Here is a 72,089-nt window from a genome sequence, read left to right on the forward strand (position 1 = left end):
AAGTTATTTCTCCATGCATTCTTTGAATGTGCAGAGGGGGAGCAGGACCATATGCATTGGCTCCTCCCCCACCATCCCTGTCCACATTGGCTCCACCTTCAACCTGTTTGTATCGAGAACAATGGCTGAAGGAGGAACCCACCACACACATGCAGCTACATGCACTTAGAATCAGCAACACGGTTAGGGACCCTGAGCAACTGGGTTTCCTGACTGCATGGAGGATTCTAAGTGCATCCTTCTCCCTTCAGATCTTTTGCTCAATGCACAAAGGCCAGGGACATGGCTCTGGCATGTTCTGGTTTAATGCCTGTCTTTGCTCTTTGGCATTGACTCCTGGCTTGAGTGGGGCCGCGGTGGCTTAGTGGTTAGGACGCTGAACTGCAGACTGGAAGGTCGGCAGGTCAGCAGTTCGAGACCCGAGTACTGCATGATGGAGTGAGCTCCCGTCTTCAGTCCCAGCTCCTGCCAACCTAGCAGTTCGAAAGCAAGAAATTGCAAGTAGATAAATAGGTACCGCCTCGGCGGGAAAGGTAACAGCGTTCCGTGCACCTCGGTGTTCAGCCATGCCAGCCACATGACCACGGAAGTGTCTTCAGACAGCGCTGGCTCTTCGGCTTAGAAACGGAGATGAGCACCGCACCCTAGAGTCGGACACGACTGGTTGGGGACACCTTTACCTTTACCTTTACCTGGCTTGAACTCTGGTTTTGCCTTGGTTCTTCCTATGTCTCAGTGCTGCCATGGTTTCTCAGTGTGAACCGATGGCACCCTGCATATGCTGACAGGCACATTCTTCTTTATTAATGCTATATAAGAGCAAGGGTCCGGAGGGGAATTTAAGAGTGCAGTCGCACATCTCAAAAATGCTGTTGTTTCCTAGCCACATTAGTAAGGGCAATGCATTGGTGGCTGAGTGCTGCTCATGGAGTGCTCTTCTTGTCTTTGCTTTCTTCTAGGTCATATCAGATTCTGTTCTGAGCATTTGATTGTCTTCTACTGAAGTGTATAGAAATGAGATTTCTCCAGAGAGCATCGGCTATTGGGTGGTATAGAAATAAATGAATGAATGAATGAATGAATAAAGTGTGAGCACACAACAGCAAGGATCAAAGCCATGTGCAATAATATTGAACTCAGCTTCTTGAGAACATTCCTGACCTTGCTTTCAGCGCATGCAGATTTGGATCATTGCTGTGGTGCAGTGCAGATGAAAACTGGTGCTAAAGCACCTGAGAATCCTACTGAACCCTGGTGAATAAATATGGAGCTACAGATATGTCCCTTCCTGCTAATGTAAAAGACACACAGTATTTTTCACCCTATCTACTGTCACAGTATTAATTGTTGCAATGATTCAGGAGGCTCATTTGAATGTGCCTTTGATAACATAGGCAGTGACATTCCTAGCCTGTTCTTCTTCTATCTTTTCCTTTGTAGCATTTGCTTTTGTGCGGGTGGTAATGCTATGATCCACAAACACTAACAAAAGGAAACTGCTTTTCACTATATTGGACAATTAGTAGCCCAATTAAGGAGAACCAACAGAAGGGTATGCTTGTTTGTAAACAAACCTCCAGCTGCAAATGTGTTAATGTGATAAACTTCAAATAGCCACGGATCCAAGACTATTATTACTTTGGACATGGATGGCATTGTGATAATTTATATGGTGACTGTCACACTGAAATAATCACAGATCTGCTTTCTTTGTGACTGCTATGTATGTGGAATGAAAGGGCTGTATACATGATAGCTGAAACCTAATGAAAATTGAATGGCCAGATTATCACATTATTCTCTTAATGAACAAGTCTTTTGAAGAGCTCCTTCTCATGAATCTGTGGGCCTTGAAGAGTATGCCCTTTCTAGGCATGGGTGGTAGTCCATATTGGAATGTGATTTTTTAAAAAATTGCTGGTCCAAAAATACAATATAAATTAATAGCTTCCACCACTGAATACATTATTTTGTTTGCCTCTGGACTGGGTGGAGGCTAGATAATATAGCAAGATGAGAGAGACATGTTTGAGGCATATTTAGAAAACAAGTTTACTTGAAAGTAGGTGCCACTGTGTTCAGTCTAGCTTACGCCTGAGGAAACTAGTTTAAGACTGTAGCCTCAGTCACTGAGTTGCTTACCTAAAGTGGTAGAAACATCAACTGGAGTAGGAACTGAGACATTTTTTCATCATCATCATCATCATCATCACCGCATAGTAGAAATAAATATATTCATTAACAAAAGGCCATTTTTATTAGGAAATATTGCTCTAATATTTATTAAAATAGGAAATACTATTTTTCCTAATTTTGAAAGACTAAAATAGGAAAGACTATCCTGTGCTTATACAATCCTGGGATAGAAAGCATGAGGTTTTTCTCATCTTACAGCTGTCCCCTCTTCTGGTTCTTCCCCCAACCTGATGGTTCCTGGCAGCCTTACCAGTCTGCCCTCTGGTCTGGTGGTGCTGCTGCTGAATGCCAGGTCGGCCCAAAATAAAATCTCCCTCATCCATGATTTGATTGTGGATGAGGGGGCTGACCTGGTATGTATTACTGAGACCTGGGTGGGGGAACTGGGAGGGGTCACTCTCTCCCAGCTGTGCCCTCCTGGGTACTCAGTGCAGCACCAACACCAACTTGAGGGTCAGGGAGGGGGGTTGCTGTGGTCTATAGGAATTCAATCTCCCTCTCCAGGCTTCCTGCTCATTCGAGTGCAGATCTTGAGTGTTTGTACCTTGTGTTGGGTACCCGGGACAGATTGGAGATTCTGTTGGTGTACCGCCCACCCTGCTGCCCATCAGTCTCCCTGCCTGAGCTGACGGAGGTGGTCTCGGACTTGGTGTTGAGGACCCCTAGGATGATGGTCCTGGGGGATCTCAACTTCCATGCCGAGGCTGCTGTATCCGGGGCGGCTCAGGACTTCATGGCCACCATGACAACCATGGGGCTGTCCCAACATGTCATCGGCCCAACGCATATAAAAGGACACATGCTTGATCTGGTTTTCTCGACTGGGCAGGAGGATGGTGATCTGAAAGTGGAGGAATTAACATCTGTCCCTTTGTCATGGTCAGATCACTTCCCGCTGAGGATTAGACTCCTGGCAGCCTTCCCCCTATGCAAGGGTGGGGGACCTATTAAAATGGTCCACCCCCAGAGATTAATGGATTCCGATGGATTCCAGAGGGCTCTGGGGGATTTTCCTGCTGGTATGGCTGGTGCTCCTGTCGAAGCCCAGGTCGCTCTGTGGAATGCAGAGATGACTCGGGCGGTTGACACGATTGCGCCCAAGCGCCCTCTCCCTCTGAGCAGAGCCAGGCCAGCTCCTTGGTATACACCTGAGCTAAGGGCAATGAAGCAAGAGGGGAGACAACTAGAAGGCAGGTGGAGGAAAACTCGTGCTGAGTCTGACCGAACACAGGTAAGAGCCCACTATCAAGCCTACTCCGTGGTGGTGAGGGTGGCAAAGAGACAGTTCTTTTCCACCAGCATTGCATCTTCTCAGTGTCATCCAGCAGAGCTTTTCTGAGTGGTTCGTGGCCTGTTACAGTCTGGGCCAGGGAGAGAGACGGTGGAACCCTTGGCGGCATGCTGTGATAAGTTTGCAAGGCACTTTGAAGATAAAGTTGCTCAGATTCGTCATGAATTGGACACAACCATTAATGCAGTTCCATTGGTAGAGGCGTTCAGAGCACCGTCTGGTCCAGTTTTATTGGATGAGTTTCAGTTACTGAGGCCTGAGGATGTGGACAAGGTGCTTGGCCAAGTCTGATCAACCACTTGTGTGCTTGACCCTTGCCCTTCATGGCTTATTAAATCAAACAAGGAGGGGATATCTGGCTGGGTCCAGGAGGTTGTAAATTCCTCCTGGAGAGAGGGAGTGGTGCCTGCCGCTTTAAAAGAGGCAGTAATTAGACCACTCCTGAAAAAGCCTGAACTGGACCTAGAGGATGTTAACAATTATAGGCCAGTGGCCAACATCCCCTTCCTGGGCAAGGTGCTTGAGCGAGTGGTTGTAGGACAGCTCCAGGCACTGTTGAATGAAATGGATTATCTAGATCCATTTCAATTGGGCTTCAGGACTGGTTTTGGAACAGAAACTGCATTAGTCGCCCTGTGGGATGACCTCTGGCAGGAGAGGGACAGGGGGAGTGTGACCCTGTTGATTCTTCTGGACCTCTCAGCATCTTTCGATACCATTGACCATGGTATCCTTCTGGATAGGTTGTCTGGGTTGGGAGTTGGAGGCACTGCATTACAGTGGTTCCACTCCTACTTAGATGGCCGATTCCAGAAGGTGGTGCTGGGGGATTATTGCTCTATCTGTGCCATGGCAATTGTGCCATGGGGTTCCACAGGGCTCTATTTTATCCCCCATGCTGTTTAACATCTACAGGAAACTGCTGGGGGAGGTTATCCGAAGGTGTGGGCTGAGGTGCCATCAATATGCGGATGACACCCAGCTCTACCTCTCTTTCTCATCAAATCCAGGTGAGGCAGTGGCTGTTCTGAATCAGGGCCTGGGCTAGGGTTGGCGGAGAATTTCTCCCTGAAACTTCGGGGGGCCGAGCGCCAACGTGTTCGGCCCCCCGAACAAGTTTCGGGGAGAAATTCTCCACCCCCCCGCCCCCCGCACCCCACCCGGGACGGGACTTACCTTTGGCGAATGTCCCTCCCGGCGGTGGGTCCAGCCAGCGGTTCATTGGGTCTTCGTCCGGGGCGGGAGCGGCAGCCGGTCTTTTGACCGGCTGCCGCCGCCGCCATTCCAATCAAAGAAAAAAAAAACACACACACCCGTGCTAGGCTACGTGACGATTAACGTAGCATATCACAGCTAGATCTGCAAAGTCAGCCGTGATAGGCTACGTCAATCGTCACGTAGCCTATCATGGGTGACTTAAAAAAAAAAAGCGCATACACAAATGGCGGCCCCCATACGGTGCCGCCATTCCCGTTCCCTATTTGGTCGCTGTAGTCTACGTAAATCTTTACGTAGACTACGGCGAAAATAAGGGCAACGCAAATAGCGTTGCCCTTATTTTCGCCGTAGTCTACATAAATCTTTACGTAGACTACAGCGAACAAATAAGGAATGGGAATGGCAGCTCCCTATGGGGGCCGCCATTTGCGTATGCGCTTTTTTTTTTTAAAGTCACCCGTGATAGGCTACGTGACGATTGACGTAGCCTATCACGGCTGACTTTGCAGATCTAGCCGTGATAGGCTACGTTAATCGTCACGTAGCCTATCACGGGGGCGTTTTTTGTTTTTTTTTTAACTTTTTAGTTCGCGGCCTGGCGAGGCGAGGTGCCTCCTCCCCGGCCTGAATTTTGGCCGGGCGAGGTGGGAAGCCTCCCCCCCGGCCTGAACTTGGCGGGGGGAGCAGCGAAGCGCCTCCCCCCCACCGCGAAAAGCTTCGAGGACAGGTAAGTGACTTTCTTCCATCCCTAGCCTGGGCACGGTAATGGACTGGATGAGAGCCAATAAACTGAAACTCAATCCAGACAAGATGGAGGTACTGTTAGTGGGTGGTTCGTCTGCTCGGCTAGGTGATATTCAACCTGTTCTGGAGGGGTTTGCACTCCCCCTAAAGGATCAGGTTCGTAGTTTGGGGGTGCTCTTGGATCCAGAACTGTCACTTGAGGCACAGGTGAACTCACTGGCATGGAGCACTTTTTATCAGCTTAGGCTGGTATACCAACTACACCCTTATCTGGACAGAGATAGCCTAGCTACAGTGATCCATGCTCTGATAACTGCTCCTCTGGATCACTGAAATGCGTTATACGTGGGGCTGCCTTTGAAAATGGTCCGGAACCTTCAGCTGGTCCAAAATAGGGCAGCAAGAGTGTTAACAGGGACTGGCCTGAGAGCTCATATTACGTAGGGATGTACGAAAGTTCCACCACGGATCTCGGGGAGGCCGATTTCTCATTCGGGCCCCTGAAATCTGTGGTGGAACAGCCCGCCCCCTCGCCCCCCTGGGACAGGACTTACTTGGGGTGGATCTTCCTGGCGGCAGCGGGTCCGGCGGCGGGTCCGGCGGAGGCTCAGTGGTGGCTTGGCAGCGGTGGCCGGTCTTCCGACCGGCGGCCGCCGCCGCCATTTCCAAGTTTAAAAAAACAAACAAACAAAAAAAGTGATAGGCTACGTAAAGATTTACGTAGCCTATCACGGCTAAATTTTTTAAAAAACCGTGATAGGCTACGTAAATCTTTACGTAGCCTATCACGGCTGATTAAAAAACAAAACAAAACGCACGTACGCAAATAGTAGCGTCTACGCTATTTGAGTTCCTCTTATTTTCACCGTCTTAGTCTACGCAAATGTTTACATAGACTAAGACGTGCCAAAATAAGGAACACAAATGGCGGCGCCCATGGGCTATTTGCGTTCCCCTTATTTTCGCCATCTTAGTCTATGTAAATGTTTATGTAGACTAAGACGTGCCAAAATAAGGAACACAAATGGCGTTTTTTTTTTTTTTAATCAGCCGTGATAGGCTACGTAAACATTTATGTAGCCTATCACGGCTGACTGCAGGGACGCAACCGGTGGTGGCTACGGCTGCCGCCATTTGCGTCCCTGCTAACCAGCGGACGGATGTCCGGCTGCTGGCGGAGCTGGCCGGCGGCTCCGCAGAATCGCTGCGGAGCACAGCCAGCCAGCCAGGATTCTGGGGGGGAGGAACGGAGCGCCTCCTCCGACGGCGAGGATTCTGGGGGGAGGGATGGAACGCCTCCCCCCGCACCATCAGCATAATCCCCGAAAGGTAAGTGATTATCGTACATCCCTAATCTTACGCCAGTACTTTTCCAGCTGCACTGGCTGCCAGTCCATTTCTGGGCCCGATTCAAAGTGCTGGTATTAACATTTAAAGCCCTTAACGGCTTGGGGCCAGGTTATCTGAAGGATTGCCTCCTCCCATATGTGCCTGCCCAGAACTTAAGATCATCGTCAGTGGCCCTCCTCTGTGAGCCCCTGCCAAAGGAAGTGAGGCGGGTGGCTACTCGGAGGAGGGCTTTTTCTGCTGTGGCACCCCGGCTCTGGAATGAGTTTCCTAGAGAGGTTCACCTGGCACCTACATTGTATTCCTTTCGGCGCCAGGTGAAGACCTTTTTATTCTCCCAGGCATTTTAGCATTTTAGCATTCTGAACTTTTAGCTTTGCTGTTTTAAATCTGTATTTTAAACTCCTGCACTGCTGCTAGGTTTTATTGTGGTTGTATTGTTATATTGTGGCGTTAATGTTCTATAGATTTTAAAATGTTTTATTGTGTGCTCTTTGGTTTTAATTTTTGTGAAATGCCCAGAGAGCTTCGGCTATTGGGCAGTATAGAAATGAAATAAATAAATAAATAAATAAATATTTTTTTTTTTTTGTCTGCTTGTTTGTTTTGCGATTGTCAAGATTCTCCATCCACCAGTTCGAAACTTCTCTTACCTAGTTTCCTCTGTTGATTTGCATGCTTTTATCATTCTGGTCAAACAGGAAAAGTGCATATTTCGAATGGGAAAAATGTGCATTTTCGTACGAGCGTACCCAAAATGTGCACCTTCCCTCATAGAGTAAAGTGCAAAACTGCACTTTTTTTTTTAGTGTGAATTTGAGGTCAGGAATTTGTGAGCATTTTCAGATAACATGTTCCCTTACTCATATTCATATCTGAATTTGCAATCGTGGCATGTTTGCATGATTTGTGAACATTAAACTAGGGATGTACGAAAGTCACTTACCTTCTTACGAAATTGATTCGCGGTGGGGGGGAGGTGCTCCGTCCCTCCCCCCCCAAATTCTGGCCAGGGGGGAGGTGTCCCATCCCTCCCCACCAAATTCTGGCCGGGGGGGAGGCACTCCATCCCTCCCCACCCGAATCCTGGCTGGCCGGGATTGCGAAAATGGCGGCAGCTGTAGCCGCCGCCATTTGCATCCCTGCAGTCAGCCGTGATAGGCTATGTAAATGTTTACATAGCCTATAACAGCTGATTTAAAATAAAAAAATGGGCTTACGCAAATGGCGGTGCCCATGGGCGCCGCCATTTGCGTTCCTTATTTTGACACGTCTTAGTCTACGTAAACGTTTACGTAGACTACAGCGAAAATAAGGGGAACGCAAATAGCGTAGCGTCTACGCTATTTGCGTTCCCCTTATATTCGCCGTCTTAGTCTTTCACGTCTTTTTTTTTACACTGGAAATGGCGGTGGCAGCAGCCGGTCAGAAGACAGGCCGCCATTGCCACTGGAGCCGCCGCAAGAGCCGCCGCCTCCTGGAAGATCCGCCCCAGGTAAGTCTTGTCCTGGGGTGGATCTGCAGGGGGGCAGGGGGGCAGGCCGTTCCGCCACAGAGTTCGGGGGGCTGAATGCACTGGCATTTGGCCTCACTGAGATCCATGGTGGAATTCTGTGCCATCCCTACCCATAAGAAGAACCTGAAATGCAGGCCAATCTTGCACATGTTTATTTGGACAGAGCTTCCACTGTCTTCAGTGGAGATCATTCCCAAGTATTACACTCTCTGAGCTGAATATCACTAGTGTCTCCCTTCCAATTAGTGTCACCAAACCTTCCAGAGTAGATGGAGGGGGGTGTACAAAAAGAGGCAGAGAGCAGGAGGAATGACTGTAAAACGCCCCGCCCTGGAAGCCATTGGCAGAGGGACTAGGGATGTACGAAAGTCACTTACCATTTCGCGGATCTGCTTCACGGTGGAGGAGGAGGTGCTCCGTCCCTCCCCCCAGAATCCTTGATGGGGGGGAGGCACTCCGTCCCTTGCCCCAGAGTCCTGCCCAGCCGGCTCCGCTCCGCGAGGATTCCACGGAGCCACCAGCTGGCTCCGCCCGCAGCCGGACATCTGGCCGCTGGGCAGCAGGGACGCAAATGGAGGCTGCCGTAGCCACCGCTGCTTGCGTCCCTGTATTTAATCATGATAGGCTAAGTAAATATTTATGTAGCCTATCACGGCAGAGTAAAACAATGAATGCATACGCAAATGGCGGTGGCTAAGGCGGCCGCCACTTGCGTTCCTTTTTCGCCATTTTAGCCTACGTAAATATTTACGTAAGCTATTACAGTGAAAAAAAGGGGGAATGCAAATAGTGCATGGACGCTATTTACGTTCCCCTTTTTTTCTCCATAATAGGTTACATAAATATTTACATAGGCTAAAATGGCAAATCAAAAAGGGATGCAAATAGTGCCACTACGCTATTTGCATTCCCCTTATTTTCGCCATCTTAGTCTATGTAAATATTTATGTAGACTAAGACAGCCAAAAATAAGGAACTCAAATGGCGGTGGCCATAGCCGCCATTTGTGTACGCGTTTTTTTTTTTACCCAGCCATGATAGGCTACGTAAATCTTTATGTAGCCTATCACGACTTGTAAAAAAACCAAAACCCGACAAGACTGCAAATGGAGGCGGCAGAGGCCGGTCAGAAGACCAGCTGCTGCAGCCGCTGCCACCAAAGCCGCCGCCGGAGCCACCGCTGCCCAGACCATCCACCCCAGGTAAATCTCGTCCCGGGGGGGATCCGCGGGGGGGGCAAGCCGTTCTGCCACAGATTTCAGGGGGCTGAATGCACTGGCATTCAGCCTCACGGAGATCCGTGGTGGAATTCTCTGCCATCCCTATTTTTTTTACTTTGCCGTGATAGGCTATGTAAATACTTACATAGCCTATCATGGCCTCTGCAGGGACACAAAAGGCATCCCTGCGTTAGCTGTAATAGGCTACGTAAGTATTTACATAGCCTATCACGGCTATGAAGAGGAAGCGAATGGCAGCAGGTAAGTGCTCCGTTTCGCACGCATGTAGTGGGTTGGGGGCTCCATTCCGGGCCCCTTTCACAGGGTGGGGGGCAGGGGGGCTTCGTTCCACCATGGATTTTTGGGGTGAATACTGTGATAATACTGGTAAAAAATACCGTGATAGGCTATGTAAATGTTTACGTAGCCTATCACGGCTGAGTAAAAAAAAAAAACCCACGCGTACCCATGGGCGCCGCCATTTGCGTTCCTTATTTTGGCACGTCTAGTCTATGTAAACATTTATGTAGACTACGGCGAAAATATGGGGAACGCAAATACCGTAGCATCTACGCTATTTGCATTCCCCTTATTTTCGCCATAGTCTACGTAAATGTTTACGTAGACTAGACGTGCCAAAATAAGGAATGCAAATGGCAGTGCCCATGGGCACCGCCATTTGCGTACGTGCATTTTTTTTAAACTGAGCCGTGATAGGCTACGTAAACATTTACGTAGCCTATCACAGCTGACTGCAGGGACGCAAATGGCGGCGGCTATGGCCGCCGCCATTTACAGACCTGGCCGGCCAGGATTAGTGGCGGGAGGGACGGGGCGCCTCCACCCCGGCCAGAATTTCGGGGGGAGGGACAGGGCGCCTTCCCCCCACCGCAAATCAAATTTCGTAAAAGGTAAGGGACTTTTGTACATCCCTCAGAGGGACACTAGTTGGATTTCACCTATTGTCATGTATTTTCCTCCTGAACATTGTAGAAGGTCCACTTCAAAGCATTACTCACACCCAATGTGGGGGGATCATTTTTCCATTTCCTTATTAGCATGATTGGAAACATTTACAAATATATCTGGCACAAAGAGGGAGTATATTTCTTCTACTAAAACAGTAAGTACTCTGTCACTACCTCCTGCTTAGCCCCATGAAGATATCTATTTTGAATTTCCAGCAGACCCCTGAACATGTATTTATGCCTCAGCAGGAGGAACAACCTTAAAGTCAACCTTCTGATTGGCTAAATTGAAAATGTAGTGGATTCATTGGCAGTGCAACCCAGCACAGGGTTGTCTTTAAGAGAAGCTATTGCTCACCCTGGGATTTTGGAGGCGTGCCGTTTTAAATTACAGGACATTTCCTCAGCCAAACATAAGATTAGGAGGTCGCTGCTCAAATGCCCTATCCTTGGTCCTGGAATGACGGCATAGAAACAACATTACTCTAGCACATGGGTGAGCAACGTCTAATGGCCAGAAGGGCCACATGCAGCATTGGGTTGGGTTACATATGCGTGCACACACTCACAAACCACACACATGCTAGGGATGGCCATTGTGAGGAAATCCGGTCCTTTTTAGGGATGTCAGAGAATTCCGACATGGACTTCAGTGAGGATTCCAGCCCCCAGAATCCATGGCGGAAAGACCTCCCCCACCCCGCAGAATCACCCCAGGATGGAACGTACTTGGCAGAGGATCCTGTGGCTCCGGCGGCTCTGGAAGTGGCGGCGGTGGCTCCAGCTGGTCTCCCGGTTGCTGCCGCGCTGCTGCGGCCGCAAATAGCGGCCGTCATAGCTGCTGCCATTTGCGTCCTTGCGGTAAGCTGTGATAGGCTACATAAATATTTACGTAGCCTATCACAGCAAAGAGCAAGGTTGCAAATGGCGGCTGCTACTTACATAACTAAGTAGTATGTAAGTATTTACGTAGCCTATCATGGCAAAAGGCAGCCATGCAAATGGTGTAGTGGCTGCCATTTGTGTGGCTGCCTTTTGCCATGATAGGCTATGTAAATACTTACATAGCCTATCACAGCTTACTGCAAGGATGCAAATGGTGGCAGCCACAACAGCTGCCATTTGCGGCCGCAGCAGCCCAGCAGTGGCCGGAACTCCAGCTGCGGGCAGAGCCACTGTGGAGTGAAGCTGGCCAGGGAGGATTCCGGGGGGAGGGATGGAGCACCTCCCCCCCACCGCGGATTGTCCGGCATGGAGCCAGGTAGGGATTTTGTACATCCCTAGTCATTTTTTGGCTCGCCGGTAGGGATGCCAGTGCATTCGGCCCCCCAAACTCAGCCTGCCACCCCCCTGCCCCCTGCGGATCCCCCGGGATGAGACTTACCTGGAGCAGATGTTCCAGACGGCGGCGGCTCCAGCGGCGGCTTTGGCGGAGGCGGCGGCAGCGGCTGGTCTTCCGACCGGCTGCCGCCGCCACCGCCACCGCCGCCATTTGCAGTCTCCCCCCCCATTCATGATAGACTATGTAAAGACTTACGTAGCCTATCACGTCTGGGCTAAAAAACAAACAAACGTGTACAGAAATGGCGGCAGCTATGGCTATTTTTGGTTGTCTTTGTTTTCCCTATTTTTGGTTGTCTTAGTCTACGTAAATATTTAGTGTACGTAAAAAAATAAATAAAGGGGAACGCAAATAGCATCTGCTGGGCTATTTCCGTTCCCCCTTAGTTTCGCCGTCTTAGTCTATGTAAATATTTACGTAGACTAAGACAACCAAAAATAGGGAATGCAAATGGTAGCGGCCGTAGCTGCCGCCATTTGCGTACGCGTTTTTTTTTTTAAACCCAGATGTGATAGGCTACGTAAGTCTTTACGTAGTCTATCACGGCTGAATACAGGGATGCAAATGGCGGTGGCCGTAGCGGTTTGCGTACGCCCATTTGCATCCCTGCTAGCCAGCGGCCGGATGTCTGCCTGCTGGCGGAGCTGGCTGGCGTCTCCGCGGAATCCCCGTGGAGTGGAGCCGGCCAGCCAAGATTCCGGGGGGAGGGACAGCGCACCTCCCCCCCCCAGTGGAACCTGGCGGAGACAGATAAGGGGGGTTTCGTACATCCCTACTTACCAGATTTCCTCTGGTAATGCGAAATCGGTGGTGGAATGGCCTGCCTCCCCACCCCCCCGCGGATCCCCCCCAGGATGAGACTTACCTGGGGCAGATCTTCCGGGCGGCGGTGGCTCCGGCGGCAGCTCCAGTGGCGGCGGCAGCTGCCATTTCCAGTGTTAAAAAAAAAAGACGTGATAGGCTAAGTAAAGATTTACGTAGCTATCATGGCTAGGTTAAAAAAAAAAAAGATGTGATAGGCTACATAAATCTTTACATAGCCTATCACATCTGACTTTAAAAAAACAACAACGTGCGTACGCAAATGGCGGTGGCTACGGCCGCCGCCATTTGCGTTCCTTATTTTGGCCCATCTTAGTCTACGTAAATATTTACGTAGACTAAGACGGCGAAAGTAAGGGGAACGCAAATAGCGTAGTGGACGCTATTTGCGTTCCCCCTTATTTTCGCCGTCTTAGTCTACGTAAATATTTACGTAGACTAAGACGGGCCAAAATAAGGAACGCAAATGGCAGCGGCCGTAGCCGCTGCCATTTGCATTCACACGTTTGTTTTTTTTTAAAGTCAGATGTGATAGGCTATGTAAAGATTTACGTAGCCTATCACGTCTTTTTTTTTAACACTGGAAATGGTGGCGGCGGCAGCCAGTCAGAAGACCGGCTGCTGCTGCCACCACTGCCGGAGCCGCCGCTACCTGGAAGATCTGCCCCAGGTAAGTCTCGTCCCAGGGGGGATCTGCGGGGGGGGGGCGGGGGGGCAGGCTGTTCTGCCATGGAGTTCAGGGGGCTGAATGCACTGGCCTTTGGCCTCACTGAGATCCATGGCAGAATTCTCTGCCATCCCTAGTCCATGGTTGCCCTTGACACAAATAGTTTTCCTGCCAGTGGACTTCCCTCTCTGCTGGCACAACAGCACTTCTTCTGCTTCCTAAGCCCCTTCAGGATCCTACTGGTAATTAAAGGATTCCTCACATACCCTATCAAAGCTAGCTAATAATGCATTCATTAACTCTTACATCAAATGATTACCTATCAACTTTTGTTACATCATAAATGAGCATCTCAAGCTTTGCTAATTACTAGATCAATTAATGTTTGCTTGGGGGGGGGTTCCCCCAAAGTAGCATGATGATCATGATAATCCCTAATTTAGAGAGATGTTGTTGCTGGAACTAATCAGAAGAAACATTAAAAGATAGATAGCAACGTTCTGATAACTGACCCGATAAGTCAGGCCCTCCTGTACAAAGGATTTTGGGGTGTAGTTTGAGAGACAGTGGGAGGTGTGCTTCTCTATGGGATCTCAAGAACTCCATTTCCCAGAGTTCCTGCTAGCATTTCATGTCCATGCTGAGGAAGAGCTAACAGGATTTGGCAGAAGGAAAGAGAGACAAACACCCTATGCCAGGGATAGCAGGAGCCAATGCTGCTGATAGGATTTACACACCACAGAATGTTTATGAGCAAATGAGTTAGATCTGTGATCTCCAGAGTAGGGATGTACGAAAGTCACTTACCTGTTCGCGGATTATGTTGATGGTGGGGGGGAGGCGTTCCGCACTTCCCCCCCCGGAATCCTGGCCGGCTGGCTCTGCTCTGCAGGGATTCTGCGGAGCCGCCAGCCGGCTCCGCCAGCACCCAGACATCCAGCCGCTGGCTAGCATGGACGCAAATGGCGGCGGCTGTAGTGGCCGCCGTTTGCGTCCCTGCAGTCAGCCGTGATAGGCTATGTAAATGTTTACATAGCCTATCACGTCTGACTTAAAAAAAAAAAACACCAACGCGTGTACGCAAATGGCGGCAGCCACGGCCGCCGCCATTTGCGTTGCTTATTTTGGCACGTCTTAGTCTACTTCAAGATTTACGTAGACTAAGACGGCAAAAATAAGGGGAACGCAAATAACATAGCGGATGCTGCGCTATTTGCATTCCCCTTATTTTCGCCGTCTTAGTCTACGTAAATCTTGATGTAGACTAAGACGTGCCAAAATAAGGAACGCAAATGGCGGCGGCTGTAGCTGCCGCCATTTGCGTACGCACCGTTGTTGTTTTTTTAAAAAAAGTCAGACATGATAGGCTACGTAAAAATTTACATAGCCTATCACGTTTTTTTTTTAAAAAAACCTAGCTGTGATAGGCTACGTAAATCTTTACGTAGCCTATCACGTCTTTTTTTTTTTTTAAACTGGAAATGGCAGCAGCGGCAGCCAGTCGGAAGACTGGCTGCTGCAGCTGCCACCGCCGAACCGCCGCCGCCCGGAAGATCTGCCTCAGGTAAGTCTCGTCCTGGAGGGGGTGGGGGGCCTGGCCGTTCCGCCACTGATTTCGGGGGGCCGAATGCACTGGCATTCGTCCTCCCTGAGATCCGTGGCAGAATTCTCTGACATCCCTACTCCAGAGTGCATAGAAGAACTGACACTAGATCCTGGGGATAGGATCTCAAGGGTAGGGATGTATGAGCATTTTGTTTTTGCTTGTAAAACATGTGAGCAAAAGCTAACAGAAGAGAAAAGCGGTTGGGTTTTTGTTTTTTGTTTTAGGATAAAGATAAGGAGTTGAAAAATGGGAAAGGAAGGAATACAGGACTTGAGAAGGGCAGGGCAGGGAGCCAAAGAACAAGGCAAGGAAAGTACTTTTTAAATATATTTTTTGATTTGCATTTTGTAAAGTATCTAGAAAAGAAAGGTAAGACTTATAAGAATGGTTGAATTGAGAAGGGCTGGGTGAGAAGGAAGAAGAACTTCAAATGAAGGTGCAGTAACACAGAGAAGTCTCTCCTCCTAGCTAGTGACCAACTTTCTCTCACAGTGAAAGGAAAGCAGAAAGATCTCCTGTTATATACAGAGCCCCCCCCCCCCCACACACACACTGTTACTGATTGGAGACTGCTGGGTTAAATTCAGCCCTAATTTGGCAACTGCAGTTGCCATTTGCCAAGGCTCATCATTTTCCCCCTCCCTCTTCGTCCTCTCCCCCTCCCTGTCCTTTCACAAGTTGATACATTTAGCAGACAGGCTGTCTGGGTTTCAGAATCACTCTGAGATGGTACAAGTCACTTTGGGGTGACCCATTTCACTTCTGACCACTTCAGAAAGATCCTGACCTGCTTTGGAGGTGGACTGAAGTGGCACGAAGTGACCCAATTTGCCTCAGGATTCAGACTCAGCTCCAAAGCAGTGCACAGACCTAGTAAAAAATGGCTCATAAGAATGTGAAAAGTAAAGTGAATACTCCAGGCATCTCTAGAACCCTACCCTGATCAAGTATACTTGATCAGTAATGAAGAAAATCATTCTGGGACAAGTGATGTTATGATATGGGCAGTGATGCCATAAAATATCTGGTATATTCTTAAGATATCTATACTGTGTTTGTGCATTTAAGTTTTTTCCTGTTGTTCCTAGGTTGCTGTTGTTTTTATTCCTCATTCCCAATAACTTTTGTTGGAGTTCATGCTGCTTCTTGAACAGTGTTGTTAAATGCCCAAGATCATCTACTACTCTGTGTAGGTTTCTGAAAGTCATGGAATGTGATGCTAAGCAGCAAAGTGCATGCGTGCGCGCGCGCGTACACACACACACACACACACAGAAAATGCATAGGTGTGTTGAAACAGCACACACTTTGTGTATGAAGTACAACCACAATCTGCTATGCAGCTTTGTCCCACCCCTGGCAGAAATTCCCGTGGACCCCCATACATCCACATCTAGCTATAAATACAAGTCAGGCAGAAGAAACAGAAGGAGCTTAAACACAAGGAACTAACCAAAGCAAAAATACATAAATCACTTCTTCATCCACCCTCCCCACGCCCAACAGATCCACGAGGCATGTTGAACAGAACTGTGATAATCGCAAGGGGCAGAGATCTGTTGTAGAGGGCTCTAGAAAATGATTTTCAACTAAAGAAAGCATGTTTGGGAACAATAATGCAGGTTATGACTCAATGGATGTGAGACATCAGTGTAGATAATGACTTTGACAACATCTCTGAGTGTAATCCTATTTGCCATCCCATCTTTTTCTACTTCAAAGAATGAATTATACCTAATTAGTTCTGACAGAGCACATTCCCCCTAAAAGAATAAGGATTTTGCTGGGAATATTGCATGTCTGTCAGTCTAGAGATTTGTTTTGTGTTTCTTTCATGAAGTCTCCTTAAAAAACCTGCAGTCTGAAGATGGAGCTGGCTACATGTAAAGCCATTGCTGGAACATGCTAATTTACACCTTGATGTTCTATATTAGCCAGCTGACAGGGAAATTGATACTTTTCTTTTTGAAGGGAAGGTGAGATAGATACTCATTTCCAGGTTTTGTTTTTTTTAATTAGCCTGAAGAATTAAGAGAAAACCTGGAAATGAGTATCTATCTCACCTTCCCTTCAAAAACAATGTATGCTTTGATTTTTAAAGAGATTTTATTTTTAACTATTTAATATAGCAAATAGACTAGGACAGAAGAAAGAGCTTAAGAAAAGGTACCTCTTTCAGCCTGAGGGCCAAATTTAATTTTGGAGAAGATCTCAGAGGCCACATTCCAGTGGTGGGCGGGGCCAAAGACAAGAAGTGTAGAGCCAAAAATACCAACATATTTAGGTTAAAACTCTTATTGTCAGTAGCTAAGCCTTCAGAAAGGCGTTTCAATCTTTTAGAATAGGGGGAAAAACTGCTCAAAAGCCAAGGAACTGCCAATCAGTGGTCAGGGAGGGGTGTGTGGCTATCTGGAGAACTCTAGGGGCTGAATCAGGACCCCAGCTGGACTGAATATATCCCTGGACCTGAGGTTCTGCACCCTTGTAATAGACAGTTTCAGGTTCTAAAGCTTGGGAAAAATTGATCAGATTGATAGGACTAAGATCCATATCTTAGCCTGTATATTTACATATATTTACCCTGTAAATGTTCTCCTCATTTTCCCTCCCCTCCCTCTGAATGGGGTTGCAGCCTCCACATTGGAGATGATATAGATGAGAAGAATCATTGTGGTTTTGCCATATCTGCCTCATGCAGGTCTGCCAATTGGAAATAGGTAATGGCTTGCTATTTGAGATTCTAAGCCCTGACTCCTTAGTGGTTTTTTGTTGCTATTAGATTGGCACCTCCCCTGCACAGCCTCCTCAGGTTTTGTGGTGTTATATTAGTTGGCTTCGAACTGAGAAGACTCTTACGAGTCCCCTGGACTGCAAGAAGGTCAGATCAGTCAATCCTAAAGGAAATCAACCCTGAGTGCTCATTGGAAGGACAGATACTGAAGCTGAAGCTCCAATATTTTGGCTACCTAATGCGAAGAGAAAACTCTCTGGAAAAGACCCTGATGCTGGGAAAGACTGAAGGCAAAAGGAGAAGGGGACGGCAGAGGATGAGATGGCTAGATAGCATCACTAATGCAATGAATATGGACTTGAGCACACTCCAGGAGAGAGCGCAGGACAGGAAGGCCTGGCGTGCTATGGTTCATGGGGTCACGAAGAGTCAGACATGACTGAACAACTGAACAACAATTAGTTGGCTGCCTGTTGGAGGTAAGTAGGATTTCCACCTCTTCTTTGACTTGAATTGACTATGGGAACCTTTCTCAGCCTACTCTGCACAGCAAACTGTTTGGGTTGGACTGCATTTTAATCCAGTGGAAAAAAAGCCCTTTAGGTCACAACTTGAAGGGGCAGCACAGGTTAAAGTATGATCAAGTAAGGTGTGTTGTTGGTGAATTACCCTGAAGCATCAGGATTTCCTCCTCAGCTTGACTCTCAGGGGTCAGGTGGTTCAGGGCCCAGAACTCCCTTGGGGCCTTTCCCACATAAAGCTCAGAAGGTGACTGGTGATAAGGCCAGACACATATCTGTTGTGTGGGCTGTGAGAAGCAAGGAGCTGAACTGGCAAATTCTCTGAGTTTCTGAGTGAGGGTGGGCTTGGCCAAATATTAGCTTTGTATGGGTGGTAGTGTCTCTGATTGAAGGCTCAGTACAAGTTAAATGAAGTCCTCCATTTGGAGGAATGTCAGAAGACAGTTCTCTATTTGAAGGGATGATTGGTCCAAGTCTGGTTTAAAGAGAAAGAACCATAAGGAGGGCAAGCAGGAGCCTTGGATTTGCCCATCAACAGCACCTGAAGAGCAGACTGAGCAAGGCACACAGGTCACCTGGTCTCTGTCTTCCCCACTATGGTGAGATGTATTGCATTACAATTTAGATTATAGTAATCATTTCTAAATTTGCATCTATACATATTAATTAGCATATGCAAATGGGTCCTTTTTTCTTCTCTCTTTGGATAATGTATTTCCTCTTTTGGGGGTGTTCTGTAAGTGACCACCTTAATGGGTGGAAATTGATTCTGCACCACCTTACCTGATGAGACATAAATACCCACACTGGCGTTGGGAGGTAAATATGAATTATTAAGTATTAATAAATTGTGGTCTTTGTTTAATCCAAGACCTTATCTCTTCATTCCTGTTTCGATATGTAGTATTGCTCTCCAGTGTATTTCTGAAAGCATCCAGAAACCGTACAGTATTAAAATGCTATAATCATTTATGTTTTATTGTCATTGTTCTTCTTCTTCTTTGCCTGGAGAAAGGCAAAATGGTGGTGTTGGGAACAGATGTTAGCTGGCATGGCTAGGGATGTTGCAGGAGTCCAGGAAGTGGGTGGAGTCTGGTGGACTCCACGTCTCCACCAGACTGGTCAGTCCCCCAGACTCCATTCCTGGACCCTTATGCTTGCCTGACCCAACATGCGCCAAGCTGGGAAAGTGCGCAGCTGCTTGATCCCATACCGAGCTGCCATTTTGCATAAAAATGGCGTCTTGGCCTTTTTTGTAAATGTCCATATCTACAGGTGGCTGCTGTAAAGTAGCCATTTATGCAAAGTCACAGGTATAAATGGGCCATTTATGCCTGCAATTTTGCATAAATGGCCACTTGACAGCACTATTTGCACACATGGGCATTTACGAAATAGGCCGAGATGACATTTTTATGCAAAATGGTGGCTTGGTGAGGGATCAGGCAGCTGCAACTACTAAGTGGTTTACCACACTTGGCGAACAGGGGCAGCCAGCCAGTGGGGGTCCAACGAGCAGCCTGCAACCTGGACTAGGGTGAGTTCATCCATGCTTAGGCATGGCCACAGCCACTAATGTCATCTAGCCCAAGCATGGCAATTTAGAGTCCCACCTGCAACATGTTCACCACATAGGCTCCTGAGCACCTCAAGCCACACACAACCAACTACTTTCTTGCTGCCTTCTCCCAATGGAAAGGATGAGTAGGGAAATGTGGAGGAGGCGGTATAGCCAAGGATGGGGGGGAGGCAAGGACTGGCCATGAGCTGGATGAAAAATGACACAGGTCAGATCCAGCCCATTGGCTAGCAGTTCCATATCTTTTATGGAATTAATTAAAATGCTGTTTCTTACTCCCATAACTTTTACTAATTTATTTTACAAGTTATGAAAAAAAAAGTCTTCTCTCATTCCCAAAGTACTAGGATAGGAAAACACTTGATGAGAAATGTAGAGTCTTTTTTTGGGGCCAGACCCTGATAACCTCAGTTGTGGCCTTCCTCAACTTGATGCACTCCATATATTTCAGACTAAAACATCCATCATCCCCTGCCAGCATGGCCTTTGGGGCAGGCTGCTCAATGGCTGCTCATTGACATGGCTGGTGTGTTAGTTTCAATACTCTATGCCTCTAGCATGAATCTTTAGGTCTGGAAGAACAGATGTCTCCATCCGAGGTGACTTCATTTAGTGGTAGTTGTACAGCAAAAATCTCCTGCTTTCTCAACTCATAATGCTGAATAAGGTACTTAAAGAGAGAAATTAGCATTATTTTAGCCTGAAATAGAGAAATATTTCAGAATGGTGTAGTTTTTAGCATGTCATTCTAGGATTAGGGAGACCAAGGTTCAAATCCCCACTCAGCCATGGTTGATGGATCAACATTGGGCCAGTTATTCTCACACAGCCTAATCTAGAACACAGGGTTACTGAGGATAATTAGGTAGGGATGGCGGAGAATTTCTCCCCGAAACTTCGGGGGGCCTACGTGAATCGTCACGTAGCCTATCACGGGTGACTTAAAAAAAAAAAAAAAGAGTGTACGGATAATGGCGGCCCCCATAGGGAGCCGCCATTCCCGTTCCTTATTTGGTCGCTGTAGTCTGCGTAAATGTTTACGTAGACTATGGCGAAAATAAGGGCAACGCTATTTGCGTTGCCCTTATTTTCGCCGTAGTCTACGTAAACATTTACGGAGACTACAGCGACTAAATAAGGAACGCGAATGGCGGCTCCCTATGGGGGCCGCCATTCGTGTACGCGCTTTTTTTTTTTTTTTTAAGTCACCCGTGATAGGCTACGTGACGATTCACGTAGCCTATCATGGCTGACTTTGCAGATCTAGCCGTGATAGGCTACGTGAATCGTCACGTAGCCTATCAGGGGGCGTGTTTTTGTTTTTGTTTTTACTTTCGCGTTCGCGGCCGGGTGAGGCGAGGCGCCTCCTCCCCGGCCTGAATTTCGGCCGGGCGAGGAGGGAAGCCTCCCCCCCGGCCTGAATTTCGGCTGGGCGAGGCGGGAAGCCTCCCCCCCGGCCTGAACTTCGCGGGGGGAGCAGCGAAGCGCCTCCCCCCCACCGCGAACGGCCTTCGAGGACAGGTAAGTGACTTTCGTCCACCCCTAAAATTAGGGACAAGATCCACATACACTGCCTTGAGCTTCCTGGAGGAAAGATGGGATAAAGACATAATCAATAAAAATAGCTTATGACATAAATAAATTAGATTTTTTAAAAGTCCAGTTTTCATTTTTCCCTTTTCCCTTAACCGTCTAAATTATTATTATTATTATTATTATTATTATTATTATTATTATTATTTTATTGCATGTTAGTTTTGTGTATGTGTCAAGATAAGCAAGCCTGCTGAGGAGAAGGGGATAGATACCTTACAGCTATTCCCTCTTCTGGTTCTTTCCCCAACCAGATGGTTCCTGGTGAACTTTTCAGCTTGCCCTCCAGTCTGGTGCTGCTGCTGAATGCCAGGTTGGTCCAAAACAAAATCTCCCTCATCCATGATTTGGTTGTGGATCTGGGGGCTGACCTGATATGTATTACTGAGACCTGGGTGGGGGAACTTAGAGGAGTTACTCTCTCCCAGCTGTGCCTTCCTGAGTACTCTTTGTTGCACCAGGGTTGGGGAGCTGGGGTTGCTATGGTGTAGAGAAAGAAGATCTCCCTCTCTGGGCTTTCTGTTCATTCAAGTGCAGATCTTGAGTGTCTGCACCTTGTGCTGGGTATGTGGGATAGATTAGGGATGTGGCTGGTATACCGCCCTCCCTGCTACCCATCAGAAACCCTGCCTGAGCTGACAGAGATGGTCTTGAATTTGGTGTTGAGGACTCCTAGGATGATGGTTCTGGTGGATCTGAACTTCCATGCTGAAGCTACTGTATCCAGGGCAACTCAGGACTTCATGACTGCCATAATAACTATGGGGTTGTCTTGACACATCATTGGCCCAACATATGTAAAAGGACACATACTAGATCTGATTTTCTTGACTGGGCAGTTGTGTAAGTGTAATGTGCAAATGCTTGTGCAACACAAAGATTTGGTGGAATTCTGCTAGCACTATTTGAGTTTGCGTAATGACACTGTTACTCACTGGAAAAGACCCTGATGCTGGGAAAGATTGAAGGCAAAAGAAGAAAGGGACAGTAGAGGATGAGATGGCTAGATAGCATCACCAATACAATGAATATGAACTTGAGCACACTCCGGGAGAGAGTGGAGGACAGGAAGGCCTGGTGTGCTATGGTCCATGGGGTCACGAAGAGTCGGACACGACACAACTGAACAACAACAACAATGACACTGTTGGATACTGCTCGGAGTTGGACAGTCTCAAATTGTTCATTAAAAATGGTTACATTCCCTTCTAAGATTTCCCTTAAAGGAAAGTGGCAGACAGTGTGGGAAGGGAAGGAGAGGATGAGGGTGTCGTTTTGTGACTGACAGCTCTAGCTTACTATCAGGGAATAACATTACCAGGGTTCTCCCCTTTTACTTCCATTTGCTGTGCTTTGGGGAACGATGAAGAAGAAATGTATCAGTTGGTGTCATTTGAGCAGAAAACAAAATCAAAGCCTCAAATTGTGTTTTATTCCTCATAACTCCCTAACCTATGCACTTATCCTTCTGAAATTTTACAGGTTGCTTACCTTGGGACACTGAATGTATGCCATTTTCATACAAATTGTCCAAAGCAATTTGAGGGAAAACCCTTTCCAAATCACCAAACCAGGGTCCAAACTGGATCTTGTCTTCTGTGTACATGTATCACATTTACTGCAGAGCAAATATTCTGTCAGGCCATTTACAACTTGGGTGCTTTTGCTCATAGCAATGTTTTTTTGTGGGGTGGGGATTACCTCTCCCTTGGCAGTGAGTTTCGAATGCATCCATTAGTTTTATCGAAATGGTTATGTTTGTTTTAACACTGTGTATGTAGATCAAACCCCTGCTCTTCTAGCTTTGCTTTCCTTTTTAGCTATGTTCTTTTCCTTGCACAAAATTGAAGCTCACGGTTTTTGTACAGGTGAGAATTATCGGCTAATTTAGTCAAGGTGTAGTGTATTTGAAGTAACAATAGCTCATTCTGTATATTGAGTTATGTGCTGCATGGATGAATCACTTGTTATTTATAGCTTTCCACTTTTCTCACTTTTTAAATTTTCATCCAAGCAGGTTGTTTCTTAATAAAAGGCATTTTATTACATTTTGCCCTTCTATATATGTCTCCAAAAGATTGCAGTTGAAGCCCCCATGGTGAATGAAATATTTTGTTAAAAGGGGGCTTTAAGGGGTAAATAAATGGACTTAGGTCAGTCATGTGAGTCCCACCTTCCATCTGAAATGATTCTGCTCATACAGAGGTTTAGCACCTTAGTGAAAACTAGGCCTTAGAATGTTTTTAAACCTAAGAAAACTACATGAAGTGAACGAGAAGGATCTAGAAAAATAAGCTGGCAAAAGCTAAACTTCCCAAAGATCAATTAGTTACTGTGTAGTGCCTGAGAAAGCACAGAAACCCTCTGAGAATTTTGCGCGTTTGGGGTATTTCATAAGAAGATGCATTTTGGAGCTAAAAAATATTTTTGTTTAAGCCTGGATGTTTCTCTGAGTTGCTGTGTACTATGTAGTTTTTCTGCTATGTACTTTTTCTGTAACATGTACTGGTAAATGCAAACATAGATGTCTTGATTAAATGGTATTCAAGGGCCAAATAACATCTTAGCAACCATGACTACCTTCTCTCTAGTATTATACAAGATCACTTGTCCTGTGTCACTATTACATTCTGTATTCGCTTGTACACATTCCACTTTATTGGGTATCTCAGTCTGGTGTGAGCCAAGGATATGTGCAATGAGGTACTGGCATCACTGCACAGGACAAGGTACCCTACATATTATGAGGGAAAGGGAGAAAATGCAGAGACACCATTTTTGGCAGCATCTCTATTTTATGTAGCTTATAGACAGCGCCTCTCCCCCCCCCCCACACACACACACAGTTGTTGTTTTTTGCTTGATCACTGCTGTATTATTTATTTTATTTATTTATTTCATTTCTATGCTGCCCAATAGCCAAAGCTCTCTGGGCAGTTCACTAAAATTAAAACCAAAGAGCACACAATAAAACAATTTAAAATATATAAAACATTAAAACCACAGTAAACAATACAACCAGAATGAAGCCTAGCAGCAGGGATTTAAAAATACAGATTTAAAACAGCAAAGCTAAAAGTCTAAAGAGCTAAAATGCTAAAATGCCTGGGAAAATAAAAAGGTCTTCACCTGGCGCCGGAAAGAATACAATGTAGGTGCCAGGCGAACCTCACTAGGGAGCTCATTCCACAGCCGGGGTGCCTCAGCAGAAAAAGCCCTCCTCCGAGTAGCCACCCACCTCACTTCCTTTGGCAGGGGCTCACAGAGGAGGGCCGCTGAGGATGATCTTAAGGTCCAGGCAGGCACATATGGGAGGAGGTGATCCTTCAGATAACCTGGCCCCAAGCCGTTAAGGGCTTTGAATATTAATACCAGCATTTTGAATCGGGCCTGGAAATGGACTGGCAGCTAGTGCAGCTGGAAAAGTACTGGTGTATTATGAGCTCGCTGGCCTGTCCCTGTTAATAATCTTGCTGCCCTATTTTGGACCAGCTGAAGTTTCCAGACCGTTTTCAAAAGCGGCCCCATGTATAACGCATTTCAGTAATCCAGATGAGAAGTTAGTTATCAGAGCATGGGTAACTGTAGCTAGGCTATCTCTGCCCAGATAAGGGCATAGTTGGTATACCAGCCTAAGCTGATAAAAAGTGCTCCGTGCCACTGAGTTCACCTGTGCCTCAAGTGACAGTACTGGATCCAGGAGCACCCCCAAACTACGAACCTGATACTTTAGGGGGAGTGCTACCCCCTCCAGAACAGGTTGAATATCACCTAGTCAGGCAGACAAACCACCCACTAACAGCACCTCTGACTTGTCTCGATTGAGTTTCAGTTTATTGGCTCTCATCCAATTCATTGCTGTGCCCAGGCACTGATTCAGAACAGCCACTGCCTCACCTGGGTTTGATGAGAAAGAGAGGTAGACCTGTGTGTCATCTGCATATTGATGACACCTCAGCCCACACCTTTGGATAATCTCCCCCAGCGGTTTCATGTAGATGTTAAACAGCATGGGGATAAAATAGCGTCCTGTGGAACACCATGGCATAATTGCCATGGCCCAGAGCAATAATCCCCCAGCATCACCTTCTGGAATTGGCCATCCAAGTAGGAGCAGAACCACTGTAATGCAGTGCCTCCAACTCCCAACCCAGACAACCTATCCAGAAGGATACCATGGTTGATGGTATCGAAAGCCACTGAGAGGTCCAGGAGAATCAATAAGGTCGCACTCCCCCTTTCCCTCTCTCAGCAGAGGTCATCCCACAGGGCAATCAAGGCAGTTTCCATTCCAAAACCAGTCCTGAAGCCCAACTGAAATGGATCTAGATAATCCATTTCATTCAAGTGTGCCTGGAGCTGTCCTGCAACCACCCGTTCAAGCACCTTACCCAAGAAGGGGATGTTGGCCACTGGCCTATAATTGCTAACATCGTCTGGGTCCAGGTTAGGCTTTTTCAGGAGTGGTCTGATTACTGCCTCTTTTAAAGCAGCCAGAACCACTCCCTCTCTCCAGGAGGAATTTACAGCCTCCTGGACCCAGCTGGACATCCCCTCCTTGTTTGATTTAATAAGCCATGGAGGGCAAGGATCAAGCACACAAGTGGTTGATCAGACTTGGCCAAGCACCTTGTCCGCATCCTCAGGCCTCAATAACTGAAACTCATCCAATAGAACTGGACCAGATGGTGCTCTGAACGCCTCTAACCAATGGAACTGCATTAATCATGGTGTCCAATTCATGGTGAATCTGAGCGACTTTATCTTCAAAGTCCCGCAAACTCATCACAGCATGCAACTGAGGCTTCCATAGTCTCTCTCCCTGGCCCAGAATGTAACAAGCCGCGAACCACTCAGAATGCTGTACCATAAACATAAGGTATTTTCACTTCAGGCCAAACACTAGCATTTTATCCTAGTGTAGTGGTGCAAAAGCATCCTGGGATGTTCTAGGTATGAGGTTCACACTCTGCTCTGGTAGGAAGCATAGATCCTGTTTCCAAAGCATTCTTTCTCTAACTTTGGGGTTCATGTTGGGTGGCTAGAGCTTCAGTACATTGATGCTGTTGCAGCAAGACCCAGATCTGTTGTTGCTTGGGAGGCGAGGTGAGAGAAGGGTGTGTGTGTGTGAGCGAGGGGTGGGGGGATATGTAAGAGGGAGAAGGGTTTGTATGTGTGTGTGTTTGTGAAGGATGTGTGTTGTTTGTAGGGATGTACGAAAGGTACTTACCTTTCGGGGATTATGCTGATGGTGCGGGGGGAGGTGTTCCGTCCCTCCCCCCGGAATCCTCACCGGGGGGGGCGCTCCGTTCCTCCCCCCCCGGAATCCTGGCTGGCCGGCTGTGCTCCTCAGCGATTCTGCGGAGCCGCTGGCCGGCTCCGCCAGCAGCTGGACATCCGGCCGCTGGCTAGCAGGGACGCAAATGGCGGCGGCTGTAGCCACCGCCGTTTGCGTCCCTGCAGTCAGCCGTGATAGGCTACATAAATGTTTACGTAGCCTATCACAGCTGATTAAAAAACAACAACAACGCGCATACACAAATGGCGGTGCCCATGGGCGCCGCCATTTGCGTTCCTTATTTTGGCACGTCTTAGTCTACGTAAACATTTACGTAGACTAAGATGGTGAAAATAAGGGGAATGCAAATAGCGTAACGTCTATGCTATTTGCATTCCCCTTATTTTCGCCATCTTAGTCTACGTAAATGTTCACGTAGACTAAGACATGCCAAAATAAGGAACGCAAATGGCAGCGCCCATGGGTGCCGCCATTTGCGTATGTGTGCTTTTTGTTTTTTTTTAATCAGCCGTGATAGGCTATGTAAACATTTACGTAGCCTATCACGGTGTTTTTTTTTAATTTAGCCGTGATAGGCTACGTAAACATTTACGTAGCCTATCACGGTGTTTTTTAAAAATTTAGCCGTGATAGGCTATGTAAATCTTTACATAGCCTATCACGTTGTTGTTGGTTTTTTAAACCTGGAAATTGCGGCAGCGGCAGCTGGTCGGAAGACTGGCCGCTGCAGCCACCGCAGCCGCCACAGCCGCCGCAGCCGCCGCTGCCGAACCGCCGCCAGAGCCGCCACCACCAGGCAGATCTGCCCCAGGTAAGTCCCGTCCTGGGGGGGGTGGCGGGGGGGTGGCGGTGGGCTGTTCCGCCACCGATTTTGGGGGGCCTAATGCGCTGGCATTCGGCCTCCCCGAGATCCGTGGCAGAACTTTTGTACATCCCTAGTTGTTTGTGAGTTGTTTGTGAGTGCAGACATGTATATGTAGCCCCTGCCACCCCAGCAGAAACCTGATGTGGCTGTTAGGCCTGAAAAGGTTGCGCATCTCTGCTGTAGTGTAATATCTGACTCACTCATGTACCACATTAAACACTCCCCAACCAGTTGTCCTGACACTATGTCTTCCTTGGGTGAGGGTCAAGAGGCTATGAGATTTTACCTGGGCTCCTGCTGGCTCCATTCAGCCTCACCTCCAGTTGTCCCGACACTATATCTCCCTCAATATTCCATTTTCCCCAGAACTATTTTAATGATTTTTCCTCCCTGTGATCATAATGTCCATGCTCTGCCATGCGTGTTCCAATCCTAGCCATGGGAGTGTCTTTAAAGCTGTAGAACATGTTTTGCAACATTTCCCTCTGTCTTCTCTCCCCCCACACCATGTCTTTCTCCTCCACCACCATCCCTTCTCTGCCAGCATAGTTCCTACCTTAATGTAAAGTACATGGATCCATTGGATATGCTTAGGGTATGCCAGCAGCTCTTACTTGTGTGGATGGCAGAAGCAACTGATACGGAATGAACTGCCCTCTAATGGGAGATGGCTAAAATGCAGATACACTTTTTAACATCATAGAATAATAGAATAGTATAGTAGGGCTGGACGGGGCCTACAAGGCCATCGAGTCCAACCCCCTGCTCAATGCAGGAATCCAAGTCAGATCATCCCTGACAAATGGCTGTCCAGCTTCATCTTGAAGGCCTCCAGTGTGGGAAAGCCCACCACCTCCCCGTTCTATATGTTCTATATAGAACATAGTAACTAACATTTTGTAATGAAAGAGCATTATGATGAGTGAAAATTAAATACTTCCTCAATAGCAAATCTAGAAGAAAAACGCTGCATGAAGTGTGCAAAGTACAGCTGAGCCAAAATAGGTGAGTTGAACACTTTGTTCTCTGCATTTTGGTGGCCAAAGCTTCCTGCCTTTGCTCTGATGTGGTTTATGTTTTTACACTCCCCGATAGGACTGGGAAGATGTAACCTACATGATCCCTGACTGGTTAGATCACCTCAAGATGAAGCTCTGTTTTAAAATAAAAAGTAGGCCATTGTTGCAGATTGAAGAAAGAGCAACCATGAACAGGCAGTCCATGAAAAAGGTAAGTGGGAGGTAGGAGTGCCATGAAACATTTTACCCCCAAATGTTTGTGCTGAAAGTAGGGGTAGACGAAAGTCACTTACCTGTCGTTGAAGGCCGTTTGCGGTGGGGGGGAGGCGCTTCGCTGCTCCCCCCGCGAAGTTCAGGCTGGGGGGGGAGGCTTCCCGCCTCGCCCGGCCGAAATTCAGGCCGGGGGGGAGGCTTCCCGCCTCGCCCAGCCGACATTCAGGCCGGGGAGGAGGTGCCTCGCCTCGCCCGGCCGTGAACGCGAAAGTAAAACAAAAACAAAAAAAACGCCCCCTGATAGGCTACGTGACGATTCACGTAGCCTATCACGGCTAGATCTGCAAAGTCAGCCATGATAGGCTACATGAATCGTCACGTAGCCTATCACGGGTGACTTTAAAAAAAAAAAAAGCGCGTACGCGAATGGCGGCCCCCATAGGGAGCCACCATTCGCGTTCCTTATTTAGTCGCTGTAGTCTACCTAAATGTTTACGTAGACTACGGCGAAAATAAGGGCAACGCTATTTGCGTTGCCCTTATTTTCGCCGTAGTCTACGTAAACAGTTACGTAGACTACAGCGACCAAATAAGGAACGGGAATGGTGGCTCCCTATGGGGGCCGCCATTATCCGTACACTCTTTTTTTTTTTTTTTAAAGTCACCCGTGATAGGCTACGTGACGATTCACGTAGCCTATCACGGCTGACTTTGCAAATCTAGCCGTGATAGGCTACGTGAAACGTCACGTAGCCTATCAGGGGGCGTTTTTTTTTTTTCCTTTCATTGCAATGGCGGCGGCGGCAGCCGGTCGAAAGACCGGCTGCTGCTCCCGTCTCGCTCGAACACCCGCCGAACCGCCGGCCGGACCAGCCACCGGGAGGGACATTCGGTGAAGGTAAGTCCCGTCCCAGGGGGGGTGCGGGGTGCGGGGGGGTGCGGAGGATTTCTCCCCGAAACTTGTTCGGGGGGCCGAACACGTTGGCGCTCGGCCCCCCGAAGTTTCGGGGAGAAATTCTCCGCCATCCCTAGCTGAAAGTGCAGCACAATCCTGGTGTAAAGCTTGTTTTCCTCAACAATGCTTTTTTGAGATTCCGAAATAAAATTGTATTTTTTCTGATCTACCTACACAGATTGTATTTTAGAGAAGCTAATTGGTTAGAGAGCATAAAATAATTCTTCTGTCAAACCTCTTCACTGCAACTGATTACATGATGTGCTACTCATTTGTGGTCCATATTTACATCTTTACTTTAAAACATGCTATTATCACAGAGTACATTACTTTAAATTGCTGACAGAAATGCTGGCCCTGGGAAATGAAGTTTTATTTTGAGAGGTAGCCATATTAGTCCAACCCTTCTAACTTTATCAGCTTTTGTTATGTACTCAGCTAAGTCAGTTGCCATGCCTTTTAATACTTTCAGGGCATAACATACCCGAGTCACACTCTGACACTGGGGGGAGGGGGGTGTTTGTTTGTTTTTATTTTTCTACACAGCAACTTCCTCCAATGCCCATGGAGAAATCGTAATGTGAACTGGGCTGTAAATGGATACAGCCTGAAGCAGATGTGTGAAGTCTGCTAATATTGTTCTGGCTAATTTCATACCAGATTCTAAATGTGCTTAAAACTGCTTTGAATTATATGGTGTCATATTTACACAAGCTGCTAACCACATAGAAAGATGGCCATGCTGTTCAGGTTCCCAGTGACAATGGCAACCAGACTGCTGTGGTAGTGTCCGCCATGGGCTCTTCTTTTGAGATATTACAGAAAATATTCCTGAAATCCTAAAATGGTAGATACGTTGCAGCCGTCATTGCATTCTTTATACCAGTGAGGGCATCATTTAGTTGGGTTTTTAAAAACAAAATCTGGATGATTTAGGTCACAATCTCATGGCTAGCTGGGGAATGCTGGGAGTTCTAGGACTTTTTTCAGTCTAAGCATGCATAGGATCGTTCCTTTAGGGCTGTTTCATGCCAGGCAAATTTCCTATACTCTTTCATGGTTCCAAGGAGAATAATTGAAGCATTTTCAATTTCCATGTAGGAAATGTGTCTTTTACTGGAGCAGCATTGTATTCCCACCCCCACTGCCCTGGGTTAATAATTCTGAATATAGGTATGGATGAATCTATCAAGTTTGTTTTCTCACCATTTCTCATTATTCCAATCTTAAATTCAGTTCATTTCAAACTTTGAAAATTTCTCTAGTCTTAAGTTTGATCCATCCCAACCTTTGAGATATTTTTTAAAGTTCACATGATAGCTCACAAACAGTTTTGTGTACATTGCTCTTAATTCATGCACTTTTTAAATGCATTTTGCCTAAGGTGAACATTTTTTCGCTAACATTGTTTGACTGGAGAATTCCACTGCAAAATTTGGAAAAAATTGGATTTTTAAGGGTAACCGAGTTTTGGTTCACTTAGTGGTACAAAAGTGCAAAACTAGGTACGTTCCCATTAAAATGTGAACTGAATGAATTTCTCTCCCATCCCTAACTGAATATAGCAGAAATGTAGGGATGTATGAAACTCCCCTTACCTGGCTCTGCCGGGTTCCGCTGGAGGGGGAGGCGCTCTGCGCCTCCCCCCCGGAATCCTGGCCGGCTGGCTCCACTCTGCGGCGATTCCGTGGAGCTGCCGGCTGGCTCCGCCAGCAGCCGGACATCCGGCCGCTGGCTAGCAGGGATGCAAATGGTGGTGGCCGTAGCCACCGCCGTTTGCGTCCCTGTAGTCAGCCGTGATAGGTTACGTAAAGACTTACACAGCCTATCACGTCTGGCTTAAAAAACAAAACGCGTGTACGCAAGTGGTGGCGGATACGGCTGCTGCCATTTGCATTCCTTATTTTTTGCCATCTTAGTCTACGTAAATATTTACATAGACTAAGACGGCCAAAAATAAGGAATGCAAATGGCAGTGGCTGTAGCCGCCGCCATTTGTGTACTTTTTTTTTTTAAAACCAGACGTGATAGGCTATGTAAGTCTTTACGTAGCCTATCACGTCTTGTAAAAAAACAACAAGAAAGCGACAAGACTGCAAGTGGCGGCGGCGGCAGCTGGTCGGAAGACCAGCCACCACAGCCGCCGCAGCCCGGAAGATCCATCCCAGGTAAGTCTCATCCCGGGGGGGATCCACGGGGGGTGGGTGGGTAGGGATGGTGGAGAATTTCTCCATGAATCTCTGGGAGGCCGAATGCCAACGCATTTGGCCCCCCGAAATTGGTGGGGAAATTCTCCGCCCCCCCAGCCCCCCAGGATGGGACTTACCTCTGTCAAATGTCCCTCTTGGTGGCGGGTCCCGGTGGCATTTCAGCGGCGTTTTCGTGGGGGCGGGGGTGGCAGCCAGTCTTCCAACCAGCTGCCGCCGCTGCCATTTCCCAGTAAAGTTAAAAAAAAAAGTGATAGGCTACTAGGGATGTACGAAAGTCACTTACCTTTTCGCAGCTTCGCTTCGCGGTGGGGGGGAGGCACTTCGCTTTCCCCCCCGAAGTTCAGGCCAAGGGGGGGAGGCTCCCTGCCTCGCCCAGCCGAAATTCTAGGGGTGAACGAAAGTCACTTACCTTTTCTCGCAGCTTTTTCGCGGTGGGGGGGAGCGCTTCGCTGCTCCCCCCGCGAAGTTCAGGCCGGGGGGGGAGGCTTCCCGCCTCGCCCAGCCGAAATTCAGGCCGGGGAGGAGGCTTCCCGCCTCGCCCGGCCACGAACACGAAAGTAAAAAAAAAACAAAAAAACCGTCCCCTGATAGGCTACGTGACGATTCACGTAGCCTATCACGGCTAGATCTGAATCGTCACGTAGCCTATCACGGGTGACTTAAAAAAAAAAAAAAGTGCGTACGCGAATGGCGGCCCCCATAGGGAGCCGCCATTCGCGTTCCTTATTTAGTTGCTGTAGTCTACGTCAATGTTTACGTAGACTACGGCGAAAATAAGGGCAACGCAAATAGCGTTGCCCTTATTTTCGCCGTAGTCTATGTAAACATTGACGTAGACTACAGCGACCAAATAAGGAAGGGGAATGTACACACTTATCCGTACACACTTTTTTTTTTAAAGTCACCCATGATAGGCTACGTGACGATTCACGTAGCCTATCACGGCTGACTTTGCAAATCTTGCCGTGATAGGCTACGTGAATCGTCACGTAGCCTATCAGGGGACGTTTTTTGTTTTTTTCTTTCATTGCAATGGCGGGGGCGGCAGCCAGTCGAAAGACCGGCTGCCGCTCCCGCCCCGCTTGAACACCGGACGAACCACCAGCCAGACCCGCCGCCGGGAGGGACATTCAGGGAAGGTAAGTCCCGTCCCGGGGGGGGCGGGGGGGCGGAGGATTTCTCCCCGAAACTTGTTCGGGGGGCCGAACACGTTGGCGCTCGGCCCCCCGAAGTTTCGGGGAGAAATTCTCCGCCATCCCTACGAAATTCAGGCCACGGGGGAGCCTTCCCGCCTCGTCTGGCCAAAATTCAGGCCGGGGAGAAGTGCCCAGTCTCCCCGGCCGCGAAACAAAAAGTAAAAAAAAAAAGACCCCGTGATAGGCTACGTGACGATTTACGTAGCCTATCACGGCTAGATTTCCAAAGTCAGCCATGATAGACTATGTAAATCGTCACGTAGCCTATCATGGGTGACTTTGAAAAAAAAAAAAGTACGTACGCAAATGGCAGCGCCCATGGGCCGCCGCCATTTGCGTACGTGCTTTTTTCTTTTCAAAGTCACCCGTGATAGGCTACGTGAAGATTTACGTAGCCTATCACGGCTGACTTTGGAAATCTAGCCATGATAGGCTACGTAAATTGTTACGTAGCCTATGCACGGGTGTGTTTTCTTTTTTTTACTTTAGTTTTTTTTTTTTGCAATGGCGGCGGCAGCAGCCGGTCGGGAGACCGGCTGCCGCCCCCGCCCATGATGAACCACTGCCGAACTGCCACCGGGACCCGCCGCCGGGAGGGACATTCGCCAAAGGTAAGTCCCATCCCGGGGGGTGGCGGGGGGGGTGGCGGAGAATTTCACCTCCGATTTTGGGGGGCTGAATGCGTTTGTACTCTGCCCCCCGAAGATTCGGGGAGAAATTCTCCGCCATCCCTATAGGCTATGTAACGATTTACGTAGCCTAACATGGCTAGATTTTCAAAGTCAGCCGTGATAGGCTACGTAAGTCTTTACGTAGCCTATCACAGGTGACTTTGAAAAAAAAAAAAAAGCGCCTACGCAAATGGCTGCGCCCATGGGCGCCACCATTTGCGTATGCACTTTTTTTCCCCCCCAAAGCCACCTGTGATAGGCTACGTAAAGATTTACATAGCCTATCATGGCTGACTTTGAAAATCTAGCTGTGATAGGCTACGTAAATCGTTACGTAGCCTATCACGTTTTTTTTAATAACTTTTTTATTTCGTGGCCGGGGAGACAGGGCGCTCCCCCCCGGCCAGAATTTTAGCGGCGAGGGGCGGGGCACCTTCCCCCCACCAAGAATTTTGGGGGGAGAACCGAAGCACCTCCCCCCCACCAAAAACAGCTGCGAGACCAGGTAAGGGACTTTTGTCCATCCTTAGTGGTGGGGGGGTTGCAGGCTGTCTGCCACAGATTTCGGGGGGCCGAATGCACTGGCATTCGGCCTCACCAAGATCCGTGGTGGAATTCTCTGCCATCTCTTGAGAAATGTGTCCGTGGGCATGTACCAGGATGTTGACAGTACTGTTCAAATTACTCTCACATGGATTCTGTGTTGCCTTTGTGAAGATGGAATTTAACTCAGAAAAAAACTGAATAGTTTCCTAACCTACAGAAAATGTCATTCTTTATGAGACCTGGATCATGTCAAAGTACCACCATTAATAGAACAGCCATTAGAAAATTTTTATAGAGTAGGAATGTACATTATTCCCCCTAAGCCTTGAGCCATTATTGTGAAAATAAATGTTAAATTCTACTATAAGCAGGAACCTCTGCTGTCAAAAAAACCAAAATCTCTATTTTCATACCTTCCATAATTTGTGCTTTTAAAAGTACTGTAATTTAGGATCATCAGGTTTGTGTTGCTTTCAGCTAACATGGGATTACCAATTTAAAGTGTTAAGTATAGCCCCAGATACAGTACCAAAATGCTGTACTTACAGTGGCTTAGATACTGTTCAAATTATCATTCAGCTCTAACGAACTAGTTTCACACCATTTTTACATTAGTTCAAATTCATTGGCTTCAGTAGGGTAACCAATACCTTAAAGTGGAGCGAATAAGATAGGAATTTTGTTTAGACCAAGTTTTTCATTGTGACAGAACAGAAGTCATTTCCCCATATTAGGATACTAAAAGATAGTTATTTTAATAAAAAGATAGTTCCAATAAAACATTTTATTCCATCTCTTTCTGAATGCTAAAGGTTTTCTTTCCAGGTCAATGCCCTCTAATATTTAAGCATTAATATTCAAATTAAAGTGTGATGATTTGTATTCTTGATTCTCTCATTCTCTGTTAGCTATATTTGTCACGTGCCAAGATTTAAGACCATAGTTTTAGGAGAGACATCTAGAGCACCTTGCTTCCTTTACTGCTAAGCCACATAAGAGGCCTACATCAAACACAGTGCTACCCTGTGATGAAAGAGGTCTTCAGTCACTGTATTTCAGCCATTTCCTCAATCATGTGGGACTGCTACCATCTGACCCATTCATAGCCAATCACATTATGCTTTTCTGGATATAATTTCTGCTTCTTTGTTGGCTTGTTCTCTAAACAACTTGTTGGAGAGCCTGACAGACAGGTTGCTGGTTTTAAACCTTGCAGGCCTTTTCTTTGTTCTTCATGTGATCATACTTGCAATGTGCTTCTTACAATGCCATCTCTAGAAGGCTGTAAAAATAAAAAAACAAACCATCATACTGTACTAAGAAAGATAAAAACATAGCAGTGATTGCATTGCTAAATCATTTGACTAAGCTATCATGGAAGAAACTGGTCCATAGACAATATCATATGTGGTTTGTTCTATTGATCATTAAAGAGAATGTGTAAACATTTACTGAATCTGTAACTACATGCTCTTAGAAACCATCTGATACAATCCTCTACTTTCTAGCAATTTTGAGTTTACAGAATCTGCAATACCTCTGCACATACTTTGCATGACTGAAGGTGCAACATTACACTATACACACATATTCTTGAGACTGAAAGCCTCATTGTATAGAGTAGGATCTACTTCTGAGTGACTAACGTTTCATAGGATAGGACTACATGTAAATGTTTTGTATTTAAGTTCTAGCTCACTCCAGTTCAAGGATTTTAGGTGAATTGTAATTTTTGAAAAATACATATATAACTACAGGAATAAATACATACACAAGTATAAAACACAGTTCAGCAGTATTCACTTCTATTTTAGACAGGGCTATGCTGAATGTTCCCAATAAAACATTTTCAGTATATTCTGGGGGCTGGGGGGAAATCTCCCCCAAAGATCAGCAGGGAGTGGTGAAATGTTTGTGTGTTCAGGGCAAACATCTGCTGGTGCTTTAAAATGAGTTTTAAAGAGAAAGTTATAAGGAACTCTGACTGAGCCACTGTTAGAAATGGATCGTCCTTCCCCTTCACAATCGACACTACAAGGAGACAAAGCTTCAGGCTAATGCTACTTTATTTTGCTGGAGACTAGCCTCTCTACAAATGCAGATTCCAGGAAGCTCTCAGACTGCTTCAGGCCACTAAACAACTCATCTGCAGTCTCTAATTAGAGGACACCAACTGGAGGGTAGTGAAGTTGCCAACAGTCTGGGCATGAACTTCATGGCCAGATATGCTTCAGAGTGATGCCCCTCCCCTAGGGTGGCTTGCTTCTATGTTGGCATACAAGAGTGGCTTTCTTGGTAGAGCATCTGAGCATTTCCCCTAACTTCTCCTGCTTTGCTTTCAAACGTGCCATAGTACCTCTCTAGTTACGCACCTTGTCCTCCTCCTCCTTGGAAACTTGAGTTCTCACAGTGAAGGAAGGGGGGTGATTCAGCCTGGGCCATCTGTTTGTTAAGGCCTTCGAACAGATCTCTCCCAGCATCTTGGCTTACTAGTGGGAGTCCCTCCCCCGAGTTCTGCTCTAGCTGTTCTAACTCTGATTCAGAATCAGAGCTGTTAGCCATCTCACGGTGCTTGGACTCATCCCTGACAGCCACCTCATTTAATTGTAAGTAAAAGTAATGCCACCCCCACAAAAATAGCGAAATGTTACCACCACACTTCATGGGAGAAAAAAAGTATGCAGGAGTGGGAAGGGGACCTACACTCTTTTGGACTCTATCTTCACTGACTCGGGATGGGTGAACAAGCGATGTCTGAGATCACCAGGATTCTACGAAAATCGTCTTGCCATTAATCTCATGTCTGGATCCTAGGGATGTTAGAGAATTCCACCACAGACTCCAATGAGTCCGTGGTGGAATGGTTCACTCTCCTCCCCCTCCCCGTGGGATCCGTCTGAGTCGGATCCCTGTCCACGTCAAACCTGTAGAGCCGGCCACCAGCTCTGCAGGGCTGGAGAAAGTCGATACAGCCAGCAGCCATTGCCATGCTGTATCTCTGTGTAAATCAGGCCCCCAGATGCAAATGGTGTAGTGGGTGCCATTTGCCGCCATAAAGCTGGTTGATTAGCCTAAATGCAGTTGTAATTGGCTGCATTTAGGCTAATCGACCAGCTTTACGGCCGCAAATGGCATTCGCTATGCCATTTGCATCCCTGTTTTTGGCCGTGATAGGCTATGCAAATATTTACGTAGCCTATCGCGTGAACAGGGACACAAATGGCATACTGGATGCCATTTGCGGCCCTGTTCACGTGATAGGCTACGCAAATATTCGCCTACCACGGCCAAAGCCAGGGATGCAAATGGCATAGCGGACGCCATTTACAGCCGTAAAGCTGGTCGATTAGCCTAAATGCAGCTGTAAATGGCTGCATTTAGGCTAATCAACCAGGTTTATGGCCTCAAATGGTGCCCACTATGCCATTTGCGTCCAGGGGACTGACTTACACAGAGATACAGCACGGCAATGGCTGCCAGCCATACCGACTTACTCCAGCCCTGCAGAGCTGGCGGCCAGCTCCGCAGGGCTTTGAAGTAGAGCTGGCCTGGATGGATTCTGGGGGGGAGGAACAAATTGCCTCCCCCCCATTGAGGATTCCGGGGGGAGGAACAGATCGCCTCCCCCACTGTGGACCCCTGGCAGACTGGAGGTAAGGGATTTCGTACATCCCTAGTAGATTCCCATTCACATTTGTGATCAGTGCTCACTCTGAGCAAATGGGAAACTGGCACAAATCTAGTAACCATCAAATGGGAGATTTGAGCGAGTTTCCCCAAATTTGCATAAATTTCCTAAGTTGTGCAACTTTCTTCCATAGACCAAAGTTGGGCTGATTCAGTCTATGGAGGAAATTTGGACATACCGAACTGGGAATCTACGGATGTACGAAAGTCACTTACCTTTTAATGAAATGTGATGCGAGGTGGGGGGGAGGCGCTCCGTCCCTCCCCCCAAAATTCTGGCCGGAGGGGGGAGGCGCTCCGTCCCTCCCCTCCTGAATCCTGGCCGGCCGGGTCTGTAAATGGCGGCGGCCGTAGCCGCCGCCATTTGTGTCCCTGCAGTCAGCCATGATAGGCTACGTAAATGTTTACATAGCCCATCACGGCTCAGTAAAAAACAACAACGCGCGTATGCAAATGGCGGTGTCCATGGGCGCTGCCATTTGTGTTCCTTATTTTGGCATGTCTAGTCTACGTAAACATTTATGTAGACTACGGCGAAAATAAGGGGAATGCAAATAGCGTAGACGCTACACTATTTCCGTTCCCCTTATTTTCGCCGTAGTCTACGTAAATGTTTACGTAGACTAGACGTGCCAAAATAAGGAATGCAAATGGCGGCGCCCATGGGCGCCGCCATTTGCGTACACGCAGTTGTTGTTGTTGTTGTTTTACTCAGCCGTGATAGGCTACGTAAACATTTACGTAGCCTATCACGGTATTTTTAAAAAATCTAGCCATGATAGGCTACGTAAATCTTTACATAGCCTATTATGTTTTTTTCTTTTTGTTTTTTTTTACTGGAAATGGCAGCGGCAGCAGCCGGTCGGAAGAGCAGCCACAGCAGCCGCCGCACCGCCGCCAAACTGCCGCCGGAGCCGCCGCCAGGAAGATTTGCCCAAGGTAAGTCCCGTCCCGGGGGGGTGGCGGGGGGGTGGCAGATCGTTTCACCACCAATTTCGGGGGGCCGAATGCGCTGGCATTCGGCCTCCCCAAGATTCATGGCAAAATTCTCTGACATCCCTATGGGAATCAGGAACAAAACAAACACAAGCACGTGTTTGACAATTTGCAAATATTTTTGGCAGAGCACAAAGAATAATATCACCATGCCAGTAATAAAGTTTGTATATAGAGTGAGATAATTCCTATTTTACTAATTTTCTGTTGGAATACATAAGTCCTAACATTCCATGTCTACATAAAGTGATAACAGTGTGTATTTTAGCTTTGCGAAGAGAAAACTCTCTGGAAAAGACCCTGATGCTGGGAAAGACTGAAGGCAAAAGGAGAAGGGGATGGCAGAGGATGAGATGGCTAGATAGCATCACTGTTGCAATGAATATGAACTTGAGCACACTCCGGGACCGGGAAAGAGCGCAGGATAGGAATAGGGATGGGGGAGAATTTCTCCCCGAAACTTCGGGGGGCCGAGTGCCAATGTGTTCAGCCCCCCGAAGTAGTTTCAGGGAGAAATTCTCCACCCCCCCGCCCCCCGCACCCCCCCGGGACAGGACTTACCTTTCCCGAATGTCCCTCCTGTGGGTCCCGGCGGCGGTTTGGCAGGTCTTCGTCAGGGGCGGGGGAGGCAGCCGGTCTTTTGAATGGCTGCCGCCGCTGCCGTTCCAATAAAAGTAAAAAAAAAAAAACAACGCCCCCGTGATAGGCTACGTGACGATTAACGTAGCCTATCATGGCTAGATTTGCAAAGTCAGCCGTGATAGGCTACTTAAATAGTCACATAGCCTATCACGGGTGACTTAAAAAAAAAAAAGCACGTACGGCTAATGGCGGCCCCCATAGGGAGCCGCCATTCACGTTCCTTATTTGGTCGCTGTAGTCTACGTAAAGATTACGTAGACTACGGTGAAAATAAGGGCAACGCTATTTGCATTGCCCTTATTTTCGCCATAGTCTACGTAAAGATTTACGTAGACTACAGCGACCAAATAAGGAACGCGAATGGCGGCTCCCTATGGGGGCCGCCATTTGCGTACACGCTTTTTTTTTTTAAGTCACCCGTGATAGGCTATGTGACGATTAACGTAGCCTATCACGGCTGACTTTGCAGATCTAGCCGTGATAGGCTACGTAAATCATCATGTAGCCTATCACGGGGGCGTTCTTTTTTTTTTTTAAAAAAAACTTTTAATTTCACAGCCGGGCGAGGCGAGGCGCCTCCTCCCCGGCCTGAATTTCGGCCGGGCGAGGCGGGAAGCCTCCCCCCCGCCTGAATTTCGGGAGGAGCAGCGAAGCGCCTCCCCCCACCGTGAACAAGCTGCGAGACCAGGTAAGTGGCTTTCGTGCACTCCTAGACAGGAAGGCCTGGTGTGCTATGGTCCATGGGGTCACAAAGAGTCGGACATGACTGAACGACTGAACAACAACAATTTTAGCTTAGCTGGCTTTTATTAGAACGTATTAATTGCAATGGTATTGCTAGCTGATGGGTAAGCAAATAATTTGGTGGAACTAGATCGTAGTTCTGAACATTCTTCAATGCAATATGGACTACAAAGTGGACCAAGTTCAGATCAAGCTGACCCCATGGAAATCTGACCACTCCCATTCCCAAACTTACCTGGAGCCCTAGTGGCATCTTTATATGGCCTTAGACAGTGCTGCAAGCATGCACAGCACCATCTAGGGCCTCCAGGAACCATGGGAAATGTAGTGCCAATGGTTTTCATAGTCCCTAGATGCTGCAGCACACGAGTGTAAATATTGTACATTTCCTGTATATTTTATATATACCCAAGCACCAAGTGGAATATCTAGAGAGCAGTGCTACTTCTGTATTTTAATGAAAAATTGGATATGGCATCCATAACCCAAAAGTTATTAGGAAAAACAATGCAAAATTGATATAGCTATTATGCATTACCCTTGAGGTGCCTGGTGTCCTTTCTCTATTATTATATAGTGTCAATTTAAAAAATTCCTTTTCTTCTCAGTTTATAAACATGTACAAAAATATCTGACATGATGACCTTTCCATTGATATCTGTTCAGGAGACTTCAGTTAAGAAAAGGAAAGGGTACAATCAGGCATACAGTGTTTGCTTCTCTAAGCTCAAATTGCCTTCATTCCATTCTGTGCTGGTTTGTTTTTAAACAGAAGTTGGAATGCCAGCATATTTAAGTAGCCTAGAGATAAAGAAACAGAATTGGCAGTAACTATACTTTCTTTCCATGAACAACAGTAAGATTAAATGTTAAGGGAAAAGGTAAGAAACTCTAAAAAGGTAAAGGTGTTCCCAACCAGTCGTGTCTGACTCTAGGGTGTGATGCTCATCTCCATTTCTAAGCCGAAGAGCCAGCGCTGAAACTCTAATGACTAGTAATTATAGAAAATGGAATAAAGTGCCAAGAAAGTCAGTGTCAATGCCACCTCTAATGGTCACTTCACATTAGAAAATTAATAGGTACATCCCATGTTGGATCCAGGTTGTACGCCATCAAATGAGAAGGCAATCATACTTTTGGGGAGTGGGTTAGATGTACACACTGTGAACAGTCTGGGTCAACCATCATTCCTAGCATCATGCATAAATGGTTCATGTTCAGTCAAAAACCCTTACTAGTGTGCTTTGCACACATTATGAGGAATGGGTGGGTATGCATTTCATGAATGGAGAGGGACAAAAAATGTAGCTGAAGTAAAACTGGACAGTCCTATGGAAAGATCATATATCCCCTGTCATGTATTTGACTCGTGCTCGTGCATGAGCAGAGTATCAAGAGTCATAAGGGTAATAGGGAGGATAAGGTACAATGGCAGACATCTATCCTTGTCCTTGACACTTTGAAAATATAGTCTGGGAATACTGAAACTCAGAATAAGGAGATACATTAGTCCTATTCAGGCATTCCTGAAAGGGTTTAAACATGTGAGCAGGGAGTTATGTTTTTATTGAATTTTAATGTATTGTTTTATTGTTTTAATCCATTATAATTGTGCCTGTAAGCTGCCATGAGTGCCAGTTTTGTGTAGAAAGGCGTACAAATCAAATAAATAAATAAACTCAGTGGGGGTTCAGCTCATAAAGTTCTCTTTATTTGCAGTGAGCATTAGGAGCCACAACAGTTCATAATCCAACCTTGGGGATTGTGATTTGTGTGGCATCTCTGTTAGAAATAAACAGAGGGGAGATCTTTATTCAAGTGATGGTACATTTCATTCAGTGAAATGTAATAGGACGAATCTGGAATTTTGTGCATAAAATTAATTGTCTACCTTCATATATATATATATATATATATATATGTCATTTATATGCAATTGCTTCTGAATAGATAAGGAATAGTAACATAAGGTTATACATTGCTTAGACACTTGTTTACTTCTGTACAATGCTTCCTTACAAAGGTGTTAGCTATATCTAGGAGGATGTTTTTAACTTTGCAGAAGAGGCTTGCTATGTAACCATTTGGAGATAAACTATATTTCACACCAAATCTGACAAGTCTGGGGATACAAAAAAACTCTCATAAAAAAGCCTGGAGAGACTGGAAGAACATACTGTCTGGATACCATCCTGAGGGGATGCAAGAATAAAATTTGTGCTTTTCAAAAATATCACTGTATACTTCAAACTAAGGCACTTGGTTTGGGACTGGAGTAGGCCTCATGTTACGAGGCCATTAAGTCAGGAAAACTGATTTGTTATCAGATCACATTGTTCATTATTCAAAGATTATTCGTGTAAATGCATATGCAGTGGGATTGGGGGGGGCACTTCAGGCTCCAAGCTTTAGGGCTTTAGGGAGCAATCCTATGGCTGCCAGACAGAGGCTAAATGGCCATAGGATATGCTGTTTTCCGGGAACCGACCTCAGATCCTGTGCTCCAAGGTCGGTTCCTGGAAAACAAACCTTCCCCCACATCCGCGTTGCCTCCAAGGTTAGAGAAACCCCATCCTCCGTACTCAGAAGAGGAGTGCGGAGCAGCTGAAAAGGGGCGGGGCTGGGGGCAATCGAGGGCAGGGAGACCGGATCTGCCTGTACGACACATCTTATGTGTCATACAGCAGCCTCCTCTCCCGCTCGGCCCCTCGTGGCTATACAGCCAAAAATGGCTGCCTAGCAGAAAAAGCAGGGCAGGAGAGATGCAGAGGGAATGATTCCTCCCATGCTTCTCCTGCCCTGCTTTGGATAGGTAGTTGCCTCTGAGTTCGGAGGTGGCCGCATATCTAAATAGGACTGTGCCCTTAATCAGTTCAATCATTCCTATGCGCACTCACTTAGGAGTAAGTTGCATTAAACTCACTGGACCTACTTCTGAGGAAACACATATAGGAGCACAAAAAGTTAATTAGTGGAGACAAATTTTAAATGGAGATTCAAATTTTAATCAGTTGGCTGACAGGAACAAGCTTAACAAACAAGGTTTTTTGGTTTAAAGCAAGGTTGATTTTTTTTTTTTTACTACTCAGCTGTGGATATATCTTAACCTGAGATGTACGAATCGCCTTACCTCGTGACTGCAGGGGGGGTCCGCTGGGGGGGAGGCGATCCATTCCTCCCCCCTGGAATCTGAGCTGGCTGGCTCCATCCTGGCTCCTATCTGCATGGAACAGTGCTCTCCGGATGTAGATGGCATCAGCTACGCCATTTGCATCCCTGTTTCTTCTCGCGATAGGCTACGTGTCTCTATTTACGTAGATACTTACGTAGCCTATCACGTGAAAAAACAGGGACGCAAATGGCATCCATTATGCCATTTACATCCCTTTTTTTATGCAATAGGCTAGGGATGTACGAAAGTCACTTATCTTTTTGCGGATCTGCTTCGCGGTGGGGGGGGAGGTGCTCCGTCCCTCCCCCAGAGTCCTGCCCAGCCGGCTCTGCTCCACGGGGATTCCGCGGAGCTGCTGGCTGGCTCCGCCAGCAGCCAGACATCCGGCCACTGGGTAGCAGGGACGCAAATGGCGGCTGCCATAGCTGCCACCATTTGCGTCCCTGTATTCAAATGTGATAGGCTACGTAAAGACTTACGTAGCCTATCATGTCTGGGTTAAAGAAAACCAAAAATGCGTACGCAAATGGCGACGGCTATGGCTGCTGCCATTTGCATTCCTTATTTTTTGCCTTCTTAGTCTACATATATATTTACGTAGACTATTACGGTGAAAATAAAGGGGAACGCAAATAGCATAGTGGGCACTATTTGCGTTCCTTTTTGATTCCCCGTTTTAGTCTACATCAGTGATTCTCAACCTTCTTAATGCCGTGACCCTTTAATACAGTTCCTCATGTTGTGGTGACCCCCAACCATAAAATTATTTTCGTTGCTACTTCATAACTGTAATTTTGCTACTGTTATGAATAGTAATGTAAATATCTGATATGCAGGATGTATTTTCATTGTTACAAATTGAACATAATTAAAGCATAGTGATTAATCAACCCCCACCCAAGAAGAGACAGGGCTTCTTTAGCCCATTAACACCTCCTTCACCCCTCACTGCCCAGCCCACCCCATAGGGACTAGCCTCTGCTTCCCACAACCCCACATAGGGCTCTTCTCCCAGGTCGTTTTGACCATTAACACCCCCTTCACCCCTCACTGCCCAGCCCACCCCATAAGGACAAGCCTCTGCAGCCCATGACCTCCAGGTCCTCGCCCAGCCTTATGACCCACCCCATATGCTTTTGCGCTGCACCCTTCTTCCACACACCCTATAGGCCTCCCTTAGCCCATATAAAAATGCCCCCTTCACACCCCCCCACAGCCCAGCCCACTCCTCAGGGGCAGGCCTGTGCGCACCGCACCCCAACCCCACAGCCTGCCTGCCCCCCGCGGAGTGCTTCGCAGCTGCCCTTCATCCCCACCTCAGGGATCCCCGAACCCACGCAGGGGCCCCGTCTCCTCCTCACCCCACAGCACAACCCAGCCCACTCCACAGCATCAGGCCTCGGCTTCACACACCGTCCTCATGACCCGCGGCGACCATCGCGGCCCATCTCCCCTCACCCTCCTGGCTTGCGGGGGCCACCCTCCGCCCACAGCAGCCAGGCCTCGGCTCCCCTCTCTCCCCACATCCCCCAATAATTCGGCGTGTAGCTCTGGACACCGCTCTTCCCTCCCGCCGTCCCTCGTATCATGGAGATCTTCCCTCGCCCGCCCATAAGCGGCGACCATTTGGCCGCTCTGTCTCCTGCCATCTCTGATTTCACCACACGCCATCCTTGCCTACCCCATGGCGGGCGGCTGGGCCTAGCTGGGCCTTGCAGGCAGCGGACACAGACATGCCAGCCCTGCCTGGCTCTCTCCCCGCGCTCTTACCGCTTAGGCCGCCGCCACTTCAGCAGCCCCCCAGCGGGCCACATATGCTTTCTGGTCCGGCCTCCCCGGGGCGGAGCACGCCGGACCCCGCCAGCCAGTCACCCCCGTAAGGGGAGCCGCCACCATCGGCGCTGGAGCCTCTGGGCCTCCCTTCCCTCTTCGCCTCCCCTTCTCTCGCCTCCCTCACCCGGAGCCTCGCAAAGGTGCTAGATTCTATCTAGCGTATCTGCATGTGGGCAGACCCGCCTGGAGACGGATAGAGGAGCAGTGTCTCAGTTCCTAAGACCATCGGAAATATGTGTTTTCCGATGGTCTTAGGCGACCCCTGTGAAAGGGTCATTTGACCCCCAAAGGGGTCGCGACCCACAGGTTGAGAACCGCTGGTCTACGTAAATATTTACGTAGACTAAGATGGCCAAAAATAAGGAATGGAAATGGCGGCGGCCATAGCTGCCGCCATTTTCATAAGAGTTTTTTTTTTTAACCCAGACGTGATAGGCTATGTAAGTAGGGGTGCACGAAAGTCACTTACCTGGCCTCGCAGCTTTTCACGGTGGGGGGGAGGCGCTTCACTGCTCTCCCCCCGAAGTTCAGGCCAGGGGGGGAGGCTTCCCGCCTCGCCCAGCCGAAATTCAGGCTGGGGCGGAGGCTTCCCGCCTCGCCCGGCTGAAATTCAGGCCGGGGAGGAGGCGCCTCGCCTCGCCCAGCCGTGAACTAAAAAGTTAAAAAAAAACGCTCCCGTGATAGGCTACGTGACGATTAACGTAGCCTATCACGGCTAGATCTGCAAAGTCAGCCGTGATAGGCTACGTAAATCGTCACGTAGCCTATCACGGGTGACTTAAAAAAAAAAAAAGCACGTACGCAAATGGCGGCCCCCATAGGGAGCCGCCATTCGCATTCCTTATTTGGTCGCTGTAGTCTACGTAAATCTTTACGTAGACTACGGCAGAAATAAGGGCAACGCAAATAGCATTGCCCTTATTTTCGCCGTAGTCTACGTAATCTGCAAACCCCTTATGCTGTAGTCTACGTAATCTGCAAACCCCTTTCGCACTCTGCAAACCCCTGTCGAAGACCTGCCGAACCGCTGCCGGGACCCGCCGCCGGGAGGGACATTCGGGAAAGGTAAGTCCCATCCCGGGGGGGTGCGGGGGGTGGGGGGGTGCGGAGAATTTCTCCCTGAAATTACTTCGGGGGGCCGAATACGTTGGCACTCGGCCCCCCGAAGTTTTGGGGAGAAATTCTCCCCCATCCCTAAATGTAACACCAATTTTCAAAAGGGGATCCAGTGGGGATCCAAGAAATTACAGGCCTGTTAGCTTAATGTCTGTTCTGGGTAAATTGGTTGAAGGCATTATTAAAGATAAAATTAGCAAGCATATAGAAGGACAAGCCCTGCTGAAAAAGAATCAACCTCGGCTCCTGCAAATGTAAGTCCTGTCTCACTAACCTTTTAGAGTTCTTTGGGAGTGTCAGTAAACTTGTAGACAGGGGTGATCCAGTAGACATTGTTTACTTGGGCTTCCAAACATCTTTTGGCAAAGTCCTTCACCAAAGACTCCTGAGCAAACATAGCAGTCATAGAATAACAGAACAGTTGGTCTTATGGATCACTAACTGGTAGAAGAACACAAAGCAGAGAGTAGGAATAAATGGTAAATTCTCCCAGTGGAGGGAAGGAAATAGTGAGGTCCCACAGGGATCTGTATTAAGACCAATGCTGTTCAACCTGTTCATAAATGATCTGGATAGGGTTGTACAAAAGTCACTTACCTTTTCAACGGGGTGATTCGCGGTGGGGGTGAGGCGCTCTGCACCTCCCCCCAAATCCTAACCTGGCTGGCTCCACTCCACGGCAACTCTGTGGAGCTGCTGGCTGGGTGCATTCACAGGCGCTGTGTGGAGCCTGCGAATGCAAATGGCGGTGGCTACGGCGACCGCCATTTGCATTCCCTTTTTTTGCTGTGATAGGCTATGTAAATATTTACGTAGCCTATCATGGCCTCTGCAGGGATGCAAATGGCATCCCTGTGTTAGCTGTGATAGGCTACATAAGTATTTATGTAGCCTATCACTGCAAAAATAGGGAAGCGAATGGTGGCCGCAGATGCAGCCGTCATTCACAAAGCAGTGTGAATGGCACCAGGTAAGTTTCCCGTTTCACATGCCTTTCGCGGGGTGGGGGGTGGGGGGCTTTGTTCTGCCATGGATTTCGGGGGGCCGAATGCACTGAGATGGCCCTTATTTTGGGCCATCTTAATCTATGTAAATAATTACGTAGACTAAGATGGCGAAAATAAGGGGAACGCAAATAGCGTCCGCTACGCTATTTGCATTCCCCTTATTTTCGCCGTCATAGTCAACGTAAATATTTACATAGATTAAGACGGCCAAAAAGAAGGAACGCAAATGGCGGCAGCCGTAGCCGCTGCCCTTTGCATACGTGGGTTTTGTTTTTGTTTTTTTTACCCAGAGCCCTCCGCGGCTGGAAATCCAGCTGCCAATGGCTCTGGCCTGGCTGGGCCTGGCCGGCTGCTCCATGGAGTTGCCGCGGAGCACAGCCGGCCGTGGAGGATTCCAGGGGTGGAGGAACGGAGTGCCTCCCCCAAGGCCAGGATTACGGGGGGAGGGACGGAATGCCTCCCCCCCCACCATCAGCATAATCTGCGAAAGGTAAGTGATTTTTGTACATCCCTAGAGAATGGGCATCTAAATGGCAAATATGGTTTAATGTAGGCAAGTGTAAAATGATGCACATTGGGGCAAAAAATCACAACCAAGTATAGCCTGATGGGATCTGAGCTAGGGGTGACTAACCAGGAAAGAGATTTTGGGGTTGTGGTGGACAGCTCAATGAAGATGTTAACCCTGTGTGTGGCCGCTGAAGGCACACTCCATGTTGGGCATAATTAGAAAAGTAATTGAGAATAAAACTGCCAATATCATACTTCCCCTATACTAATCAATATATTCCACACTTGGAATACTGTGTCCAGTTCTGGTCACCACACCTAAAAAAAAAAGAAAAAAAGATAGTGTAGAGCTGGAAAAAGTGCAGAAAAGGTCAACTAAAATGATCCAGGGGCTGGAGCACCTCCCCTATAACAGAAGGTTACAACAGCTGGGATTTTTTTAGCTTGGAAGTAGGGATGTACGAAAGTTCCACCATGGATCTCGGGGAGGCCGAATGCCAGCGCATTTGGCCCCCTGAAATTGGTGGTGGAATGGCCCGCCACCCCCCGCCATCCCCCCAGGATGAGACTTACCTGGGGTGGATCTTCCTGGCGGCGGCGGCTCTGGTGGCGGTTCAGAGGTGGCGGCTCCAGCGTCTGGTCTTCTGAAAAAACGTGATAGGCTACGTAAAGATTTACGTAGCCTGTCATGGCTAAATTTAAAAAAACACTGTGATAGGCTACGTAAACATTTACGTAGCCTATCACAGTGTTTTTTTAAATTTAAAAAAAAATTAAAAACTTTTTTTTAAAAAATTTAATCACGGCTGATTAAAAAAAAAACGCGCGTACGCAAATGGCGGCACCCATGGGAGCTGCCATTTGCATTCCTTATTTTGGCACGTCTTAGTCTATGTAAACATTTTTGTAGACTAAGACGACGAAAATAAGGGGAACACAAATAGCGTACATGCTACGCTATTTGCGTTCCTTTACGTAGCCTATCACGTAGCCTATCACGTTGTGTTTTTTTTAAAAAAACTTAGTCATGATAGGCTACGTAAATGTTTACATAGCCTATCACGTCTTTCTTTTTCTTTCTTTCTTTTTTTTTACAAGAGTGGAAATGGCGGTGGCGGCAGCCGTTCAGAAGACCAGCTGCCGCCGCCTGGAAGATCCGCCCCAGGTGAGTCTCGTCCCGGAGGGGATCTGCGGGGGGGTGGGGAGTGTCAGGCCGTTCCGCCACAGAGTTCAGGGGGCCGAATGCACTGGCATTCGGCCTCACCGTGATCCGTGGTGGAATTCTCTGCCATCCCTAGCTATGTGCTACCTCCAGTAGCAGAAGCAGTGATCCTATCTATGTACACCAGTTGCTGGGTGGGAGGGTGCCATTTCATGGCTCGTCTTATGTTCTTATTTAGAGAAGTGTTATCTAATTAGTGAATACTTAGCAATTGACTTCAGGGACTCTGGGTTGAAGGAGTGCCTGAGCAAAGTGGCCCCTTTCCCCACAGGCTTTTCTGAGGACCCCAAAGAGCCAATCATGGGCTTACCAGGTTGGAGGATGGTGATGGGTGTCCAATGGCAGCAGCTCCATTTTCAGACCCACACTTGCAACAATTTTATTGCCCATAGAAGGTAATGTCATATATATGAGGAACACTGCATTCTAATGGAATTAAAACAGGTGGCATGAGCAAATATAGCTAGCTGCAGGGGCATGGTCCAGCAGGAGCTCAAAGGCTTCAGCTTTGCTCAATTTTATTAGATTGTATTTGCTAAGGCGGCACCCAATTGGTATTGGATAAGGTGGGGTGCCATCCATTTCTTTGCAGGCAGACCTATACCCATCCCATTTTTTCATGCAGATATATACCTGAATCTGGCCTAACCATCCCACTTGCCTTTCCCTCCATTTCAGACACTGGCTAAGCCTTTGATATTCAAGGGAAGAAGAATGTCTATGTGCTGAAAAACGTGTAAGTTACATATAAAATTTAAGAAAAAGTGGGTAAAATAAGGGTGGGGGGAACACTTTAATCTAACTAAGGCCCATACATGAGAAATTCCTGAATTCAGCAAAACAGTCAGGTGGTTTTTAGAATTTACCTCTATCTTGCATCCTTTTGAAAATGCAAGCCACCTAAAGACATTGCTGATATTCCCTGACTGCAAATAATTGTGGTCTATTTATCTAATATGCTCAGTCAGCGATATGCCAGTCCTATATCCTCCATCAGTTGAAAAATGAAAGAGGCATACTTTTGTGTAACATTCAATGGTTTAGCAGAAATAATGTCTGAGCTCTTTCTCCCCCGACCATACATATACATATACATATACATACATACATACATACATATATATATACACACACACACATACACACACACACACACTTTTGTTTCCCAATATAGTCATTCAAGACAGTTACAATACTTCAGCTTAACACCAATTTAGTGTAGCTATATATTTGCTATAGATCCTATTGCATATAGGATCATTTTCAGATCCTATTCCAGTAATTGATAAATGGTTTCTAATGTTTTGCGGAAGTCTGGATGGAGTTCATTCTTCCCTCCCATAGCAACTTATAATTGGTTATTTTATTCATCGCCATGGTAGTCAAAATCTTATTTTTTCTTGTACCAGAGATGTTATGTATGTTGATTGTCAAGCTTTTACTAAGACAATCCTTGCAGCTATTAACATTTAACTCACCACTAAAACTCAAGAGATCTAATTTTTAATATCACACAGGAGTATAATAGTTGGGGTTAATTGCAACTCATCAGCTGTAATTCTTTTGATGCTCTTTATTATCATCTTCCAATATTCCTTAACTGGATTACAATGCCGCCATATACGGGCAAAGGTTCCTCTACCGTTACACCTCCAGCACCTATCTGTTGCTGCTGGAAGCATCCTAGAGATCCTGACTGCTGTATAATACCGTATAGATATTATTTTATAGAAATTTTATCCAGAAAGCACATCTAGTACACTCCTACAAATGTTTGAACAGACATAATCCATTGCTTCTTTGAGATGGTTATATTCAATTCTGTCTCACCTTTGTTCATTTACCTCTATTCCAATTTCATATATATCTATTAATATTTTATATACTTTGGACAATAATCCTTTCTGTATGTTTGAGCTCAATTATTTCTCAAAACTAGGGATGTACGAAAGTTCCGCCACGGATCTCAGGGAGGCCGAACGGCCTGCCACAACCCGCCACCCCCAGGATGGGACTTACCTGGGGCAGATCTTCCTGGCGGCAGCAGCTCCGGCGGCGGCTGCGGCGGCTGGTCTTCCGACTGGCTGCCACCGCCGCCATTTCCAAGTTAAAAAAAAAAAAAAGTGATAGGCTACGTAAAGATTTATGTACCCTATCATGGCTAAATTAAAAAAAAAACACCGTGATAAGCTACGTAAATGTTTACGTAGCTTATCACGGCTGATTAAAACAAACAAACAAAAAACGCGCATATGCAAATGGCGGCGCCCATGGGCGCCGCCATTTGCGTTCCTTATTTTGGCACGTCTTAGTCTACGTAAACATATACGTAGACTAAGGCCGCGAAAATAAGGGGAATGCAAATAGCGTAGACACTATGCTATTTGCGTCCCCTTATTTTCACTGTCTTAGTCTTAGGGATGGATGAAAGGGACTTACCTTGTCCCGCAGCTTGCTTCGCGGTGGGGCGGAGGCGCTTCAGTTCTCCCCCTGAAGTTCAGGCGAGGGGGGGAGGTGCCCCACCTCCCCCAGCCGAAATTCAGGCCAGGGGGGAGGTGCCCCATCCCTCGCCAGTGAAATTCAGGCCGGGGAGGAGTGCCCCGTCTCCCCGGCCGCGAAAAAAAAAGTAAAAAAAACACAAAAAACACACACCCGTGATAGGCTACGTAACGATTTGCGTAGCCTATCACAGCTAGATTTCCAAAGTCAGCCGTGATAGGCTACATAAATCGTCACGTAGCCTATCATGGATGACTTTGGAAAAAAAAAAGCGCGTACAAAAATGGCGGCGCCCCATGGGCACTGCCATTTGCGTTCCTTATTTTGGCACATCTAGTCTATGTAATGATTTACGTAGACTACGGCAAAAATAAGGGCAACACAAATAGCGTTCCCTTATTTTCGCCATAGTCTATGTAAATCTTTATGTAGACTACCCCTGTCCAAATAAGGAACGCAAATGGCAGCGCCCATGGGGCACCGCCATTTGCGTACGCACTTTCCCCCCCCCCAAAGTCACCCGTGATAGGCTACGTGACGATTTACGTAGCCTATCATGGCTGACTTTGGAAATCTAGCCATGATAGGCTACGTAAATTGTCACGTAGCCTATCACAGGTGTGTTTTTTTTTACTGTGGTTTTTTATTTTGTAATGGCGGCAGCGGCAGCCAGTCGGGAGACCGGCCACCGCCCCCGCCGAAACGCCGCCAAACCGCCACTGGGACCCGCCGCCGAGAGGGACATTCGCCAAAGGTAAGTCCCATCCCCGGGGGGGGCGGGGGGCCGGCGGAGAATTTCCCCAACACTTTCGGGGGGCCGAATGCGTCGGCACTCGGCCTCCCGGAGATTTGTGGAGAAATTCTCCGCCATCCCTACTTAGTCTACGTAAATGTTTATGTAGACTAAGACGTGCCAAAATAAGGAACGCAAATGGCGATGCCCATGGGCGCTGCCATTTGCGTATGCATGTTTTTTTTGTTTAATCAGCTGTGGTAGGCTACGTAAACATTTACGTAGCCTATCACGGCTGACTGCAGGGACGCAAACAGCGGCGACTACGGCTGCCGCCATTTGCGTCCCTGTTAGCCAGCGGCCAGATGTCCGGCTGCTGGCGGAGCTGGCTGGCGGCTCCACAGAATCACTGCGGAGCACAGCCGGCCGGCCAGGATTCTGGGGGGGGGGGAGGAACGGAGCACCTCCCCCTCCGGTGAGGATTCTGCGGGGAGGGACGGAACGCCTCCCCCTGCACCATCAGCATAATCCCCAAAAGGTAAGTGATTTTTGTACATCCCTACTCAAAACTTCTATGAGGCCATGTCTTCTAATTTGCAAGTTTTGGAAAAAGGGAAGGAGCAAGTTGACATTAGGGATGGTGTGGGTGCCCGGTTTGGTCCAGGACTCCAATGGACTCCCACCTGTCCACACTGGCGAGCTCCTTCCCCTGCTCACCCCCCTGCTAGCTGAGTTGCCCATACTTGCCTGGGAGCTGTCAGGACTTTTTTTTACAAAAAAAATGGCACTTGCAAAATATGCAGACATCTAGTTGTGTGCAAAAGGGGGGGCATGAATGGCCCATATACAGAAGAATACAAGTGTTTATGTGAATATGGGCAGCTCAGCACGGGTGCGGGGCAGCTGTGGGGGGTTGTCCATCCATCCCCAGTTGACATTTTTATCTGCCAGCTGGGTGTATGAAAAAACAACTCCCTGGGAAATATTATCTTTACATTTTCCAAACCACTCATAACTACATAGAGTAATTCCCCAGTTCTCTTGCTGTGTGAAACCCCACAGTATTACATACTAGAACAATGGGTGGTAATACCTGGTGCCAAACTACATCTCCCCCCCATTTTGGGAATTGCATCTCTGATTATATGTGTCCGTATCCTCTGTTTCACATATATCACTATATCACATCCAGTCTCCTAGGGCAGGGGTGCAGAACCTAGAGATGTTGTGAGACCCCATGGGGGGTGGAGTCTTACAGACTCCCCCTTGTCTGCCCCCCCAGACCCTGCTTGCTGAATTGCGGGGTGCTTGCGGACCTGGTCAGTGAGTGCCTGGCAGCTGCCCATCCTCCCTAGCAAGGAGTGCAACAATGGTAGCTTGGATGCTTCCAGGTAGGTAATGTTGTGTACTTAAGGGCCCATTTATGCAACAGAACAGGTGTGAATGGAGCATTCATGCCTGCAATGTTTTGTAAAAGGGGCCTTTATGTCCACCAAGTATACAGCACTACCTGGAAGTGCTCGAGCCACTATTGTTGCACACAACAGCAGCTCACTAGGGAGGACAGAAAGTGCCATGGTTTCACTGGGCACTCGCCATGCCACGACAAAGCTCATGTGGCACTGCGAGCAGGGGTGGGCAGTGGCTTGGAGAGCACCCGATGAAGCCAGGCATGGGTGAGTCTGTCCATTCCGAGAAAAACCTCCCTCTAGCCCATGCGACTAATCCGGCCCACAGGCCATCCCAGTCCAGCCTGCACAACCTGTTGAGGTTCATCCAGGGGGTGGGGCTTAGGCTCGAAGCCCTTCCCCCTGGAGGAATCACTTTAGAAGGCATACCCCACTGCTCTCTCTGATCTGAGTTTGGAAATAACAGTGAGGATTTCCCTGCTGATGCACATCAGTGGCAGAAACGCCATTATTATCTCTGACTCTGATCGGAGATAGCAGTGGGGCTGAGGGGAAGTAGGCATTCGGACTTGCCCATCCTGGGGGAAGCAGTGGTCCTGTCTATATAGCTCACTGCCACGACGGGGGAAGGAGACAGGGCAGGCGAAGTGGCTGAGCACCCTTTGCTCCTCCATCAGAGAATCGAAAGGGACTCAGCCACTCTTCCTTCACACACCCCATCTCCTTCCCTCATTGCAAGAAACAGTTGGTTCTCACTAGGGATGTGAGAACTCACCCCCATCTGGGTTCTCTGGACTCCTGCCCAGCCCCTGCTCGCCAGTCCCCGGACCATGCTCAAGCCCCTCTCATGCTTGGCGAGCAGCCCGCACTCAGCCCAGCAGCCTTGTTGAGCTCTGCCGTCACCATTTCTAAAAAAAATTAAATGGTGATTGCAAAAATGCGCATGTTTTTGCCTGCGTGAAAATGAGCATTTTTGCAAATGCGGATATTCTCATGTGTGGAATGTGCATTTTTGCAAAAGCACACATTAGTCTGTGTATGAAAATGTTCATTTTTCATAAAATGCGCATTTTTGCGATTGCCATTTTATTTCTCAGAAAATGGCGACTGCGGAACTCAACAAGGTTGCTGGGGTGAGTGCAGGCCATTGGCTGAACATGGGCAGGGGGCGAGTGGGGGCAGGAGCTCAGCGAGCAGAGCTCGGGGGTGCAGACAGGAGCAGGTCCGCCAGATTCCCGGACTGAATTGGGCGTCCGTGCCATCCCTAGTTCTCACGCACAATGGGGCAGAGTCAACCTAGTCCCTGTCGTTCCTAACTGGGAAAGCCCACATCCAGCGAAGCCAGATCCCCGGCCCAAGAGCCAGGTGGAAGATCCACCCAGCGCTTGGGCCAGGGAACAAATGATGTCAAGTGGGTGAGTCAGCACCCACTAATGTCAGGTGGGCATGGCCATGCCCCTGACATCCTATGGCCCGCAGATGGCTGGGTGGGTGGTCATACATGGGTGGCCATTCATGGCTCAGTGGGTGGTCATTTTGAGCAAATGATGTCAGGTGGGTGAGGCCACACCCACTGATGTCAGGTGGGCATGGCCATGCCCCTGACATCATATGGCCTGCGGATGGCTGGGTGGGTGGTCATCTGTTTCCCGCCCCCCCCCAAGCTAGTTCTGCATCCCTCTCCAAGGGGGTATATCTGTCGCTGTTAGTTCCCCAGACCAAGGTGGGCTGGGCTACCTTTAATTGGTTGGGTCCACTGCCACTACCACTAATATATAGCTGTTTGGTAATAATACATAGTATTAGGGCCTGAAAGTCCTCCTTCTAGCTCTCTCCTGTTGCAATATATTTAACCATTGTCCTTTGCAGTTCCAAATATATGGATTAAATACCTTCGTGGAACTTCAACTGGCAATGTAAGAAAGAGAAATACAAGTGGGTAAAATAAGGTTGTTGTTGGTGGGGACACTTTAATCTAACAAAGGCCTGTACATGAGAAATTCCTGAATTCAGCAAAACACTGAGGTGATTTCTAGAAATTACCTCTATCCTGCATCCTTTTGAAAATGCAAACCACCCACAGACATTGCTGATTATTCTCTGACAGATACTAATATGCTCAGTCAGGGATATGCCAGTCCTATGTCCTCCATCAGTTGAAAAATAAAAAGAGGCACACTTTTGTGTACATTCAGTGGTTTTGCAGAAATATTTAGTGAGCTGCTTCTAAGAGTTGTAGGCAGCACATCTTGTCCTTCAGAATTTTTGAAATATTAACCTTAAAATATATAGTTGCTAGTCAATGATCATCAGGACTTTTCAATTAGGTGCCTTAAGGCTTCCACGTTAAACATGTGCACACGCACATAGACACACACCAATTACAACATTTTATTCTCTATTCTATAATTTTATAGTTTTCACATTACAGCAAGTAAGAAAGGAGATAATTAGCTGTATCTAGGGGTGCTTCCAGATAAGGCTTTTACTGTGCAAAGACTGTGCCTCATTGACAGGTTTTTTGAAGGGCCAGATGATGCTATCTTCAGTTTGTAATTATCCTGTATTTTCCCACCTCTTCTGACTTTTTTCTTACCAGGAATACAAAACATTAAGACAGAATAGGTGCATAATATCTTTTGATTGTAGTCATAGCTAATAGCTTTGTATACTGCATTTTCAACAATATATTGATAAACAAAAATACAATAGCCACAATTATAAATACATTATAATACAATATTCACTCAATTATAGTACATTAAAACATCAAAATTAAAATAAGCACAAGACATACCATTGTTTTGTATATAGAGTTGGAACATGTGCGGCTCTGGAAAGGGTTGTTTACATGAACCCCTCCCCATGTGTTGAAAGAATGGGGCTGTATGGGCTAGTCCCCCACCCCCCATTGCCACCTGTAGTAGAAACACCTCCCACCATCTGCACATTGAGGTGGGATGGGAAAGGGCTTGCCTCTCCACCCATGCTGACAGACTTACATAGAGCTCCTCCACAATGAGGGGCAGTGTGGCTTAATCAAGGACCATCCTTGCATCGGGGAGCTCTACATGCATATATACGTCCACTTAAACTTTGCAAAAGGAAGACAAAAGGGGACATAGGTTTGCATAACTTTTGAATATGCTAAATATATGTATAGGGGCATATTTAGAAAGTATTACCATAATTTAAACAGAAACACAATCATCTCATCATCGTGGGGAAGGGTTGCGATGACGTGGCCTGTGTGTGTGCTCAGTCTGATATCCAGGTGCAACTGCTAATGGGCAAATCAAGGCCCCTGGTCCTCCCTTGTTCTCCCTCTTTACGGTTCTTAAGTTCTCAACTGGTTTTCGACTGGACAGCTGTTAAAATAGAGGACACCTTCCATCAGAAGTCTGTCCTCTGACAGCCTTTTAAATAGAGGACTGTCTACTGTAAAACATGGCTACCCTAGCATTAACCTAATTCTATTCATGTACAGTGTTTCCATCTTGAAATTCCCCAGGCCAGTTGTAAGTGAACAGGCCCTGTTGCCAGTTTTTGATTGTGATGATAGGAAGAGGTCAATATTTGTAAACTCATCTTTAATTTCATTTCCTCCCAATCCATGAATGTTTGTTTGTTTGTTTGTTTATTTATTTATTTCATTTCTATACTGCCCAATAGCCGAAGCTCTCTGGGCGGTTCACAAAAATTAAAACCAAACAACACACAATAAAACAATTTAAAATATATAGAACATTAAAACCACAATATAACAATACAACCACAGTAAAACCTAGCAGCAGTACAGGAGTTTAAAATACAGATTTAAAACAGCAAAGATAAAAATTTAGAAAGCTAAAATGCTAAAATGCCTGGGAAAATAAAAAGGTCTTAACCTGGCGCCGAAAGGAGTACAATGTAGGCGCCAGGTGAACCTCACTAGGGAGCTCATTCCAGAGCTGGGGTGCCACAACAGAAAAAGCCCTCCTCCTAGTAGCCACCCGCCTCACTTCCTTTGGCAGGGGCTCACGGAGAAGGGCTGCTGCTGATGATCTTAAGGTCTGGGCAGGCACATATGGGAGGAGGCGATCCTTCAGGTAACCTGGCCCCAAGCCGTTAAGGGCTTTAAATGTTAACACTAGCACTTTGAATCGGGCCCGGAAATGGACTGGCAGCCAGTGCAGCTGAAAAAGTACTGGCGTAATATGAGCTCACAGGCCAGTCCCTGTTAACAATCTTGCTGCCCTATTTTGGACCAGCTGAAGTTTCCGGACCATTTTCAAAGGCAGCCCCACGTATAACGCATTGCAGTAATCCAGACGAGAAGTTATCAGAGCATGGATGACTGTAGCTAGGCTATCTCTGTCCAGATAAGGGCGTAGTTGGTATACCAGCCTAAGCTGATAAAAAGTGCTCCGTGCCACTGAGTTCACCTGTGCCTCAAGTGACAGTTCTGGATCCAAGAGCACCCCCAAACTACGAATCTGATCCTTTAGGGGGAGTGCAACCCCCTCCAGAACAGGTTGAATATCACCTAGCCGGGAAGACGAACCACCCACTAACAGTACCTCCGTCTTGTCTGGATTGAGTTTCAGTTTATTAGCCCTCATCCAGTCCATTACCGTGCCCAGGCACTGATTCAGAACAGCCACTGCCTCACATGGTTTTGATGAGAAAGAGAGGTAGAGCTGGGTGTCATCCGCATATTGATGGTACCTCAGCCCACACCTCCGGATTACCTCCCCCAGCGGTTTCATGTAGATGTTAAACAGCATGGGGGATAAAATAGAGCCCTGTGGAACCCCATGGCACAATTGCCATGGCACAGAGCAATAATCCCCCAGCACCACCTTCTGGAATCGGCCATCCAAGTAGGAGCGGAACCACTGTAGTACAGTGCCTGTGTGTAGCAGTGTGTTTGATTGTCCTGGATTAAGTTCCTACTATTTTTTTGTCCTATTCAAGAAGAAAGAGAAAAAATAATGTGAACACATCAGTATCTTATCCTTTGCTTATCTTTTTTATACTTCATAAATATATCCACCATGATCCCATACTAATCCTGTCTAGGGTTGATTTTAGCCACATGTGAAAATAGCCCTGGCAATATAAGAGGAGTGACAAAACAAGTTGTAGTTGACTACAGCTGTTGTCAGCTAGCAAAACAATAGTCTGTAGTGGAATGAAAGAAAAGCAGTGATATTCACATTTATTTGATTTATTTTCTATTCTCTGAGGACACTTGAAATAGAGCTCCCAGGCCTTTCCGTGTATAGCTGTATTCACAGTCTTGAAGACTTATGACAGAGAATTTTGCCAGAGGCTTAAAGCATTCACAAGCTCTTAAGCTATCTAGTAGATGTGACTAAACTTTGAAAACTCTCTTCCTAGTCAGGAAGAACCCAACATTTTAAAAAGACATATTTTTACAAGTCCTCAGTGAAATCTTACATTGTTGACTTGCTATCTAGACAATTTGTTTATCCTGATTTATAGGAGCCATCAATTCTGTGGCTAAGAATCCAAATTCTTGTGCTAGCCATAACAAAGTTTATTTAAGACTCCAAGTCTATACTTCTGAGCAGACATGTATGGAATTGTGCTAACAGTGTGATTGCATGGTGATCTTGGAATGAACTTATTCTTCTTTCCTGTATTTGCCTGGTCATAGTTGGGAAGAAGCGAGGACTGGGGACAGCATCAACAGAAAGGTCTTGCTAAAGGCCTCATGGCTTCCTTCCCTCCATGTTACCTCCTGGAATACTGGTACAGTAGCATCCTGGGGGCCAGGAAATCTTGAACATTTAGTTTTCCCAGGGTGCCTTTCTATAGCTGTCAGGTGAACTGGGAATTTCACATTGCTACTGTAAGTCCAGTTGCTGCTGCCCATAACTAGACCAAGTAAGTAGGAAGATGGGAGGGAGGAAACCTTCCCTAGCTTGGATTAGTGGAGTATCTTTAGCTGGAGAAGAAATCTGAGGGCTATAATGCTTACCTCATATTGATGATGAGCATTATGGGTCTCTAAAATGTATATATTCCAAAGCTAGGAATGATAGACTTTGGAAGATCACTACTTCTGTGTAAACAAAGGCTGCACAAGGCAAGGCGTCTAGACTTGGCTGACATTACCATTTCCCTTCACTTGCTTCATTGCTCTGTGGTACCATGTATTTCCCTTTTTTCATATACTTTTCATATATGTACTTGTGTCTGTTTCAGGGAAGATGAAATTCAATTGCATTTCTAATTGCCACAGGTGTGGGATAACAACACCAATATTCCATAGCACATAATTGCAGTCTACCAGGAATCTACTTAGATCTAATCTACATGAAATGATTTTACAGCACACAATACCTTTAATAAGAGTGAGTCAATGAGTCTCATTTACCTTTTATAAAACATGACATAAGGCAATATAATTAAGACTAAACTTATTTCCTGTGGTGAAATTAACTTACAGAAATGAAGGTGTTTATTTATTAAATAGGATCTCCAGAGCTCTTGCTTTATTCTTTCACCTCCTGGGAGGGTTTTGATTATTTGTTTCCTTTCTCTTGCCTGCTTGCTGTGCAATTTAAAACTGCAACTTTCCTTTGGGAAACAAAATTTGATTGGAGAACAGGCTGCATCACCAGCTAAACACATTACTGATGTTTTACTCACTTTTCTGCCCCATTCTTTCTTCCTTAACCATTAGAAGAATTATGTGTCAAGGTTTTCAAGCTCTAGAGCTGTGCAGATTTAACCTGACGCAACAAGGTGGGAGACATATGGTCATCAAACAGAAGGGAAAAATTGAGCTTTTGTGTCTTGGCTTAAGGAAATGGAAGAACTGATTATACATTTAATGTTTCTGTCCTGTGAATTCATTTCTATACACACAGGGCAATCAGACTAATACACGGTTACATTCTCAGTTTAATTGTATTAGCCACTGGTTGACACACATATTTGTAATCAGATGCTGGCAAGTGCAATTCAGATAGCAAAAACTACTACAGAACTTGACATTTTAAATAATCGAAATGAATATAAAACACAGGAAGTTAATCAAACTGCTAAAAATATCCCACCTAACCAAAGAAAGCCACCCTATGTGCAATATATTGTATAGCGATTCACTACATTCTAGAACTTATCAGATATTCTCTGTACTTGCTTTGTTCTTCTATGAGAAATCTTATATGAAAAAGACATTTCTTATGAACCTTACTGTGAAGAAAGCATTCTAAAGAGCAGTGAGTAGTAGAGAAGGAACTCAGTTTGTAATCATTTTTCGCAAACCTATAGTCCAAAACCATAGAATGAAAAAAAGATGGTTTGGAATGGATGCCCTTCGGAGAGGGGGATTAAAACAACAAACAAAAAACTAGGGAGGTACGAAAATCACTTACCTGTTCGCGGATTATGTTTATGGTGGGGGGGAGGTGTTCCGTCCCTCCCCCCAGAATCCTGGTCGGGGGGGAGGTGCTCCGTTCCTCCCCCCCGGAATCCTCCGTGGCCGGCTGTGCTCCGCGGCAGCTCCGTGGAGCAGCTGGCCAGGCCCAGCCAGGCCAGAGCCATCCACAGCCAGATTTCCGGCCGCAGAGGGCTCTGGCGGGGGGGGGGGGGGAAACACGTACGCAAATGGTGGCGGCTACGGCTGCCGCCATTTGCCTTCCTTATTTTTGACATCTTAAACTACGTAAATATTTACGTAGACTAAGACGGCGAAAATAAGGGGAACGCAAATAGTGTAGTGGACGCTATTTGTGTTCCCCTTATTTTCACCATCTTAGTCTACGTAATTATTTACGTAGACTAAGACAGCCCAAAATAAGGAAGGCAAATGGCGGCGGCCATAGCCGCTGCCATTTGCGTATGCCTTTTTTTTTTAACCAAGTCATTTTAGGCTACGTAAGTTTTTACGTAGCCTAAAATGTCTGGGTAAAAAAAAAAAAGGTATATGCAAATGGCAGCGGCTATGGCCGCTGCCATTTGCGTTCCTTATTTTGGGCTGTCTTAGTCTATGTAAATAGTTACATAGACTAAGACGGCGAAAATAAGGGGAACGCAAAGATTCGGGAACCCTGTTATTCATATGATCAAGGAAATAGTCTTCATCCAGTTTATTGGTTTTCATTAGGGGTGCACGAAAGTCACTTACCTGGTCTCGCAGCTTGCTTCACGGTAGGGGGGAGGCGCTTCGCTGCTCCCCCCAAAGTTCAGGCCGGCGGGGAGGCTTCCCTCCTCGCCTGGCTGAAATTCAGGCCGGGGGGGAGGCTTCCTGCCTCACCCGGCCGAAATTCAGGCCGGGGAGGAGGCGCCTCGCCTCGCCCGGCCGCGAAATAAAAAGTTTAAAAAAAAACGCCCCCGTGATAGGCTACGTGACAATTTACGTAGCCTATCATGGCTAGATCTGCAAAGTCAGCTGAGATAGGCTACGTTAATCGTCACGTAGCCTATCACGGGTGACTTTAAAAAAAAAAAAAAAGCGCGTACGCAAATGGCAGCCCCCATAGGGAGCCGTCATTCGCGTTCCTTATTTGGTCACTGTAGTCTACTACAGCGACCAAATAAGGAACGCGAATGGCGGCTCCCTATGGGGGCCGCCATTTGCGTTAATCGTCACATAGCCTATCACGGGGGCCTTTTTTTTTTTTTTTACTTTTCTTGGAATGGCGGTGCCGAAAGACCGGCTGCCGCCCCTGCCCCTGTCGAAGCCCTGCCGAACCGCCGCTGAGACCCGCCACCGGGAGGGACATTCGTGAAAGGCAAGTCCCATCCCGGGGGGGGGGGTGGGGGGCGGCGAATTTCTCCCTGAAACTACTTCGGGGGGCCGAATACGTTGGCACTCGGCCCCCCGAAGTTTTGGGGAGAAATTCTCCCCCATCCCTAGTTTTCCTTTGAAGTAAATTTACCCCATATTTTTAAATGACATACTGCTCCTAATGTGTAGGTAAAGAAACAATGGTTGGAGGGATAGCTTCTGGACAGGGTTGTACTCCCCCTAAAGGATTAGATTCATAGTTTGGGGTTGCTCTTGGATCCAGCATTGTCACTAGAGGCACAGGTGGACTCAGTGGTATGGAGCACCTTTTATCAGCTTAGGCTGATATACCAACTACACCCTTATCTGGACAGGGATAGCCTGGCTACAGTTATCCACACCCTGATAACCTCTCATCTGAATTACTGCAATGCTTTATACATGAGGCTGGCTTTGAAAATGGTTTGGAAGCTAGGGATGTCAGAGAATTCCACCATGGATCTCCATGAGGCTGAATGCCAGTGCATTCGGCCCCCCAAAATCCGTGGTGGAACAAAGCCCCCCACCCCCCCACCCCGCGAAATGGTCCCGGAATGGAGCACCTACCTGCTGCCATTCGCGCTGCGTTGCGAATGGCGGCCGCATCTGTGGCCGCCATTTGCTTCTTCCATATAGCCGTGATAGGCTACGTAAATACTTACATAGCCTATCACGGCTAATGCAGGGATGCCATTTGCATCCCTGCAGAAGCCGTGATAGGCTGCGTAAGTATTTACATAGCCTATCACGGCAAAAAAAAGCGAATGCAAATGGCGGTAGCTACGGCGGCCGCCATTTGCGTTTCCTTTTTTTTTTTTACATGATAGCTTACGTAAAAATTTACGTAGGCTATTACGGCAAGAAAGAAAGAAAGAAAGAACGCAAATGGTGTAGTGGCTGGCATTTGCGCTCCCTTTTTTTTTTCCCCCGTAATAGGGTATGTAAATATTTACATAGCCTATCACGGCAAAATACAGGGATGCAAATGGCGGCGGCTACAGCACCCGCCATTTGCGTCCCTGCAGGCTGCCCAGCGGCCAGATGTCCAGCTGTGGGCGGCCATGGCTGGCGGCTCTGCGGAATCTCCACAGAGCGGAGCTGGCTGAAGAGAATTTCAGGGGGAGGGATGGAGCGCCTCCCCCCCACCGCGAATATCACCCTTCAAAAAGGTAAGTGACTTTCGTACATCCCTACTGGAAACTTCAGCTGGTCCAAACTAGGACAGCAAGATTGTTAATGAAGACTGGCCAATGTGATCATATTATGCCAGTACTTTTCCAACTGTACTGGCTGCCAGTCCATTTCTGAGCCCTATTCAAAGAAGTGCTAGTATTAACATTCAAAGCTCTAAAGGGCTTAGGGCCAGGTTACCTGAAGGATCATCTCCTCCCATATACACCTGCCTGGACCATAAGATCAGCAGTCCTTCTTTGGGAGCTCCTGCCAAAGGAAGTGAGGTGGGTAGCTACTAAGAAGAGGGCATTTTCTACTGTGGCACCTGGTTATGGAATGGACTTCCCAGGGAGGCTTGCGTGGCACCTACACTGTGCTCTTTTCAGTGCTGGGTGAAGACCTTTTTATTTTCCCAGGCATTTTAGTTTTTCAATTTCTGTTTTAAATCTGGTACTATATTTTTAAATCTTTCAACTGCAGCTAGGTTCTATTTGGTTATTCTTTTTTATGGAGAATATAAAAGTTTTATTCTTATAAAAACTCTTAAATTTTTATATTGTATTTTATCATCTTGTATTTTATGGTTTTAATTGTTGTGAACTGCCCAGAGAGCTTGGACTATTGGGTGGTATAGAAATGTAGGGGTTGCCATGGTCTATAGGAATTCAATCTCCCTCTCCAGGCTTCCTGCTCATTCGAGTGCAGATCTTGAGTGTCTGTACCTTGTGTTGGGTACCCGGGACAGATTAGGGATTCTGTTGGTGTACTGCCCACCCCGCTGCCCATCAGACTCCCTGCCTGAGCTGACGGAGGTGGTCTCGGACTTGGTGTTGAGGACCCCCAGAATGATGGTCCTGGGGGATCTCAACTTCCATGCCGAGGCCGCTGTATCCGGGGCGGCTCAGGACTTCATGGCCGCCATGACAACCATGGGGCTGTCCCAACATGTCATCGGCCCAACGTATATAAAAGGACACATGCTTGATCTGGTTTTCTCGACTGGGCAGGAGGATGGTGATCTGAAAGTAGAGGAATTAACATCTGTCCCTTTGTCATGGTCAGATCACTTCCTGCTGAGGTTTAGACTTCTGGCGGCCTTTCCCCTCTGCAAGGGTGGGGGACCTATTAAAATGGTCTGCCCCCGGAGATTAATGGATTCCGATGGATTCCAGAGGGCTCTGGGGGATTTTCCTGCTGGTATGGCTGGTGCTCCTGTCGAAGCCCAGGTCGCTCTGTGGAATGCAGAGATGACTCGGGCGGTTGACACGATCGCACCCAAGCGCCCTCTTCCCTCTGAGCAGAGCCCGGCCAGCTCCTTGGTATACACCTGTGCTGAGGGCAATGAAGCAAGAGGGGAGACGGCTAGAACGCAGGTGGAGGAAAACTTGTGCTGAGTCAGACCGAACACAGGTAAGAGCCCACTATCGAGCCTACTCTGTGGCGGTGAGGGTGGCAAAGAGGCAGTTCTTTTCCACCAGCATTGCATCCTCTCAGTGTCGTCCGGCGGAGCTTTTCTGAGTGGTTTGTGGCCTGTTACATTCTGGGCCAGGGAGAGAGATGGTGGAACCCTCGGTAGCACGCTGTGACGAGTTTGCGCAGCACTTTGAGGATAAAGTCGCTCAGATTCGTCATGAATTGGACACTACAATTAATGCAGTTCCATTGGTAGAGGCGTTCAGAGCACCGTCTGGTCCAGTTTTATTGGATGAGTTTCAGTTACTGAGGCCTGAGGATGCGGACAAGGTGCTTGGCCAAGTCCGATCGACCACTTGTGTGCTTGACCCTTGCCCTTCATGGCTTATTAAATCAAACAAGGAGGGTTTGTCCGGCTGGGTCCAGGAGGTTGTAAATTCCTCCTTGAGAGAGGGAGTGGTGCCTGCTGCTTTAAAAGAGGCAGTAATTAGACCACTCCTGAAAAAGCCTAACCTGGACCCAGACGATGTTAACAATTATAGGCCAGTGGCCAACATCCCCTTCCTGGGCAAGGTGCTTGAACGAGTGGTTGTAGGACAGCTCCAGGCACTCTTGAATGAAACGGATTATCTAGATCCATTTCAGTTGGGCTTCAGGACTGGTTTTGGAATGGAAACTGCCTTGATTGCCCTGTGGGATGACCTCTGCTGAGAGAGGGAAAGGGGGAGTGTGACCTTGTTGATTCTCCTGGACCTCTCAGTGGCTTTCGATACCATCGACCATGGTATCCTTCTGGATAGGTTGTCTGGGTTGGGAGTTGGAGGCACTGCACTGTTGTGGCACCCCGGCTCTGGAATGAGCTCCCTAGTGAGGTTCGCCTGGCGCCTACATTGTACTCCTTTCGGCGCCAGGTGAAGACCTTTTTATTTTCCCAGGCATTTTAGCTTTCTAAATTTTTATCTTTGCTGTTTTAAATCTGTATTTTAAACTCCTGTACTGCTGCTAGGTTTTATTGTGGTTGTATTGTTATATTGTGGTTTTAATGTTCTATATATTTTAAATTGTTTTATTGTTTGTTGTTTGGTTTTAGTTTTTGTGAACCGCCCAGAGAGCTTCGGCTATTGGGCGGTATAGAAATAAATAAATAAATAAATAAAATGTAATAAATAAATAATGGGTGAGTTTTTATTGTAAAAATCAGGAACAGTTATGGGGGTTTATTATTCTTTTGGATGGGCAAATCAGTCTATCTCCACTCCAGCATGGGTCCCTTTGATCTAGGGATGTACGAACCAGCCTTGCCTTCAGCCCGCTGGAGGTCCGCAGGGTGGGGAGGCGATCCGTCCCGCCCCCCGGAATCCTCGCCGGCCGGCTCTGCTCTGCGGCGGGTCCACAGAGCTGCTGACTGGCTCCAGCTGCTGACGGACTTCCGGCTGCTGGGACGCAAATGGCGTCCAGGCGTAGCGGACGCCATTTGTGTCCCTGTTCTTTGCAGGAATAGCCTATGTAAACATTTTTTATGGCATCTGCTATGCCACTTGCATCCCTGCTCTTTGCTGTGATAGGCTACGTAAACATTTACGTGGACTATCACAGCAAAGAGCAGGCACGCAGATGGCATCCACTACACCATTTATGTCCCTGTTCTTTGCAGTAATAGGCTACGTAAGCATTTACATAGCCTATTACTGCAAAGAACAGGGACTAGGGGTGTACGAAACACTTACCTGCTTCTGCTGGGGCCATCTGCGGTGGGGAGGGAGGTGCTTCACCCCCCCCCGGAATCCTCCCCGGCTGGCTCCGCTCCATGTAGTTACGTAGTGGCCACCATTTGCACCCCTGCTCTTTGCCGTGATAGGCTATGTAAGTATTTATGTAGCCTATCATGCTAAAGCAGCCACGCAAATGGCAGCCGCTACGACTGAGGAGCCACCACCGCATTTGCCGCCGCATCCACTGCCGCCGGAACCGCATTCACTGCCAGGTAAGCTCCGTCCAGGGGGGTTTCTGCGGGGTGGCGGGGGGGAGGCCATTCCACCATGGATTCTGGGGGGGGGCGGATTCTAAAGAATCCAGCCTCACTGGAGTCCATGGCGGAATTCTCTGACATCCCTAACAGGGACGCTAATGGCGTAGTGGACGCCATTTCCGTAGGGATGTATGAAAGTCACTTACCTTTTTGAAGGGTGACATTCCTGGTTGGGGGGAGGCACTCCGTCCCTCCCCCCCAAATTCTCTCCAGCCAGCTCTGCTCCACGGAGATTCTGCAGTGCCGCCGGCCGGGGCCGCCTGCAGCTGGACATCTGGCCTCTGGGCAGCCTGCAGGGATGCAAATGGCGGCTGCTGTAGCTGCCACCATTTGCGTCCCTGCATTTTGCTGTGATAGGTTACGTAAATATATACGTAGCCAATCATAGCAAAAAAACAACAACCAGCAGAAGCAAATGGCGGCTAGGGCGGCCGCCATTTGCATTCCCTTTTTTTTGCCGTTTTAGCCTACGTAAATATTTATGTAGGCTAAAACAGCAAAAAAAAGGGAACGTAAATGGTGGCCACCATAGCCGCCGCCATTTGTGTTCCCTTAGTTAAGCCATGATAGGCTACAAAAGTATTTATGCAGCCTATCACGGCTATATGGAAGAAGTAAATAGCAGCTGCAGACACGGCCGCTATTCGCAAGTCAGCGCGGACGGCAGCAGGTAGGTGCTCTGTTCCGGGCCCATTTCACGGGGTGGGGGGGGAGGGCTTCATTCCACCATGGATTTTGGGGGGCCAAATGCACTGGCATTCGGCCTCACCGAGATCTGTGGCGGAATTCTCTGAGATCCCTACATTTCCGTCCCTACTCTTTGCCATGATAGGCTATGTAAATATTTACGTAGCCTATCACAGCTAAAGCAGGGACGCAAATGGCGTCTGCTACGCTGGATGCCATTTGGAGCGGAGCAGCGGATGGCAGCAGATGGACCCCACCGGCCGGTGGCAGGTAGGTTCTGTCCCGGGGGGATTTCAGGGGGTGGCGGCGAAGGGGTAATCCATTCCGCCATGGACTCTGGGGGGCTGGATTCTAAAGAATCTGGCCTCATGAGATTCTGTGGTGGATTTCTCCGCCATCCCTAGATGTGACAGTATGAGCAGAAGACATAGAAAGCTACAGTTCCCAGAGTTAAGTCAAGGTGAATACTTTGACTTTGGGAGGCCTGCAGGGATGCAAATGGCGGCTGCTGTAGCTGCCACCATTTGCGTCCCTGCATTTTGCTGTGATAGGTTATGTAAATATATACGTAGCCAATCATAGCAAAAAAACAACAACCAGCGGAAGCAAATGGCGGCTACGGCGGCCGCCATTTGCATTCCCTTTTTTTTGCCGTTTTAGCCTACGTAAATATTTACGTAGGCTATTACAGCAAAAAAAAAGGGAATGCAAATGGCGTAGTGGCCGCCATTTGCATTCCCTTTTTTTTCCCGCTGTAATAGCCTACATAAATATTTATGTAGGCTAAAACGGCAAAAAAAGGGAACGTAAATGGTGGCCACCATAGCCGCCGCCATTTGCGTTCCCTTAGTTAAGCCATGATAGGCTACAAAAGTATTTACGCAGCCTATCACGGCTATATGGAAGAAGTAAATAGCAGCTGCAGACGCGGCCGCCATTCGCAAGTCAGCGCGGACGGCAGCAGGTAGGTGCTCTGTTCCGGGCCCATTTCACGGGGTGGGGGGGGAGGGCTTTGTTCCACCATGGATTTTGGGGGGCCGAATGCACTGGCATTCGGCCTCACCGAGATCTGTGGCGGAATTCTCTGAGATCCCTACATTTCCGTCCCTACTCTTTGCCATGATAGGCTAAGTAAATATTTACGTAGCCTATCACAGCTAAAGCAGGGATGCAAATGGCGTCCGCTACGCTGGATGCCATTTGGAGCGGAGCAGCGGATGGCAGCAGATGGACCCCACCGGCCGGTGGCAGGTAGGTTCTGTCCCGGGGGGATTTCAGGGGGTGGCGGCGAAGGGGTAATCCATTCCGCCATGGACTCTGGGGGGCTGGATTCTAAAGAATCTGGCCTCATGAGATTCTGTGGTGGATTTCTCCGCCATCCCTAGATGTGACAGTATGAGCAGAAGACATAGAAAGCTACAGTTCCCAGAGTTAAGTCAAGGTGAATACTTGACTTCAGTGAATGCTTATGAATATGCTAGCAATAATTTGAGCAGGAAGAATTAAAAAAAAACATTACATTTTTCACAGTTCCTGTAGACAGTGTGCATGTGTGTGTGTGTGTGTTTGTGTGTGTGTGTGGGGGGGGTTGAGCATGTTCAGAAGCCCCCAGTACTGATACCTGAACATTTATGTAGAGAGCTTAGTTTTTGTAAGCCCTGTCACCTCTCTCCAGCCCTCCATTTGTATATTTGGGGAAATCTGGGAAAGTGGGGAGGAGGAAAAAAGGTAGGCATCAGATGCTGCATTACAGGAATTTAAGATGGCAGCCATTTGGAGCATTGTCACCAGAATGCATTCTTGACAGGAGAGAATTGTTGGCTATACCAGCAGCACCAGTGGGTAGTCGAAGCAGTGGCAGCGGCGCGCTAGGTAGAAATATTCAAGGATTTCATCTCCAAACGTTGCGATACGTTTCTCGTCTGAAAAATGTACCAAATTTTTATGTACATATTTGTATGCATACAAAAATATTAGTATGAATACTTTAGAATGAACTGCATACAAAAATCTGTCCTTTCAGTTGAAATGCATGCAAAAATAATGCACATTTTCATGCAGTTTAAAAACACACACAGATTTATGTGGGAATGGGTGACTGAATGCATGCAAATCTGACATGGACCGTAAATAGACTGATCTGTCCATCCTAGCATCAGGGAGGGACCAATTGGTATTTTTGGTGATGGGGATAACAGGGGGGACCCAGGTACCATAGGAGTCAGCAGAGATGCTTCCTATCACTGGGGTGGGGGTGGGGCACAGGAGGACTGGCAGCATGGGACCAACTGAAGCATATATTACAATAGCCCTGTCAGGTGTTTCCCCCTTACACAATTGTATTCATCTGAGGGGGGAAAGGGAGCTTCTGTTGTGGGCCCCACCCTCTGTGTTGCCTCCCTATCCCTGTTGGAGGGGGAGATTTTGAAGTGGGGAGCCTATTCTTCACTAGTATGCTCTCCCCATGTGATTTAGAACCCTAATTGCATGAAGTACCATCCCTGAAAAGTACAGTCCTGATGCACACAGGGCAGGCTCCCTACTGCAGTTGTTTCTCCAAAATATGGAAAGCAGTGGGGCTGTGCAACAGGAATGTGAAAGAAGAGGTGGACCAGTGAGTGTGGCCCTGCACTCGCCCTTACACAATTGCTATCATGTGAGGGGACACACCAAAAGAGGGCTACTGATTTTCCTATAATTTTCCCCAGGACTATGCCTGAAAATTTCAGAGAGAACCATATGAAATTTAATTCAGTGGAAAAGCATGTAGTGTTAACGTATTCTTTTCTGTGGAATTAAAAATGAACTAGGAGATGGGCATAAGCATTACATTCTGCTCCACAACAGTTTTTTTTTCCTTTTTTTAAAGAAGCCTTGGATTTGCCATGCCTGTGACTTGATCAAGAAGTACTTTGTCTTGACCTTTATGAAGTATCAAGAGAAACCAGAAATGATAGTAAAAGCTGCCTCAGTGGAAGTTAAAAAGCTTCTTAACCTTTAAAAGTGAACAAAATACTGCTCTGGTTTCTATAGACCCAGCAGCTTCTTATTTTACAGCTTTTAAAATTTGCTTTTATTTCACTGTAGGGTAGCTGGGGACATGGGCGTTAAAACGATTCTTAAACTGAACAGTAGTCCACCTGGGGACATGTTACTTCTTCACAGGAGTGTCAAAATGATACATTTTCCAGTTTCAGCAAAGTTTATAACCATCTACTTAAATAATTCCAATAGCTTAACTGTGTCTGTTTACCTCTTTGTTTCCAGCTTGAATGATTTTTGTTTGTTGGATCATATAATACAACCACTCTCATTCAAAGTACTTAAATGCGCAAGAGACCTTTGAACGATCTTGGGTTTTTCTTTTAAAGAAACAACTTTAATACGCTTTATTGAATATTGTAATACACTTCAAAACATAATTAATGGGATTGAAGAAAACTGACAAGTTCAAGAATGTTTGCAAAACCATTAAGCTTTCTCTAACACGCGTCTTGAGGAAAAGCTCCAACAAAACTCTGCTTACAGACTTTCAGAACCTGAAAATTTCACCTCACAGTGCAGTTAAGTAGATACAGTCAGGGCCAGAAATATTGGAACAAGAGGATAACTGTTTTGGCAGTTGGCCTCTGTATACCACCACATGGAAGTTGAAAGGAAACACACCCAGATGGGAGCGAAGTCAGGACTGAAGTGTATAGGGCTATACTTTCTGCTCAGATTCGTCCGAATGCTGCCAAACTGATAGGACGCTGCTTCATATTGCAGTTGGATAATGACATACAGCAAAAAAAAAAAAAAAAACAGCAAAAGCTACCCAAGAGTTTCTGAAGGCAAAGAAGTGGGATGTTCTTCAATGGCCAAGTCAGTCACCTGATCTCCACCCAATAGAGCATGCTTGTCACTTACTGAAGACAAGACTGAAGGCAGAAAGAGCCACAAAAAAGCAGCAGCTGAAGGCAGCTGCAGTAAAGGCCCGGCAAAGCATCTCGAGGGAGGAAACTCAGCATTTGGCCATGTCTATGGGTTCCAGACTTCAGGCAGTCATTGACTGCAAAAGATTTTCATCCAGGTATTAAAGGCTATCCTTAAGTTTG

The sequence above is a fragment of the Heloderma suspectum genome, chromosome 5, assembly GCF_057233095.1.
Source record: "Heloderma suspectum isolate Gila_16-S chromosome 5, 16-S_ref, whole genome shotgun sequence".
Lineage (NCBI taxonomy): Eukaryota > Metazoa > Chordata > Lepidosauria > Squamata > Helodermatidae > Heloderma > Heloderma suspectum.